The sequence below is a fragment of the Rhea pennata genome, chromosome 15 (assembly GCF_028389875.1).
Source record: "Rhea pennata isolate bPtePen1 chromosome 15, bPtePen1.pri, whole genome shotgun sequence".
Taxonomy (NCBI): domain Eukaryota; kingdom Metazoa; phylum Chordata; class Aves; order Rheiformes; family Rheidae; genus Rhea; species Rhea pennata.
The window spans coordinates 3,862,364-3,923,311 of NC_084677.1; the positions used below are offsets into that span (position 1 = coordinate 3,862,364).

Genomic DNA, 60,948 nt, shown 5'->3' on the forward strand with positions numbered 1-60,948 from the left:
GCACTGCGCCGAGGGCTCGCTGGAATGGCTCTACCCCACCGGCGCGCTGCGCCTCAGCCTCTCGCCCCGGCTGCCCACGGCGGCCGCCGGCCAAGGCGGCAGCCCCAGGCACGTCACCGCCTGCATCAAGCCCTCCAGCACCTTCCGGGGGGCGCAGATCTACCTGGAGAGGGACGGCGTCCTGGAGCTGCTGCTGGCCGAGGCGGACGCCTCGCTGCGGCGCCGCGTGCGCTGCTTCAGCTGGCTGCCCCGCGAGAAGGTGGCCCTTTTCCTGCAGTCCACGCCGCACCGCGACATCAGCCGCCGCATCGCCGCTTTCCGCTACGAGCTGCGGGGCGACTGGCGCGCTCGCCTCGCCCTGCCCTCCAGCAGCCCCGGCGGCGAAGGTGAGCGCCCGGCCGCGGTGCGGAGCCAGGGCCGCGTCGGCGGCAAACGGGCAAACCGCAGAGCAGCGGGTGCCGCGCCGGTGCCTGCCGCCGGCCCTCTGCCTGTGCAGGGTGTCCCGGCAGGTCGGGCGGTGGGATGGGGCGCCCTTCCTCGGCCGCTCGCCCTACCGGGGCTGGGTGCTGCGGCCTGGCGGGGCCGTGCCCGGCCCCGGGCGGGCTGGGGCTGGGGCGCTGCCCTCGCTGTGGGGCGCCGGGGCTCGCAGCGCCGTCACCCCGCTCTGCTTGGCCTTTGCAGGGGCGTGCCGGCCATGCAACGACACCGAGATCCTGATGGCCATTTGCACTAGTGACTTTGGTGAGTCCAGCCGCCTTGGAGGCCCCTTCTCCATCTCCAGCGGCCCTGGGGGTGGGGGGAGCCTCCTGGGGCGCGAGGGAGGGAGCTCAGGCCGGGAGCTGGGCGCTGGGGCGGGGCGGGTGGCCGAGCCCCGCGGGCATCGCCGGTTTGGCCTTTCTTGCCGGAAAACGGGCAAACGCCTCCTTGGCCTCGGTTGAAGCCCGCGCGCCTCCACCCACAGTGGTCCGCGGCAGCATCCGGAGCGTCGCCAACGACGCCGAGCTGCAGGAGTCGGTCATCGGCGTGAGCGCCGCGCGGGTCCACCGGCAGAAGTTCCCGCTGTTCCAGCCCGTGGGCAAGTCGGGCAGGTCGGCGGGCAGCATCCGCACGCCGCTGCGCTGCGGCGTCAAGCCGGGGCCCGGCACCTTCCTCTTCGCGGGGTGGCTGCACTTCGGCGAGGCCTGGCTCAGCTGCGCCCCCCGCTACAAGGACTTCCAGCGCATCTACGCAGGCGCGCGGCAGGCGCGCCTCAACCCCTGCGAGTTCCCCGAGGAGTGAGCGGCGGGGCGGCCGGCGAGCGGGGCCGGGCGTGGGAGGGGGCCGCCCTGCGGAAACCTTGTCCCGAGGGAGAGGGTTTTCCCAGGGCCCCGCGCCGCCCCGAGGGCCGGCGGAGCGGGCCGGCGCCCGGGGAGCGGGCCGGGAAGGTGGCCGGGGCCGGGAGGTGGATTTGCGACGTCGTCGGAGGGTGGACGGGGAGAGCGGCAGCGGGCTCGCGCCCGCCCGGGAAGCGGGGGCAGCCCTGGCTGAGGGGGAGGACGAGGACGAGGATGAGGAGGACGGGGAGCGAGGCCGAAGGAGCGAGAGGGGGAAGGCGAGGAGCGGAGGGGGGCCGGCGCGTGGGGGCGGCAGCCGAGTGGGGCCGGTGGCACGGCCCGCGGGGAAGGCGCAGCCCCGAGGGAGGGCTGAGGCCACCCGGGTGCCGCTCGCTGCCCGGGGTACCGTGGGGGCATCGTATGTGCACTACAGTTATAACGATACCAAATTTGTGACTTGCTTTTTCTTCTGTTTTGTTTTTCTCATAAATAAGCTGTATTTGTAAGGCCTGTGTCCTTTTTTTTTTTTTTTTTTTTTTTTTTTTTTTTAATTTTGGAATAAAAGAAAAGGAAGAAACGAACACCAAGCAGGGTGTTCACCGTGCCCCGCGGCCGGGCCGCCGCCTCTCGTGGCCGTTCCCGCGGGACCGGCGCATGGTCCCGCTCCCCTCCGCATGGTGCCGAGGGCGTTTTTCCGTGGGTTAAAATAAATCACTGTATTTGCCTCTTGCAGGTGTCGAAATATCTCTATTAAAGGTAGAAAAGGAGCATTTCTAGCAGTCCCCGTGTCCCTGGTTTGTCCCAGCGCTGGTCCCCCGGGTCCTGCTGGCCTCGGCGCCCCGCGGGAAGCGGCCCCCGCGCACGGGGCACGGAGGGGGCCGCGGCGCCGGCCCGGCTCCGTGGAGGGCCAAGCCGCCATCAGAGGCGCTGCCGGGCCCGATTCCCGTCACTGCCCGCTGGCCGAAAGGCCTCATTGTGCCGGGGCCGGCGAAGGGGCCGGCGAGAGCCCGGCCGGGGCGCCGCGCCGAGCCGGCGGGTGCGCTGCTGCACGCGCCGCCGGAGAGCCGGGAAGAGCATCGCCCTCCTGAAGCAGGGGGGAACTCGAGGCGCTGGAGCACAGGCCGCTGCTGGGCATCGGGCATTTTTCTTTAATGCATTCCTGATATTCTGTTTCAGCCGTTAAAATGCCTCTCCGAAGGGGTGGGGGTAGCTCAAACTAGGCTAGATTACCTGATATTTTGCTCAGCAGCTGATCATAATTTGTTTTTTCCTGGTGAAGGAATTATGTTTCCAAAGCACGCTGCTGGCTTTGGGATTTAATTTAAAAAAACTCAAATAATCGGTATAAAATTATCCATTCATGATACTATTGTGCCTGTCAGCTTGCATCCGAGTGCCCGACCGGGATGTTTTTTTATCCGTAACGCATGTTTTTTCCCTCGAAAGCAGCTCGATGCTCGTTTCGCGCGCCTGCGGCACGGCGAGCACGGGGCCGGCGCGGAGGCATTCTAGGGAGCCGGCGGCGGCGCTGCCCTGCTCGAGGGCGGAAAAAGAGCGAGCCGAGCAGAAAGAAGGGAAAGGATGGGGAAAAGCGAGGAGGGGGCAAAAGCGGCAAGGGAAAGCCCGTAAACAAGGCGCAGACAAAGGGCATCGCAGCACCCGCGCACCCTTTCCTATAAACCGCAGATAACTGCTGGGTCCTTCAACCCTGCCTCACTCTAACACATTCCTCTTGGCTACGTTATTGCATTTAATGCACGGAGCATCCGGTGGGTTTGGGGCCAGGAGAGGAATAAAATGTTTTTCTTCGAATATGTTTATTTGGCCAAATCAAACCGGCCCGCCGCGGCGGAAAGGGCTGTTATTCTGCTCTTTCTCCGCTGCGGGATTTTTCGTGCTGTTTTCGGTGGCCTCTGCCCTTCGTCGGATTCGGTCTCCCGCCCCCGCTTCCCGCGGCCGCGCCGGCTGCGCCAGCGCCGCCCCCCTGCCCCCCTCCCAGGGCAGCCGCTGGCCGGGCGCCGGGAGGACGCCGCAGCCCGGGGCCGGGGCCGTGCCTCGGTTTCCCCGCCGGAGAGCCGAGCGCCCCGCGCACAAAGGGCCGCCGGGAGCCGCTTCCCGCCATTCCCCCCCCTCCTCTTCCCCCTCTTCTTCCCTCCCGCTGCCCCCCTCTTCCTTCCTCCGGCCCCTCCGCCGGATAAAAGCCACGATGCGGCAACGCCGGGCCACAAAGGCGACCGGCACAAAGGCGCCCGCCGCCGCCGGGGCCCCCGCTCCGGCGGGCACCGCCAGCGCCTCCCGCGCGGCCGCGGCGGCGGGGGCCGGCAGCTGGCGGGGAGCGAGCTTTCCCAGCGCATGCCGACAAATTCCTGGCGGTGGGGGCCGCTTCGCGGCCGCCCCGGCGCCGGAGGAGCCGGCCCCGCCGAGCAGGAGGGTTAAAGGCGCCCGGGCTCCGGCGGCGCCTCCCGGCCGGTCCCCTCGCCCGGCCACCTGCCAGCCCCGCGCCGGCCCCGCCGCGCCGGGGGGTCGCGCGATTAATTAACGAGTTTTCTGCCGAGAGCATCCCGGGCAGCCTTCCCGCTGGCCCCTTCCCCCCCGCTCCCTGCTCCTGCTTCCCCTGATTTTCTGCTCGCTCTCAGCCCAGTTGGCTCCACCTGCCAGCGAGCACCAGAAAACCGCAGCGGGCGCCGCGGGCGCCGCTCCGCCCGGGCGCCCTCCGAGCCCCGCCGGGGCCGGGCGCCGGCGCGAGAAGCGCCCGTGCTCCCGGGCGGCCTTTGCTCCCGCAGAGCGCGCGGGCCGGCCCCCGGCTCGGGTGGCCCCCGGCGCCCCGGCCGCGCGCGCCCTCGGTTTGCCACCCGCCGCTCGCGGCCCTTCCGCCCGCCGCCCCGCCGAGGGGGCCCGTGCCCGGTGCCCCCCTCCGTCCCCCCCCCCCCCCGGCCGCACGTCCCCGTCCTGGGGCAGGCCGGGACGCCGGGTGCCCACGAGCCGCCCCGCCGAGATCCGGGGAGGGGGCTCAGGGGGGCGAGCGGCCGCGCCGGCCCGGAGCCCCCGGGAAGCTGCGCAGATATTGGCGCCACGGGGAGCGGGGGCAGCGGGGCAGGAAGCGGCCGGGCGGGGGGACGGCGAGCCGCGGCGGCCGGCGTGCGCCCGCTCCACTAATCGAGTCATCGGTGTCCCCGGGGGGGGGGGGGGCAGGTTTTGTTGTTTTTTTCTTTTTTCCGGTCGCTGCTGCTCGGTGCGGTTTTAATCGCGGGTGGGTGGGCAGCGGCCCCCGCCTGCCCGCCCGCGGCCCGGCCCCCGCGGGGAGTGGGACACGGGGCGCGGGACGTGGGGCGCGGGGAGCGGGGCCGCCCCCGGCGGCCGCCCGGGCCCGCCCCGCGCCGCGCCGCGCCATGGACGCCGAGGAGCTGGACGAGCTGGCGCGGCGGCTGCAGGGCCGGGCGCTGAGCGGCGGCGGCCTGCTGCAGCTGGCGGCCGCCACCGGCCTCGCCGCCTACGCCGTGTGGGCCGCCGTGCTCATGCCCGGCTTCCGCCGGGTGCCGCTGCGCCTCCAGGTACCGCTCGGCCCGGCCCGGCCCGGCCCGGCCCGGCCGCCCTTCCCCCCCGCCCCGGGCCACCCAGATCCCCCCTTTCCCCCTTCCCAGGGCTGTTTGGACCCTCGTCCCTGGGTGCCGACGGGGACCCGTCCCCCCCCCCCCCGGCCCGTGCTGGCAGCGCGGCGGGGCACCCTGCGGCCGCCCCCTCGCCCCCCGGGCGCTGACCGAGCCCCCTCTCCTCCCCCCCAGGTGCCGTACGTACCGTCCAGCGCCCAGCAGGTTGCGAACGTGATGGCGCTGCTGGAGGGGCGCTCGGGGAAGACGGCGGACCTGGGCTCGGGCGACGGCAGGCTTGTAAGGGCGCTCGGGGGGCTCCGGGGCGCCCGCGAGGGCGAAGCGAGCGCGAGGCACGTCCGGGGGCGACGTCGGCAGGGATCTTTGGGCCAAACCCTGCTTTGCCCCGTGGCAGCGCGACTGCACGCAGCAGGAGGGTGCTGAGCTGCACCCGCCGGCGAGGGACGGGGCAGTGCTCTAGCAGGAGCGGTCCCGCTCCTTGCCGGCCTCGCCGTCGGGCAAACCGGGCTACGGGCCGAGCCTCGCGGCCGGCTGCGCTGGCCTGTGCTCGCTGGCCGCTGCGCCCCCGTCTCCCTGCCCGCTACGGCCGCCCCAGGACAGGAGCACAGCCGCCACGTGCCACGGAGCAAGTGGAAGCCGCCCAGTGGCCCCTGCGCCCCGGAGTAAACCAGAAGGCTCATTTTAGTTGCAACTCTCTTCCCCTAGGTCATCGCGGCCTATAAGCAAGGCCTGAGACCTGCCGTTGGCTACGAGCTCAACCCTTGGCTGCTGCGCCTCTCCAGCTATCGGGCCTGGAAGGCTGGCTGTAACGGGCAGGTTTCCTTCCTGAAGCAGGATCTGTGGAAGGTAACAGGTTGCTGGGCTGAGGGCAGGGCTCTCAACACAGCTCTGGGGTCTGCCCCAGCGTGCTCAACGCATGCCCTGGTGCCTCAGCTAGCGCAGCACCCCAGGTTGGCCGTTTCCTCCAAGCAGCATTAGCTGAAGGCCGTTGGCTCCTTCTCTAATCCACTCTGCTGCTGGGAGACGCACGCGGCAGCCTCCAGGCTCCGCTCCAAGAGCGGCAGCCAGGGAAGAGCCCCGGATGTGCAGGGCATCCTCACTGCTGCCCCACACTGCTGCTGTTTTTGCAGGTAGCTCATACAATCCTCTCTCTCAGAGCAGCAAGGGGCAGCTTTGAAGAGATGTCTTAATTACTGACTGCTGCTGCTGATGTTCACTGAACTGCCAAAGATATGCTGTTAAAAAGCTGATTTCTTCAGATCAGATAGCTGCCTTGATAAGGTGCTACCAGGAAAAGTGCCTCCAGGACCTTGAGACAATGTTGAATGCAGGTTCTCCGAATGACGTACTTCTTTCAACAGCCGGTACCAGAGTGTACCAGCACAGACCCCGTTCCCAGATGTCCTTTAGCACCTTTGATCCCTTTGAGGCTTAGAAAATCACTTGCAGATTGTCTGACCACTCAAGAGCCCAGAGTCCCTTGGCATCCCCCTGGACTAGCCCAGCCTGTACTCTGTCTGTTGCTTCTTTCATTCCTCTTTCTTCTCTTTTAAGGTGAATCTTTCTGATTGCTACAATGTCACCGTGTTCCTGGCTCCCAGCGTGGTAAGTCCCTTTCTGCGGGGCCTGCTATGAGATGCTTACAGTGAAAGTGCTATCTTGTTCTGAGCAAACTTCTTAGATGTTTCTTAGAAAAGACAGAATATCGGGAACATTGGCAAACGGTCTTTAAAAAATAAGGCCAAAAATAGAGAGATTAGAGGTAAAGAAAAACAAAATCACACATTGGAATAAAAAGCCAAATTGGAGTGTGTTTTTGACAATGCAGCCTGCTCCCTGTAGCTGATGGACACGACCCTGTTCTGGGACCTTCTTCCACATTTCATCCTGAGGGACCCTTGTGGGAGCACTGTCCTCACATCCCCTGCGGTGCTCGTTATCTGGCACTCTTACTGATCACTTTGAACACCTGTTACAGTCAACACTGCAAAATGAGTCTCAGTGCCACAAAATGCAAGCAAAGAACTGAGTCTTCTGTAGTGCTGAGAACTGGAAATACATGTGGGCTTCACTGCATGTAAGGAGTTGCTCAGCATCACCTGAATTTGTTCCTGGTCTCGGCTATGTGTAGGGCTAGAACCAGCCCTGCTTCAGCCAATGCTGTCTGTTTGGGACCCGCTAACCAGGTTGAGAGTGTGCCAAGAAGGCTGTTTTATATTCCCTGGTGACACTACCATAAGGAAGCTGTATGCGGCTGCGTCTCCAGGTGGAGATGCTCCAGGAAAACACATTTTCTTGGGACACTAAGTTACCTTTCAGAGAGCGACCATCTCGGAATGCAGAACCACAGGCACTGGTGTTTCAGGCTGCCCTCATCACCGTTTCCCTGTGCTGAATTCATCCCCAATAGCGGCCAGACAGCCTAGGCAGAGTGTGTGGTACGGTGCTGTGCTGCAGAGTCACTGGAAGTAGCTGATTATTTTCTAAGGCCTTTTGGCTTTGGCTATCTCTCTGTCTCCCCAGAAACCTCCCCTAGCTGCCAAGCTCCTTGCAGAACTCCCAGATGAGGCCCGAGTGGTGGCTGGACGCTTCCCCTTCCCATCCTGGACCCCAACAAGCACCATTGGCAAGGGGCTGGATCAAGTGTGGGCCTATGACATGAAGAAGGTGCGGCAAGCAGCACAGAGCAGCATGGAGGGAAGCCCGGTCTAATGGGCAGCTCATTCAGAGCACAGCATTTTAAGGCTCACCAGCTAAAAATGAGTAGGGATCGGAGACACTGTCCAAGCCTCTCCAAACCAGTCTCAGCTCAGCGGTCCAGGAGAGCAGTGAATGGGGGGATGAGAGTGATTCTTTGGCAGACTGTCCTGGAGACTCGCAGGATCACAGCCCCTCCTTGTTTTCCAAAGTCTGATCAGTTTTGGAGAACAAAGAAGGGAATCAAATCTAGAAATCCTAGAGTTACAGGCTTTAAGGGCTAAATCGTTAGTGCCTCTTTCTGTAGTTTGTTAGTTTATTCGAGATTAATTTTTTGCAATAAATATTTGGACAGTTCTTTCTTTGAGACATTTGCTCTGCTTTTGAGCTGCAAGGTGATTCTGGAGTCAGTGTGCCCCTTGCCACAAGCTTTGCTCTGAAGTCCCTTGTAAGAGGGCTCCAGATGGCATGTGTCCAGCTCTCTACCAAACACAGAAATAATGTTTTCCCACTGTGAAAGAGCAGCTGATCCCCTTTGTTTAACTTCTTAGAAACAAAGTTTAGGTTGAACCATCCCTGGTCTCATCCCTCACAAGCTCAGAAGGGAGCAGAGGCAGAAGCAGAGTTAGCCCTTAGACTCAAGAGTGCTTTGCTCTGGGTCTGACCTAGCAGAAATATTATCACACCATCCTAGCAGAAGGCAAGAGTGGGAACCTGTCACTGCAGTTATGCAGTAAAAAGCTGCCTGGGAAATTGACCTTGTGTCCCCAGTTGTGATGTGCTCAGGGAACTTCAGAACTATTCCTACAGCTAAAGGGTCAGAGGATAGACAAGACACAGTTGTCTTGTCCCATTTTAGTACTGTTAATTTGAGACCAAGAACACCCACGTGGTTTCCTTCTCTGTGTGTCCCAGCGCTCAGCCAGGGGATGAATGCTTGCCTTGGCCAGTCCACAGAACAGAAAGCTTTTAAGCCTTGCACCTTCCTCCAGTTCTGCTGCTTCTTGGAGGCACTGGGAAGAGCTATATTTCACGGCTGATGGTCCTTTTGGATCTCTGCAGTAAGTGAGTATCAGTGGCCCCAGCACTGAGTGCACGTGGTACTTCACTGCCAACGAGTTTTCTTAACCGGAGGATCTCCTGCTTATACCTGCAACAGGGAAGCAGCAATGTGATTCCCTGTGTGATCATGACCTTACTGATAGCTCACTCACAGGTGCAACCAGTTTAAACACAGACACTGCCAGTTAATGCACACCAGCCAATACACAGGCTTTGAGCCACACCAAGATCTGAGTCCTGACAAATATAAAACCCCAGCTAATGATCATGCACTGCCCAGCAGAAGAGGAAATACACCAGTACACTTTGGGACATGCTGGCTTCCTCCCAGTTTTCCCTAGGAAGAGACATTTATGAACTCTGCCAGGTAACGGCACCAGCAACAAGCCCAGGAACCAAACTTAGAGCTGCAATGACTACTGAGTTATACCAGGCACTGGGCTGGACCACTGCTTTGACAGTTTGGTTCTGGTTGTACTCGTCCTTCCTTGCCCTAGCAGCTACTCTCCCTGCTTTGAGGTATGTTATGCCAGTGAGAGAGGAGCTCAAATCAGGGCCTGCTAGAAGGCTTGGGATTTTAGGCAACCTCTCCCTTTCCTTAGCTTCCTTCAAAGGACGGACTAATGGCAAAGGAGACATGTCCCTTGGCAGGCCAGATGCTGCCCCCTCTGCCACACGGAGGGATGGATGGTGCCAGCTGCCCGCACAGCTGGATGTGCTGTGTGACATTAGCTGTGCTGAGCAGTGCTGTGGGAAGGCAGCAGCAATGCCAGGTGCTGACACAGCAGTGGGCATGGCAGTGTCTCTGGCAATTAGCCCTGGAGATAAACTTGGAGCACAAAGCAGGGAATATGTGAATGGGGATCCTTCAGTCTCACCTTGCAAGATGCTTATCGATGTATTCCTGCAGCTCTGACACCTGTTCCTCTGCCACGACTGCCCGAGTCAGCAGCTGGCTTCTCTCTGTCTCCAAATCCTCCTGGAGGCGTGAGAAAAGCATGGAAAGAACAGGGAGCTCTGTGAGATGGGAATGGGGTGGCATGGCTCCTCTCCTACCAGACGATACCAAAAAAGAGGCTACCTCATCACCCAGCCCTGACACTGCTTGGCATTATGCTGCTGCTGTAGCCAGAAAACTGACGTGCTTAGAGAAGGAAGGCTGGTGACGATAGCCAAGCTTTCTGCAGGCATGGCCACTCCACGGCATTAGCCTGGTGGACCAGGTAACCACTCCCTGACCGGACTGCGGGCATGAGGGCTACAGCCACCCCCAGGACACAGAGTAACCTCTGGCTGCCAAGCTGCTGTTCATTCCCCCAGAGGCCTCACAGGAAATCAGTGGACTGGTTTTCAGATTTGACACTTGGACACAGAGAGCTTTCACACCTTTCAGCCACCAGCTTTCTGCAAAGGGAAGTGACCTTCCCGTTCAGATAAAAACTGTTTGCTTTTCACACAGCATCTCTGGGTGGTAAATCACCAACTTACCTAATTGCACAATCACAGTTTCACTAAGAGGATCTGAGGAGCAGGTGGAGAAGAAGCTTGACAGAGGTTACCCCCAAGAGCCACAACTGAGCCAGGAGTAGGACCTGTTCCCACTGCAGCCCTGCAGCCACTCAGCCACACTGTCTCCCTGCTTTCGGCTTTATCTAAACTGTGTTTAACTTTACTCAAACAGAAGAGATTAAAACTTTTCATCTGGTCACTGTAGACAGAGGAGCCATGGAATGGAAGTGGGCTTTTAGCACATCTAGCCTTGCCTACAGCAGGAAGTTGTACCTCTGCTCCATTTCCAAAGCATTTCTCCTCAGCTTTTCTGTACATATATCAGTCAACTATGTCAAGGATCCTAATACTCACCACTCTCCCGAGCAGCTCTCATTGCTGTGCTTGCTGTCGAACAGCAAACCCCACCCTGGCCAAGCCTGCTCACAGCAAACCTTACCATAGTCTCATGGTTGCTGATGAAAAGAGCTCTCCCTGAAGCTCAGTCCCAGCCCTGGCCACGTACCAGCAGTTCAAACATCCTTTCACTCAGGGAAAACAAGATAGAGAAGCTGATCTAGATTCAAACTAGACTTCTGTTGTTTCAACCAGGTTAAAAACAGATCCAGTTTGTCATGCAGATAACTAAATGCTTGTGCTGAAAAAAGGAAGGAGGCAATAAAGGCCAGGAGTGAGCAGCTATAAGGGCTGGTCTACTTCTTCCAGCAGCAGTGACACTACAGCCTCAACACATCACTGGCCATAGACCTGCTACAGGCACCTGGTGCACCAAGTCCAAAGCCATAGCAAGACACTGTGGAAAGCCTCAAAGCTCCAGTCTAAGAGCCGCATATTAGCCCAGAGAAGCAACTGGCTGGAGCAGCAGGTCTTCAAGATGTGAAAAAATGTTAAGCTTGTTTTAGATGAGCTGGGAAAGAAGACCTGTACCTGGGTGGTATGCGTGAACTCCCGGAGCTGCTTCCTGACCTCTTCCCAGCCCTCTTCATCCAGCTTCCTAGGAGAGAGGAGCAGATTTCAATCATGCACAGACATTCAAAGCCAGCTCATCTGCATGTCAGGCAGCTCTGTATGAGGGCTGGACACACACTTGTCTACCAGACCATAAAGCTCAGAGATCAGAGCCTTTTCTATCCTGATGCCCCAAACTTCTTCAGGGCATGCAGTGCTGTCCCTATGCCCAGAAATGAGAGTCACAGCCCTTCTGCCAACCTGGAATTCCCACTGTGATGGCTGAATTTGTTCCAAGTTCACATCAACATTCATACATCAGAGAGGACTCCATGCAGAAAGTGTCATTAACCTGACACTGCAGGACTGAACTTTATGGAAATACAGAGCAGAGTATGATCAATGCCAAATGCTGTTTTTTTTCTTTTTTTTTTTTTTATGTTTCTCAGCACAAACCCGCTCATTCTGAGCGCGGAGTGTGATAGGTGAGCTGTCTGTGCAGTCTGACCGTGGGAAAGTTCTTCCTATTCTGTCCTAGTTTGAATAAGGAAAATACAGGTCACATCTGATGTTCAGGGAATTTTGATTGTATGAACTGAGGAATGCATTGTGTTCAAACTCTGCAGCCTATAGACTGGAAAACAGCTTTGCTGGGACTGTGAGAGTTCCCTCTGGTGGCTGCAATCGCCCAGCCCAAGTACCTGGAAAATCATGGCTGAAACCTCATGGAAGCAGAAGTTAGGAGAACAATAAACAGTAAAAAACACACCTCTGATTAAGAAGAGAAACGCAGCAGGTACTGTAGCTGAAGTACTGTGTTAATATCAGCCTTCATTCCTCTAGTTAGAGCAACAAAGTAACAGCTAGGGTAAAAAACCTCAGGGTACAGAAAACAAACCTAAGTGTGTAGAGTCTCTTGACAGCTGTAAAACCTTAACAAGATACAGCACTAAAATTCAGGTTCTGGTACTTCTCCGTCTTGCTCCTGTAGCAAGTCTGTCAAAATTAATGCATCTGCTCAGAGACTGCAATTATTGTTTAGAATGGAAAATGTGGCAGGGGCTGGTTAGCGCTCCAGCTGTTCTCTGAGATACTGCAGAACCCAGTGGCTCAGGCACTAACTCCTCAGAGTTGGAATACAGTTACCAAAATATCTCAGGTTGTTTTTGCTAGTTTTTCACTTTCTAAAAGGCAGAAAGATGCCAGCTCAGATTTCTCTTACACTTTGTTCTCTCTCTCCATAACTGTGGTGGGTAGAGTTTCAACTGAATAATGGAGCAAGGAAAAGGGACTACTCTAAATTAGCAAATAAATAGCACGTTAAGATATCAGGCAGGTATCAGTACAGAGTCATCTAAGTGTTCCAGCCCCAGCTTCTGTACTGGGAGGGAGGAGAAACAAGATCTTCCCAGCTCAGGGTTGTTTCACTTGCTTTTCTCAGGTTGTGATCCACCAAAGCACTCAGGCGTATGCTTAGTTTCAGCTTCTAAAAAGATCAGTGGGACTAAAAACATGATTAAATCAAACATGTGCTTAAGAGCTTTCTTGGATCAAGGCCCAAATGACCCACTCATTTCACCACAGGAAATGCTGTATTGTGATGACAGCTGGCTTTTTCTCCCAGATGAGTCCCTATTATCTCTCCTTCTCCCTATTTATTACCTTCTCCAAGTAATGTAGAAGATTCTCAATCCATAGAGCAAGGAGCATTCAGAATTACAAAATATGCCAGGAAACAGGCAGGACTTACTGCTCAGGGGACAACCCAAAGCCAGAGGTTTCTTTCAGTCTTTTCTGAAGGCAAAGGGAAAACAATATATTCTGTAAGCATCAAACCACAGCAATCTTGCTACAGTCCCCATCACTTTGAAGAAAGTAGCACAAAATATCCTAGCACTCCTAATGGTCACCAGTGTCCTGACAAGGAAGTGATCTGCAGGATGATCTTAAGGTTTAGTGTCTCCCACCCTCTTCATTTTTAAATAAATGTATCTCATGCAAATTAAAAAACACACCTTTGCCTGGGCAGAATCAGTGGAAGGACATGGATCTGACTGGCAAGTTTCTGAGTGTGGTCTCCTGGTCAGTTATTTATTCATGCCAAGCCAAAAGCCTTCCAGAACAGCAAGCTTTGTCCTATCCTCCTGCTCCTTTATGAGTGAGTCTACTGGCTTGGCAGCTCTCCCTTAACAACTGCTATTCCTCAGCCCTCCCAGAGCTCACCGCCACTAACCTATGGGGCTGCCCAGCCTCCTGGATCTAACTTTAACTCACCTCTACCCAGCAGAGGTGCAGCAATGATGGGGCTTCTTAGACTACCTATCTCTTCCCAGAATTAGAAAGTGAACAAGCACTACCCATGTGTGCCACAGAGACACAGCAAACACTTAGGGAATGAGTAAGAAAGTGGAGAGATCTAGCTGAATTTATCTGCTTAGGAGACATTCGGCCACCATCATTGCAGTTTCACTGACACTCTAAAGCCAGCAGACCAGCCACTACCTTCTCCTGCAATTCATGCAATTGCATCTCCAGTTTTGCTTTATCCTCTCGCAGCCGGTTTAACTCCTGGGTTGTGTTTGTCAGCAGCTCTGGGTCTGTGACGGAAAAGTGGAATTCAGCAGGGCCAGAGTCCATATCACTGCTGCCTAGGGACTGGATCTGCTCTCGCTGCATCCTGTCACGAGGCAAAGGGGTTAGTCCCTAGTAGCTTTGGTTAAATAACAACACTAAGTGCTGATGATGATGATGGAGGTACCATTCGCTTAGGAACTCCTAGTTTCTGGTCAGGAAGAGCCAGCAAGGGATAAGTGGGAGAACCCAGCAGCATGCCTAATATTCCTGGGAATATTTCTGAGGGAAGCTTGTCCTAGAGCTATTTGTGGCTCTTATACCACAAGCATTGCTGCTGCCTCCCACAGCACAAGCTGCTGAGAGAACTGTGGAGCAGCGCTGAGGGCACTGCAGGGAAGGGTTGTGATGTAGGAGTTATCTGGGGTACTGCCGCATTTCCACACCATCCAGCACAGGATCAGTCTTTCACCATAAACTTGACATGGGAGAAACATGCACAGAGAAGCTCCAGTATATTCCCAGAGCTACCTAACGCATAGACAGAGATACTCCAGTCCTGGCTAGAGTTAAGACCCTCTGCTTCACCTGGGAGCCCACTGTGTGCCTCCCTCCCAGCAATGAGGCTGGGTGCTAGTGCTACAGAGCTCTTCCAGATGGTCCTTAGCAAAAGCTGAAGAGAAACAGAAGGAGCCTGGTTCCTGGCTCAGCCCTACCTGTAAGCAATCAGCAGGTTTTCATGCTTCTTGACTAAGTTTCTCATGCGTTTCTTGTAGCCACGAGCCGCTCCAGCTAGCTGCTCTTCCCGGGACTTGTGCGAAGCCTTGATATCCTTCAGCATGCTGTCCACAAAGCGTTTCATGTGAGCATCATTAGCCGGGCCTTTGCTAGGCCCCTTCAGGTTGCTGGATTTGCTGTCCATGTAGTCCTTTCAACATAAAGAGAAGGAAATTGAGATGACCAAGTTATTCCCTAAGACATTTAACCCATTTCCCACATGGAAGGTCCAGGAATACTTATGATAACAGCTCTTAAAATAGGGTATATCTTCCATTTGCTAAGTGCAGAAAAGACTAATTAACTTCCATCACGCCCCTTCAAGGCAGAGAAGGCAGCTGTGCTACATCAGTGACTGGCCTAGGGAAATTGAAGTCAGCCTTAGGAATTACCATCTTTCACCCTATACTCTTTCCACTGTACCCTGCTCTCTCTCTCCATTAGCTAGGAGATACTTTAACACTGGTCTGTTAGAAACAGACTACTCTAACTAGCAAAAATTCCTTTGCTTAGTCTCCTGACCCATTATCACACTGCTTTCTCTGCTGCTGTCCTCACTGCACAGCAGCTTTTGCCAAAAACTGCTTACTGCTACCTAGGGCAGGGGGATAGAGAGGCCTCTTTTCAGTCACTGCTGAATATAATCAGGTATCAGGGCCTGAACCTGTCTGAAACTCTGTCTTTGTGCTGAGTCTTCAGCACGCTCTGTAGGCCCTACTCTATGTCAAAGGTGCTTGTTCCTATGGTGGGGCCCAGGCACTCGCGTTACACGGTTCTGTAATCGATCACGGAGGCTGGCAAAGCTTCCTCCAGGGACAGCAGCAGAGTCACCATGGAGTCAGCACACGGAGGCGGTAACAAAGCCAGCGGTGGCATCGTCTGGCCTGCCGAGGGGAGTTGTCAGGGCAATGGAGATTAGAAGCCAACTGGAAGGCAGCCACAATAAATAAGAGGATCTTTCAATTCAAGAAATCTGATCAAGAAAGAAAGTCCCAGTAGAAACCCACAGACTGTTTGGTGTGGCTGTACAGGAAACGTGGGCTAGGAGAGGGGCTGCCATCTCCTCCCCCAGGCTAAGCTGAGGGCACAACCAGGCCTCCCAGAGCCTGACTGAGAAATACCCCTTCCAGCTGCAATCATGGCTTCCCAAGCCTCACTGCAGCTCTGCTCTGCGGCCCAGAAAGGAGGGGAAACAGCACTAACCTGTAGGAAGCAGGCAGCCCTGCACCACCAGGAGAGACCTCTCCAGGCAAGCAGAGCCCCTGGGGCTGGGGGTACCCACCGCCAAGTCCTTGATGTATTGTGTGAGCCGGGAGCGATACTCCTCGTTCAACTTCTTCAGCCTGAGCTGCAGCCGGGAGTTCTCCGCCTCCACCTCTTGGAGCTGGCTCTGGGAGGTGAGCAGCACCTAGGCACAGCAGACACACATTTACTGCAGCCCTCACCTGCCCGCCAAGCTGGGAGCACTAACAGCCTCAATAAGAAATAGAAGAGGACTTCATTTCCAGATATTCAATTGCACTAGAGCAGAGAGGTTGGGAAGGGCCTGGATTTTCACAGGAGCTTTCTGGAAATGTTTACAGTCCATATTCTTCTGCTATCCAGTCATCTGCAATTCTCCCTAGGTGATTAACCAAGCCTTTCCTTTCACCATGAGCAAACAAAACTCCTCCCACCAGCTGTGGCAAAGAGCACGTCCCACTGTGTACACTGTACATCTGGAGAAACAAGCTGCATAGGGAGGAGCAGCTCAGTATGACAATCCCTCTGGAGAGGGAGACTTGTGGGAGTCTGTAGGACTGTACATGGACTATACATCCACCTCACTGCTATCTCTAGCAAATTACATGCATTGAGTGCACTTAGTGTCTCAACCACAAGAGAAGTGGATGAGCAGGGGCAGTCCCAGAGCCTGGACTGGAGCTGGGGATTGGAAGGGAACCTGCCCTTACTGCTGACTGCTCTGCCAGTTTGTGCTGGGTGTCGTGGATTGCTCTCTTCGCCTCTTGCAGCTCCTTCCCCATGGTGATCCTAAGCACACAGGAAGAAGGTGTGTTTATGTTAAATCCCTGAACTGCTCTATAGGCCAGTACAGACAGCTTTGAGAAGAAAATCACTACTGAATGACAGAAACACCTAAGCAGCAGCTGCCAGCCACCATCAAATGCGTGCTAAACAGAGACCGCAGAACACTTGCAACCGAAGGTAAATGTCCTCCTCACTGAGAGGGCATAGTTCTGTTCAGCCCCTGCTGTGACAGCCTTTGCCAAGACACTAACCCCATCCCAGCCGAAGAACAGCTGTAGGGATAAGGTCTAGGACTTGGGAGATTCGGGATTCATCTCTGGGTCCCATTCCCATGCGTGCCATTAAAGGTGGATCATTCAAAGGTGCATAGGCCATTCAGACACCTAAACATTACTGACTTTTAAGCATATCTCTAACTCTATTAAGGTTCCTGAAAACATCAGTTTACTTCCAAGCCTCACTTCTATGGATGAACAGTCATTTCCCACCCTGTACCCAGCCAAAAGGATGCTTCCTCCACTTCTGTTCATAGAGATCAGATTCTTCAGCAATGAGCTCCGTAAATGCCCAGCCAGATAACAGAAGGACATGCCCTCAAACACTCACACTCTCTCTTCCAGCTTCTGCTGCTGTGAATCATAGGTTTTCTTCATTTTTTCAAGCTCCACTTTTACGTGATCTTGGTTTCCAAGCAACTGAGAGACAAATGAACAGTAAGATGAGATAGATGGCCAAACTAAACAGAGGGATTCTTGAGCAGGAGAAAAGTGAGGGGATCCTCCAACTGAGCAGAAGACCAGTTGCTAAGAAAAATACAGGGGAAAGGACAGGTTTAACTGGGAGTGATCAATGCTCTGTAGAACACCAGGAGTAGTGTTTGATCTGAAGATAGGCCACATGGTGCACAGGCGTCATTCCAACAAGTGAGAGTCTCAAACCAGGAATCTTCTCAGAGATTCTCTCTTCTTCTTGGGAAGAAGACTTCTTCCCAGGAGAAATTGTGAGTAACTTGTGGTGGAACCCAAGCCGATATCATACAGACTGCAGATGGGAACAAGGCAGGAAATATCTCTGGGCTCTCTTTTGGGTGCTTTATCACCAACATAATTTTCAAATAACGGCACATTCCCAAAACTCTGTGCTGCTCTCCAAGCAGCCTCAGAATCAGCCAGGAGCACCCCTGTACCCTGCCAAATACTTTACTGGAGTGCCTCTCCAGACATTTGGCCAGGAAGCTTCCTGATGTGGCAGCTGTTCACTTCTCCTAGTTTGGTGCCCTCCTCCCCTATCTCTACTGGTCCTATGGTTCTCCTAACTTGCAAGAAAAAAAACCAAACCCAAGTCTCCAGGCAGTGCAGAGCACCACCACTGGACCCACCTCTCTCCAGGGTGGACATTCCCTTTGCAAACATGCACATGTTGCCTTTTAAACTCCTGCCTCTGTTCACCCAGCAGCACTAACTGAGGGAACCCTGTCTCAGCTTCTGTCTGCCCAAGAGCTGGAGTTATTTTAGGCTCATTTCTTCACTACATGGCTTAAAAAAAAAAAAGAAAAGAAAGAAAATCAAGGCATCAGATCATCCACAAAATGCAAGTTAGTAAAAGGCGCCGCCCGCTACATTCTGAAAAAATACCCGCCTCAGCTTCCCCAAAGATCCAGCAGCCCCCGCACACTCACATTTCTCTCCAGCTTTCGCCGCTCATGCTCAGAGGCAACTACATCTTCTGGCTGTTTATAATAAGAGATAGAAGAAGGCACCTATTAGATCCCTGTTTTTCAAAGACCTCACACTGGTGACACGGGCAGAGAGGTTCTTACCTTCACCTTTCGAGCAGAGAGACGGTGAACCATTGCACGCACTCTTTCCAGCTCAGCAGAGGAGTTGTTGTCCCTGGCGTGGGAGTGGTAGCGGTTGTCTTGTGCGTGGGGAAGGCTGCTCCTGGCATTGGCCAGGTTGAGCAGTTCTAGGCTGAGCTCTTCATTCTTCATGACCTGCCAGGTCAAACAAGAAGGAAAGAGCTTCTGAAATCCTGCCTCTCCAGCTCCGCATGCTGTTTGTTCAGCGCATACCCACTGCTCTTGGTGCGTACACAAAGCAAGCACTCACATCCCCTCCTGAAAGCAAGTTTTATTTTTAGTTCTCTATCATATGTCCAAAGATACCAGTGGATTTTCTAATTCTCATGGAAATGCAGGACAAGTATCATTGCCAGGCATCAGCTGTAGAATGCAGGATCATTAATTCACACGTAACCCTACTCCCTTGGCCCGTCTCGCTCTTACACTTGCATTTAGATACAGATCTTCGTGCCTGTGCTCCCCAATGCCAATTCAGTCCTGGGCACAGCTCTGCCAACATCTCTCTGTCCTGACCTACTGCCTCCCTTATTACTCTATTTCTGTACTCCCCACACTACTTTCCAGCACTTTTGGGCATGTCTTTTCCTGAACAATGCTGTCGAGCAGTGCTGGACTACATAATGTAACAGAGAATGGACAAATATCCATCCATCTAGGCTGACGCCACCCAGCTAATTCCAGTTTTGTCTGAATGCATACCTCCAGAAGCAGACAGCCCACAGTACCGTGTAGGCAGGAGATTCAAAGCAGTGCTGGTGTGAAGTGACACATTTGCAAAAGATAAAGAGTATCTGAATGAGAAAGGCTCTGTTACAGGTGATCTAGAAGGAACACTGGGGGAATTCATGTCTCACGGGAGGGTTTCTATGTAGATAACAAAGCTTTGATGGGGTTTATGACTGGGGACAAGCTTGAGTAATTGTTACCATGGCAGTGAATCGGGAGGATGGGAGGCAGAGGTCATCTGAGTCATCCCTGTAGAGAATAGCTTATCAAAAGATAGCACAGGGTGGGCTGAAGGAGTGAGAAGAGGAGAAAAGAGACTGACAAAGAGGTGAGATATACAGCTGTGAAAACTGACAGTTACGCAGAGATAGGCTGCTTGTTCTCTAACTGAAAACAATCCATCTGCAGCTGTCAGTCCTGACAATTTGATCAGAGGGGGTCACACAGGCGCAAAAGTACCAGCTTTTTTGGCTAGCAAAAGAGAGGCAGTCCCAGGCTGATGGGCTTCTTGGCCTCCCATGTGCTCTAAACCCTGGCCATCCTCCAGGGAAAACCCCAGTATGGAACTGGTTCATAGCCATTTGGGTTCCCTCCGATGGCCTCACTTTGCATCACCGATACAAACTGTGTAAGCCTGCTGAACAAAAGACGAGGAGGAAATGGAGAGTTGAGAAAAGGTCAGAGTCTTGAAAAGGAAGAATTTACAGCAAGTTAGAAAACAGGCACAAAGTGACTGACTGGCATCTTATGCAAGGCACTTCCCCAGGGACAGGAAAGGCCAACTCAGCCGGTCTCATTTGCCTTGGACAGACACAGAGCGATTTGTGAATCAGGACATACAATGGGGGTTGTAACAATTCAGAGACTCTAACTGTTCCCGTACAAGGGACCATGAATGAGCTTGCAGAGCTGCTTCTGTGCCAAGCAGCCATGACAACATATTGGCAAGGTCACAAGTAGCACTTGTAATTGGGAATGTGTAAAAGGTTCATTGTCTCCTAAGAAGAGCGCCGGGGAAGGGGAGGGGGCAGAACCGCAGGCTGCTATTGCCATTTCCTTTGGGAAAGTCCACACTGGGAAAATAATGAGCAAGAGGCCCATACTGCGACAAGTCCTAACCTGCCAAGTTGCAGTCTCTTTCGCTTCAGGCAGGGATATTCAGTAGTCAGAGCCAAGAAACTGGGATAAAATTCCGATCCTACCAATTACAGCCAAGGATTTCAATTTCAGCTTCTGATCTCTTTTTCACCACTTTTTCGGATATTATCCAGGCAAATAACTTAATCCATGTGCTTCACTCTTCTCTCACATAAAACGGCAACATTGATACCTAACTTTTTGAAATGCTCTAGGATCCATCTGAAAACAGTACACTGTTACCACTAACCTTTTAAAACCACCATTTACAGATGTCAGCAACCTGAAAATCCAATTTTTGACTAACATACTGCATCCCCTCAGGGACAAGAAGTAACTAAGATTACTAAACACTGCAAAATCCCTGTGCGAGGCTGGCGGCTCTGTGTCTCAGCAGCTCACTGCCTTGCCGACAGTCAGCCGCACGCATTCCGCCTCGTGCTCCTGCAGGATACGGTAAGGATTGGAGAGGGGGGTTCACAACCCTGCAAGCAGCTGAGCTTGCCTCCTCATAAGAAATTACCGCATCTCAGCTTACAGGAGAGAAATGATAGCGTGCGTGCGTGTGCTCTTCATGCATTCCAGTGTCAAGGTGTAACAGATTAGCTTAAACTGGCTTTTCAGTTTCCAGCTGAAGCAGACAAAGAGCACGTACATCACTCGGTGTCACGGTCGTTTTAAGAGGGGTAACTTTGCAAGAGTCACTAACTCACTTATTTGCAACTGGATGATCATGACCTCACATATACTCCTCTACCTGAGCCCTGCAGAAGGATGTTCACCATAAAAAGGGCCTGGACAGGTAGCAGGGATGCAAGAAGGGGCATGGACAAACACACTTGGTGTGGCTTTGTCAGCCACAGGGCGATGTTCAGTTGAAGCACTGCTTAAAAGAGCGTGCCTGGTCACAGTCCCATATCTTTCCATCACAGCTGTGCACAGGGTCAGCACAGCAGGCTGTGAGACTGCACAGTAAATGAGGCCATGAAGCTGATACAGCTGAAATATTTGCCAAAGAAAGGAGGGAGGAGTGTATAGTCCCTGAAGCCATTTCAAAAAGGAGGTGAGAAAGGAGGTGTGGGAGGGAGGGAAGACAGGAAGGTCTATTAGAGTAGCTATTCATGCCAAAGAACTACACAAACTTAGATCCAAAAGACCTTAGTCAATAATCACTAGGTTAACAGTCACCAGGAAATTCACCATATTTTAGGGGACAACCAGTGATTTGCCTATGTTCTTTCTTTTTATAAATTAGTCGACTTCAAAACTTTCAATCCCTCCTCACCACCACATGAAATGAGTGACTACAAATCAGATCACATGCAGCCTATGAAAACAATGCAGAAAAAAGGAAAACAAAGTGCACTGGAACTCAAGAAAGACCTGAAATACATGCACTTACAACAGACCTGCAGGGAACTCCTCATTACTGCCAGTGATGGGGATCTGGGATAAAGACTCTCACAAGGTATCCAGAGCAGCACGTGACACAAGTCAGTGTGGTCCCGGCTCTTCCTGTGAGATTGGGCTCAGCCCCATCCCTGCTGGACCAGAGCACATTCTGCAAGCCCTCCTCCAGCGTGACACACTACCGGAAATCCTTGGACCCCGAAAGCAAAATAGCCAAGTTCAAGCCAGGCTCTCTCACAGCTGATAAACTTTACTGGACCTGAGCTAGTTCTGCGACTTGGGTAAGCGACCCAAAGACAACTGAGTTGCCTAGGTCCACCACAGGCCATCTCACCTCCTGGTCAAGTTCTTTGCCTAGTGCCAAGTAATTGCTCTTCAAAATGATGTACTCATCTGCCAGCTCCTTCCGATTGGTCTCCACAGCGTGCAGATGTTCCTGCAAGGCATCCCGCTCCCCTCTGACTTTCTCACTGGAGAGCTCCAGCTCCAGCACACGGTTCTCCAGGGCCAGGATCTGCAGTGAGGAGGGAGCAGATTTAGACTATGTTACAGGGACTATCAGCAACTGCTAGGCCTCTATTTGGTCAAACTGGTTCTGGCATGCTACAACTCAGAGAGATGAATTTCCCATGAGTTTCATGGACCCTATGCAATGGGGGAACTCACTACTCTAGCTAAAACTACAAGATTACTGCAAGCAATGAGCAATGTAAAGACAGATGTGTAACTAAACTGCAGTGCTGGGTAAAGGTATCTGACAGAGCCCACATGTGCTATTCTGACTTTTACGTACCATATTTTTCAGTTCAAAGTTCTCTGTTTCATACTGCTCCCTCATTTTGTTTGTCTCAATCTGGAGATCAACAAGGTCTTTGGAAATCTGGGAGAGAAAAAGGACATTATAAAGGCCATGGACTGCTTCCTAGCCCAAAATATTGTTTCAGCAGGTCTCATCAGGGAATTTAAGCCCAGAGACACAAGTACTGAAAGGACCCCCAGCTGCACCTTTTACCCGAACACTAGCAAAAGATTCACACTGCGGAGAGCCACGACAGCTTCCAGCAAGGCTGACTTTTGTCACTGAAGCATGCTGCCCCTCAGACACACCAAATGAAAAGGCAAGGTTTTCCTCAAAGAGGAAATAATAGAGACAACCCTGAGGTCTTGGCCTATTCCAGACGGAAGATGTGTGGGAAGCTGGTTGCCACACAGTCACCAGTCCTACCTTATTCCTGCTGAAACATCTACAGAGAGCAAACAGAAGGGCCTGGGCGGTAGGGAACTAATTCCCTCCAGAGAGAGGCACTGACATTTCTCACCAGATTTTCCACTGCAGAGCTATTGGGCTCATAATGCTTCATAGCTCAGTTCTCTTCAGATCCCAAAGTGCCTGTATTACCTTCAATTTTTCCTCTTCACTGAAGACCAGTCTGGCTGACAAATCTGTTTTGGAGCCAGCCAGCTTCCCCATCCTCTCCTGCATGTCTCCAAGCTTCATGTACAGCCTCTCATTCCTATCTTGCAACTGCACCTAGAAACACAGAACAGCTCCAGCAGCTGGTGCCAGTGAACACAGATCTTCTCCCCCCCTCCTTGCTGTTCTCCCATTACAGTGCTGAAGGGAAGAGCATAGCATATCCAGTGAGAAAATGCTGCTTTTCATAGCTTTAACAGATTGCAGATGGGGCTGTCAGCTACCATTTTCCTCTTGTAATTAGGATTTCATTCTCAGAGTACTGGTTCACCAACCAGAGAGGGGGCTGCAAACATTCATGCTTACATTTTCGTTAGTGAGATGATGCACTTGCTCTGTCAGAGCACTTACGCTCTCGTTCCCTGTAGCACTTCCAAAATCCATGTGTTCATAGGCTTAGTGCTTGAAGGCCAGGATCTTTGCAGGCAGTGACTGAAGAGCAAAGGAAGGATCTAAAGATCTCTGCGACAGCAACTTTTTTCTCTAGGTACAGCAGAAGCCAGGTTGCTATCAACTTTGGTTGTTAGAGGGTGTGGCATCCACCTTGATCTTAAGGTGGAGTAAATTACTATACTCACTCCAGGCAATGTTAGAGGAAGAGAAGTGACACTTTTCAGGACATATCCATATTCCTAAAATAGCACAGAGCAGATACTTTAAACAAGCTTATCAGAACACCCCCAGTGAAGTAATACAGCCTCCCGAGAAGCACTACTGCATTTACATTACACATAGGTCTAAACCTCAAATCCATGCTTATAGGAATGGCCTCAGTCTCCGTTGCAGGGTTCTTTAGAGAACTTCAGATCTGGATATAAATTTCACAACTCAGGCCTCTCTCCCACAAATCAAGCCATTGGTTTCAAGACTGTCCAGTAACATCTATCAACTTGCTTTCGTGCAATTTTTTTCCTCATCTCTACAGTACTTGAATATCCTACGTCATCAAGGAAAGAGAGTATCATAGAATCATAGCATCAGTAAGGTTGGAAGGGACCTCTGGAGATCATCTAGTCCAACCCCCCCGCTCAAGCAGGGTCACCTAGAGCATGTTAGACAGGGTTGCATCCAGACGGGCCTTGAGTATCTCCAGAGAAGAAATATCTCCAGAGTAACATAATTATGAAAGGCCAATCAGCAATCCAATGTGTACCAGCATCTTTGAGCTTCAACCAAGATACAGTTGATTAAAGACTCTCCCAAAACTATCACTTAGCATCAGGGATGCTCTGCAGAAAAATGGGTGAGTTTTAAAACAAAACATACGTTGAGATAAACTCCTACAAATGGTAGTTGCATGCTGAGATCAAAAGACCTCCCAGGACATATGAAGAAGTTGTCTAAATTGAGTGGTGCCAGCAGTTCTCCAAGGAAGATCTGCTTCCCTTATAGCGCTATCAGTCATTGCCATAGCTGAACTTTGTCTCACTGCAGACTCAAAGGAATTTGTACCAGCTCGCTAGTCAGTGTTCACTCATGGTTGGAGGTATGTTGAACTCTGCTTAGCCCAGAGAGTGCGGTATCTGGTTTGTGCTGGTCTATTCAATGCTGCTGACACCAACTGGTGATTGTCTGGGCCTGAACAGGGCCCAAGTGTGTCCAGAACTGAAACTACTAGAACAGAACCTCTCACACAAGATCCTGACAGTGAATGTAAGGCAAAATGGATAATGCTGGGAAAACCTGGCAAATGACAATCCTGGAGTAAAAGGTCTTTTTTTCATTTGAGCCTGTTTTCTCTGCTGCTTCTGCTGAGCACGAGTTTAGGTAAGAATTTCTCTCACACACAAAAAAAAAGCTATGATGATACAACACTCAAAAAGAAGGCAGCTTTGAATAACTCCTTAGTATCTGTCAAAGCTAAGGCTGTAGAAGAGGAAGAGAGGGGGCTATCTTGATAAGCTTTCTGCTGGGCAGAGTGTACCAACTCTCCACCACTGGCATCTGGTCCAGATGGTTGGAAAAGATTCTCTAACACCTCGGGGTGGATTTCACAAACAGACACAGAAGAGAGACCAAGTGGCAGAGCTTTGGGGGGCTCAGGGAAGGATAACCTAATGGAACAGGCAAGTATATCTTATTTTTCTGCAGGAGAACTTAACAGCCCTTAAGTAATTTTATTAGGGTAATGAAAGCACTGAGGAGAATTCAGTGTCTTCACACCCCCTGCCTAGCAGGAAGCCAAATTCACACACCGCCCACAGGCACTGGGATATTCGGAAGCCTCCAGCGAGTGCTCCGATACGCTAACGAGATGATTTGAAGCTCTGGTGCCCGGACACACGCTGTCTCATGCCTGTTCTCTGCCCAAGCCTTGCCCTCCAAGGACTGTCAGTCACGGGCGCACACACTCACTCAGGGGCCCACAGGCAGGCTGGCTCATGCCTCTGCGCTCTGGAGACAACCCCTCCCCTGCCCTGTCGCCGGGCAGCTCAGCAGACCCCAGCTCATGGAGATGCAGCTCGTCCAGGCCCCAAAAAGTCCAAGGCACGAGGCCAAACAGCATGCTCCACCATGCCACAGCACCTGTACAGGGGTGCTTCCGTGCACCCAGCTATTTTGATTTTGCTCTACGTCATGGAAACGCAACAATTAAAACATGGGAAACGGCAGGCGTTGTGCAGAACAGGAGTTTCAAATTCTTACAAAACCTTTTTCTCTGTTGGCTGCACAAACTCACTTCTCCTTCCCAGGTCCACGGCCCAGCACAAGGCAATGCTGAGAAGCCGCACGACAGCATACACCCATATACACCACTTGTGATCCTACAGTGCCTCTGCGCTCCGGCTGTGAGGCAAAACGACCATCGTGCCAGCACCAGACGAAACAGCGATCACTCCTCCCTCGGTCTGGACACACCAAGGGAATTTTGCCCTGGCTTATGCCACAGGCCAGGCTGTGGCGACACTTTAGTCCGCCCTGGCAACCACGAGTCTCCACCGCCCCTCAAGGGCAGAAACAAAGGCAAATGTGTGTTTTCCATTAATGCCTCCCGAAGAGCTGAAATGCCGCCTTCGCACCGGGTTTTGGTGTCCCCCCTCCCCCCCCGGTCAGGCCCTGCCCACGCGGCAGGAGGCGCCAGCGAGCCTCCCCCGGCCGCGGCTCCGCACCGCGGCGACGCCGCCGGGCTGCCGCGCCCGCAGACCGCGGCAGGCGGCCGGGCCAGGGCTCAGCCCGGCAAAGCCCGCGCGGGGCTGCAGCCGCGGGGGCGCCGCGCGGCGGGCGCCGGGGCCGGCGAGGCCTCGGCGGAGGCCGCCCGGGCAGCGCCACCGGGAGCGGCAGGAGCCGCCGCCGCAGCCGGGCGCGGCCGCTTCCGGGCGGCGGCCGGGGGCGGCGACGGGGCGGCGCGAGGGACACGCGAGCGCGGGGAGCGCGGGGAGCGCGGGGAGCGCGGGCGCGGCGGCGCCGCCTGGCGGCGGGAGGGCGCGGGGCCCGCGCGGCCTCAGCGCCGACCTCACAGAGCGCGGCCGCCACACGTGACCTCAGCGCTGACCTCACTGCGCGGGGCCGCCGCGTGTGACCTCACCGCTGACCTCACAGGGCGCAGCCGTCACACGTGACCTCAGCGCTGACCTCACAGAGTGCGGCTGCCACGTGTGACCTCACCGCTGACCTCACAGGGCGGGGCCGCCGCGTGTGACCTCACCACTGACCTCACAGAGTGCAGCTGCCATGCGTGACCTCAGCGCTGACCTCACAGAGTGCGGCTGCCACGTGTGACCTCACCGCTGACCTCACAGGGCGCAGCCGTCACACGTGACCTCAGTGCTGACCTCACAGAGTGCGACTGCCACATGTGACCTCAGCGCTGACCTCACTGCGCGGGGCCGCCGCGTGTGACCTCAGCGCTGACCTGGGGGGGGCCGCGGTGTGGAGGCGACCTGCGACCAGCTCTCCAGGGCCAGCCGCATCCTGCGGCGAGGCGAGCGCCCCGGGGCGCCGTGGGGCGCCGTGGGGCGCCGTGGGGCGGCCCCCGCCCTCCCCGCGCCCCGCAGCGCCCTCGGTGCCGCCGCGGCGCCTCCCGCGCCGGGCACGCGCCGCCGTCGGCCGCCGACCCCCGCCGCCCGCCCGGTTCAGTAACGCGCTGCCGGGGCTGGAGGGCACCGCGGGCCTCCCGGCGGGGCTGCAGGGCACCGGGACGGGCCCGCTCGTCGGCCTCCGTCACAGGAACCGTTAAGGCGGGCGAGGGGATTTTGTTTATTCATCGGGAACGGGGGGCGGCTGTGGCCTCGGCCGCACTCGCCGGTTCCCTCCTTCTGCAGGGGCAGGGAGGCCAGGCTGGGGGAGAGCTCCCGGAGATCCGCGCCCTTTCGAGGGAAACACGTCCTCCCACGGCCCTTGGTACAAACCCCGCAGGCACGGCTCGTTGAGGGAGCGTTCCCTCGGCTGCCTAACTCCCAGCACATCATTAAAATCACCCAAACAACACCTGCTTCTGCTCCCAGCAGACCGCTAAAGCGAGCTGCGTTTCCCCAGCTGCTGTGGCACAGACCAGCGTCTCAATCCAGGCGGGTCCCACGCTTCCTTCACAGTCGAGGGAGACGAACAGCGGCTTCAGGGGGGTCCTGGCTGCTAGCGGGGATTTAACAGATCTGCCCACTCACGGGCTGGAGGAGCAGTTTCCCGTGGCTGTGAAGGAAGGACTGCAACTCAAGCTGAGACAACACGCAGCTCAACATCTAACTGCAGCTGGAGGAACCTTTCACCAATAGCTCGTTTCAAGGGTAAGCTGGACCAGGACCTTAGGCTCCCTGTGCTTCACTGGCTTGTTCCAGGCACGTCCATTCTAGCACATGGCAGAAGAAGGCAAAGAAGCTTAAAGAAGTCCCCTTGCTCCACTAACAATGTTCATTTGGGACAGGGTGAGGTTTAATCGTCTCACAGGCATTGACTGGATGTTGCATTCGTGCCTGTGGAATGAAAGCCAGGGCAAAGCCAGGCAGAAAGAGTGCGGGAGCAGGCAAACCGACGGAGGGGAGAGTAATAAAAGCACAGTCGCTGGCGTGAGGAAGGTTTATGGTCCCTCCGCTGACTCCATCACGTTCTTATTCCTGTCTCATCTGCTTAGCTTCCATCTGTGGAGTTTTAACCTTCAAATTCATCTTCTCCTGTGGAGCTAGTGCCTGCCTGAGCCTCATCGGGTGCGTTCCTGATGACTGGACTGTTTCCTCCTGCCTTGTGTCACGTCAGACAGAAGTTAGCTATGTAACTAACTTTAAACTGTGTCTGACCACATAATTAGTGGCTACAGAGCTAGTTATAAAATACAGTGTCGGAAGCCTGTATCCGGTTCTAAAGAGCTCACAGGCAACGTGGCAAGTACCTTTACTCCCCTCATACCCGCCCTGCTGCACAGGCAGTCCTGGGGAATCCGGGCAATGCCAGTAAGGCACCCCAAAGCACCGCGGGGACACACTGCATTGGGCCCAAGAAGGCAGAGCCGTCAGAGGGCGGAGGGAAGGTACGACGTGAAAGCACAGACACGTGCAAGGTGATCTGCCAGGCTCCCTGCCACCAGCCTGAGCTCTTAGGGTAGATTTGGCTGTGCTGATCCAGAAGCATCCTTGGCCCAAAGACCTCAGTGTCAGCTCTCTGGGGTAGACGTCTCTCTCAGCATCACCGAGACAGGGCAGCTGTATCGATGTGGGATAATCCTCCTGCTCCCATTCTTCCCATGACACAGCTGGACCAGGCCCAGAGAAAGAGAAAATGCCCAAGAGCTAATGAGGCACAAGCCGACCTCAGCACCCCCCTCCCCACAGCGCTGTGACTCAGCCAGACTGCTGCGTGTGCAACGCACGCCTGCAGTTCCTCCCGCCTTCCCCACGCCCGGCTGCTGCCCCTCTTTTACAGATAGGCTAAGGGCTGGGGAAGAGGTTGCTCCGAAGTTTTGCAGATCTTATAATACAGAACTCTCTCCCCACCTTCATTCAGTTCCCAATTCCTGCTCGCAGATTTGTTGTCTGAGATGCTCACTTTGGGGAGAGGTTCTCCCTTCTTTCTTTGTCCCCAGTGCTCCAACACTCCTGCTGACATTTGCAGGTTTTCCTCATTCCACCCTGAGACCCAATTTTAGAAATTTGGGAGAAATTTCCCATCTGTATCTGTGGTGGTGGCCCATGTTGCTTTGCGAGTGAGTCATCTCTCAGGAAAGTCATTATCTGTCCTGGTCAAACCAGCCAAGCCGGGACAGTGGAAGTGACACGGTTTCACGTGGGATGTGTAGGACAACAGCAACATAATTAACATTCCCAGGAGCAACTGGAACATCAGTCACATTTCACAGCTCTCTGAACAAACGTGATATTTAGCACTCTGTAATTACACCAATATATGTACAAGACAGATCTGACGCTCGGAAATGGCAATCATAGACTTTGCTAACAGCTGTTGAAACCTTTTGTTAAGCCTCCAGTAATAGATCCCTATCTCAAGTAATGCAGGATTTTTCATGTGAGAAATGATTTAGCAAAATAAATAGGGGTTAGGATGAACAGAAACATGGGCAGACGGTGAGTACCAGTGGGGCGGAGTGGAAATAAGGAAAATAAGATGTCAGTTACTTGGGAAAGGCTGTTTGAACATGGAAGAATTTCTTAGCTCCGGGATTCATGGTATTAGCAGCCAGACTAGACGTTCGGCAGCTGAGCTGGCTGTTTGGCCTGTATGCCTGATGCAAACCTGTTCTCTTAACATACAAGCCCCCCTCCTGCCAGCAGCATTTCCCCGGTCACTTCTCCAGCTTCTCTTGCCTTTTGTATGGCAGTTTCAGGCCGGTTCATGTGTGAATCCAGCTCACTTCTCAACCTGAAAGTATTTGGGAAGGGAAAGGTGAAATTCTGCAGTGAGTAGGAACCAGCAGAAAAGCCTCCTGGGCCCAGCCCCTCTCCACCCAGCTGCTGCATGGAGCGTGTCCCATCCTCTGCCTTCATCCCTGCTGGGGCCTTGCTCCCCACTCCAGGAGGCAGCTTAGTTCCTGGAGAGCTCTTTGAGGTCCCCAAGAGACCAGCACAAGCTCCAGAACACCAAGGTCGTTTGTACTAGCATGCCTTCCCCCCCCCCCCCCGTTTGCTAAAACAGACACACTGCGAGAGGCTGTAAACCTGCAGCAATATCCAACCGCCTCCACCTTCAGCTATGCCCACCCATTCGTACCTGACGCTCAGCATGTGCTCCCAGTCCTTGGTGCCCAAAATGTTGAAGCCCATCTCTTTTGGAAGAGGTTGGCAGAGGAGACGAGCAAAGCCTTCCTTCAGAGCTTGGAAGAGTCAAGCTAAGGCCTTCCCTGTCTCCGAAGGGCATTCCCACAGCGAGAAGTGGTTTGGAGACCGCTGGAGCAGTGAGAAGAGTCTTCCCTGGCAGGTCCCTTCAGCATGTTGCCATGCTGGCCACCACCTTATCCTGGCCTACCAGAGGCACCTCCACCCTACTCTGAAGTGGGTGCAGCCAGCCCAGGGGGTAAGTCAGTAGAAGGGCCCTGGAGTCCTGCCTCTCCTGTTGCTTTTCACTCTGATGGGGATTACTTATTCCCAGCAAGACCCATGAGTCCAAGACTATCAGGTAAACATGCCAGGGTCCCATTGTCCTGGAGCTCCAGGACTCATTTTCACCTGTTTCTAACCTGCCCTCAGTTTGAACAGTTCATTGCAAGGGGCATCCAGGCAATGAAAGTTTGCAAAAGTTTGTAATTCAGTGCGTGACTCATTATTTAGAAGGCCTGGCTGACTCTTTCTGCCCTCCATGGCTCCTGCAGAAGAGTCAATCCAATCATCTGGAACCATCATAAATCCTGGCTCTTGCTTGGACAGAAACTAAGGGGGTTTATCACCAGATATCCCATAATCACAGCACAAAAAGTGTGTGAACACACTAATACATTTTCACATTTTTAGCTTAGTGTAACCAGTACCAGCGCTAGTTCCCTGACAACAGGAGATGTTATTCTCCAGATATAGAAAATATTTGGTGAGATTTTCTAAAAATACTTTCTAATTCAGCTGTAAAAACACCATCCATGTCACATTCCTCCTTCCCCCAGGATTTAGTACAGATTAGCACTGTGCCAGTTCATAACTGAAGACGACATACAGAAATGTGATAGGAGTAGCTCTGAATCATTCCTAAAGTGTTGACTTCTTGGTGGCAATTCTTTGGAGAGAGGATGGGGAACCGTGTTAGAAGACTAAGAAGTTGTGATTAGCTGATCTATGGGTTTGGAGCACTTAATTATTCATCTCTTGCTGGTGATGAATTACATTTTCTCAACGATTTGTATGACAGAGCAGAGCCCCTGGGAAGGGACCTGAACAGACAAATGTTTCTGTAGGGGCCCTACTTTTATTTTGGGCCCAGTTTCCAGAGAATCACTTTTTTTTCCCCCTGGAAACAGATCCCTTCTTGGCTTCCCAAGAAGGGCTCCTCTTGGGAGAGGAAATACCTTCCCACAGCCACTAAGTCACTAGCGAGGCTCTAGGGCTGGGAGAAGGATAACTCAGACCCTGAAGGATGCCACATTCAAATACCAGAAGAGGTTTTACCAGCAGGTCAGGCAACAAGGGGAGCCAACCCTTCCTTGGTCTCTCTAGTCCATGAAAACAAAGAGCTGTGGATGCTTCATGCCCGGGGCTCAAGGCATCTTGGTCAGTAGAAGCCTGCAAGGCTTCTGCAGGCAGAGCACAGGCTATAAATGTTCTGTCTACCAAGAGCGACAGGGAGCATGGATTCCTGTGCCCTGGGGAAAGATGAAGCTCATTCTGAGACCAAACCCATGCTGAAGCCCAGAAGCCAGTTGGACTAGGAGGCACAGGCAGGTCTGGGATCTGCTCCTTCGCACTGGCACTTTGTACATCTTCTCTAGACAAGCACCCTTTCCCACTCCTCCACATTGCGGTGGGAAGTGGCTGTGGAAGACGCAAGTGGTGACTCCTGTCTCTCTTGTTCATCAGAGAACCCAGTGCACTGTTGCTGCAGCATCCTGGAGAGAGGACAGGAGGACAAACAGAACTGAGGACTCGGCATGGAAATGTAGAGGCACCGACTCACCCCTGCTTTTCCCTTCCCAGCAGGACTCTGCCAGCAGGACACTGATCTCGCTGGGAGCCCAGCTGCTCCCTCTCGCACTTCCTAGCACATGAGCAGCATTTAGCCAACCTCCCTGGGAGACACCGTCTTGCTCCCACAGTTACCTGGAGTCCCAAATGCAAGGAGTTGCGGTCAAACACCAGTTGTTGCTACGCTGCAGTAACTCCCTAGTGGAGAGAGTTCTGTTGTTTCCCAGGAACAGTGTGAATGGAGAGTTCAGAGCTCTGGTTTTTGATTCCAGCTTTTGGGACTGGCAAATCCCTTTGCATCCCTGTTCTCGGCATGAGGATGTGCGTTGGTCCCCTCCCATACTGAATCCACAGCCCAGCTCAATTAATAGCAATTCTGTGGTGATTTCTATGGACTTAATGTAATTTCTCCCCCTCCGTGGAAAAGGTTCATTTCAGGGGAAGATTTTCTGTTTTTCTAGTTACACGAGTTTATTGCACACAGGCATTAAGAGGGTAGTTTCAGGAAGGCACCAGTCTGGGCTGACTGGGAGGTTTGGGCAGCGGGTCAGGATAGCGGGGTCTCTCTTCTGGTGCCAGTCAGGCTTTTCCCAAAAGGAAGCCTTTGAGCTGGCCAGTCCCAGCTCCGGGAGGAAGGTTTGATGGCCGTATCGTGCAGCTGTGAATGATCCAGCCTCAGACTCTGCACTTTGAATTTTGCAGCCCACATTGTCTCAGGCGGTGGTGGTGTTAGTGTTGGGTTACGAATCAAAATACTGGCTTCAACTAAGCTGACCCATCAAGCTGTACGGGCTTCTCAGTTTCATCACCGTAAAATAGCTAATGAATCCCTTGAGAGCCTCGGGAGAGAAGCACCTCGGTGGGAAGCGTGTCCTCTGCTCGACCGTGGGGCTGTGTGCAGCAGCGCAGGTGTCTCCGGGCGCCTGGAAGAAGCAGGGCAGCTGATGCGTTCTGTGAATGACTTTCACTGTCCTTTCCCTTTCCAGGTCACAGGAAGCTGGAGCCGCTAATATTTGTGGAGTATTAAATCTAGACTGGTTACGGACCTGTGATGGATTGAGTGTCTTTTTCTTCTCTCCCTGGCTGTTTTCCTCCAGTCAGCTCCACCATGCAATGAAAGAAAAGCCCATACACAAATCCTTCCCTGGCTTCCAGGGTGATTACGGGTGCAGAGCCTTGTGGGACCATTTGAAAGCCACTTGTTGATGTTCTGTTATTATAAGCAGTACAAGAGATGTCCCCTGGGAGCGCTCCCCCAAATGGGAGCCACAACACTCCTTGTGCATCGCGTCAGCTTTGCAGAAGAAGCGCTGGAGGTCCTGGTGGACTTGCTGAAGAGGAGCCAGCAGTGTGCTCTTGCAGCAAAGGCCAACAGCGTCCTGATAGCCAGCCAGAAGAGAGAAGTGATCCCTCCCCTCCGTTCTGCACTTGTAAGCCCACACTGACACTGTCCAGTTTGAGCTCCCCAGGACAAGACAGACAGTGATAGACTGGAGCAAGTCCAGCAGAGGCCCTCAGGATGGTCAGGGATCTGGAAAACACGGTGTATGAGCAGAGGCTGAGAAAGCTGGGTTTGTTCAGGCTGCAGAAGAGAAGGCTTGAGGGATGTTACTGCTCTCTGTGACTACCTCATGGGAGGCTGCGGAGAAAACAGAGCCAGACTCTTCTTGAAGGTGCGCAGTGGGAGGGTAAGAGGCTGCAGGGACAGGTTGGGGTGGGGAAATTCCCATAAGCAGAAGAAAGTTACTGCGAGGGTGGTCAGACACTGGAAAAGGGGTAGAGAATCTCCATCCCCAGGGATATTTTAACTGCACGTGGACATGACCCTGAGACACATGCTCTAGGTGGCTGGGCTTTAAGAAGGGATGGACCAGAGACCTCAGAGAGATCCTGCCGACCTCTGTGACAGTGACAGTCATTTTCTGGGAGAGCCAAGTGCTGGAACCTCACCAGCATTTATTTGTCTTTGGCTGAGGCAGTTCAGAGCAGGAGCAATGGGTGTGCAGGGGAGGAAGCTTAAAGCCTGCAGCCAGCAAAAAGCAGGATGTATTTTTCCTCTGAGCACCCCACTATAGCACAGAGGAACTGGCCAAGCAGCCCTTTGGGGACACAGCAGAAGTCACCTGCTAGGCAGACGCAGGCCGGGGTGCCCTGCCGGGCTCCCTGCACACCAGCAGAAACACCTTCAAACACGCCAAGGGGAGTCTCCCACTGGGGGGATCCGCTCGACCATAGCCCCAGTGCCAGTCCTCTCCCCTCTGGCCTCCCCAGCTCGGCTGGACGCAGCTGGGGGCGGAGCGGAGACCGAGGGATGAGCGCAAATCGAGGGGCTGCTTGATGGCCAGTCTTGAGCATTGTAAGTCACTTCTAAACCTGGCAGCTGACAACCAGTGTATTTAGAGACAGGCCAGAGAAAGCAAGAGCAGGAGCTTGAGGTGTAACATCCAGCAGCCTCTCAAAACAGACGTGGTCCTTTGGAGGCGATTCCTTGCACGGACTTGACAATCAATGACAAATAACTCCCTAAAACCATTCCAAGAGGTAACACAAGAACTAGTCCTGGAGCCAGAAATCCCGTGTTCCCAAATTACACCCAAGCTACGTAGTTCAGCTCTTCCTTACGCTATGCTCTAGCCCTGTCTTACGGGACAGCATGGATGGCACAGGGGCATGATCCACAAGCATCATTGATTCAGCATCCCTCAGCAGGACGCCGTCGGTGGTGGCCTTGCTGGAAGTGGGGCTCCTTCTTTTCCCAAGTGACTGTCATTAGCGTCTGCATTATTAATGAATCTTGGCCGACTTTGAGCCAGCGGTCCAGAGCCGCTTCCCGCCTTGCTTGTGTGGCCTTGGATCCCCTTGGGGGGGATCTGCTCCCCCAAGGCACTGGAGGTGCCCGGGCAATGCTGGGGCCTGGGGAGGAAACAGCTTTGAGCAACTGTGGGCACAGGTTGGCTGCTGGGTGAAGCTAATGATTCATAACAGTTTAAATAGGCTTAGAAGCTTTTTTATGATTCTGCTGCTCTTCCTAAGACCATTACAGCCTTCTCCATGGCAACCGTCTGAGACAGCGCAGACTTTGTTCCTGTCCTGGGAGATTAGCTGCGAGCGCGAAAATCGGGACCCGGGGTCGGGTGGGGAGCTGGGCTGGGGGGGAGGTCGGCGCCCACGGCAGGGAGGGAGACACCAGCGCCCGGCGCGAAGCCGCGCCGGCGCTGCGGCACCGCGGGACGGCCCCGCGCGGCACGGCCAGCTCCCCGCCACCGCGGACGCCGGCTCGGAGAAGCCTCGGACCGAACCCCGGCGGAGGCCGGGACACGGCGAGCGGCGGGGAGCGCGACCCGGGAACGCCACTCCTGGCATGAAAAGCAAGGCTGGAAACAGAAATATTTGCCGGCGGCAGCCGCGGCCCCTCTAGCCTGCGCTGAAGCTATCCGGGCACATTGGCATCGGCGCGGCGGCGCCGGCGACCTCCGTCTCCCCGGGAGAGCGAAGCTGCTGCGTCCGGCCGGGCTCCGTCCCGAAGAGCCGCGCCGAGGGGCTCCTGCGGCTGCTCCCTCCTCCCAGGAGGGGCTCGTTCCCCAGCCGAGGCTGCCGCGAGCCCCGCAGCTCGGTGGCAGGGCCGCGCCGGGCCGGGGCGAGCGGCTCGGCGCCGACCGCGGCCGCGCCGGGGATTTCGCAAGGGCCGGGGCAGCGCTGGCCTGGGATGCCAGCGCCGGCCCCAGGCGCCCGGAGCCCCGAGGGCGGCCCGGGCAGGCGCTTCCCCCACGGTGGTTTTTCCCAGCAGTCGAGACCGGGCCTGAGCTTATACCCTGCTCTGCGGCGCGCGCGTCTCCCCCTTCGCGGAGACGGCTCCAGAGTCAGCAGAAGGCCAACTCGCACTGCAGCGGCTGTGGAAGGAGATGGCTTAGTTATCGTGCTTGTTTCCCCTTCGCGGCTTATTTGAGATTTTCACAAAAAAGGCCTTTCGTGTGCAGGGATAAACCTGCTCTGTAGATGCAGGTAGTTTTCTTTTAAAATTCAATTAGAGGTTTTGTGGGTTTTGGCTGGCAGGTCCCTGCTGGTTCAGCTCTTTTTAGCTTCCAAATTGATTACACCTTGTGTCAATATGTGCTTAGCGCCTATTAGTGGATACATTTGTCTCTATCTCTCATTTCTCCCTTCTGATCTATAATTTCCTAGAATAGAAGATTAAAATAGAGGGGGAGGAGAGCACCAATTCAATCCAAAAAGAAATTGAAAAAAAACATTCCTTATTATACGAACTGCAGAAGTTGGATTGTACAGAGCAAAGAAACGCTGGATTCTCCTCTTCTCTAACACTTGTTCCCATGGGCATGTTGCCATTGGACATCGGTGCATCAGAGAGACTTCAACTCCCCCAGGCAGGGTGAGAGCAGTGGGGCGTTGAACCCCCTGTGCCCACGGGAGCCGAGCGAGGGCTGCGAACACCCTCAGGTGCGACTACAAACGTGAACTTTCCTGCTGGGTCATGAAGATCTCCATTCAGATGCAACCTAGCTCACAGCTCCAAGCCAGATATCCACCCTTAGGAGATAGGAAGCAAATTATATTATTTTAAATGTGCCAGGGCCCCAGCCCAGAGGGACAGGGTCTTCCTCCCATTACAGACACCCCAGAGCAGCGTATGTGCATCTGCTGCTCTCTGGGCCAAGGTGTCCTGGCCTGCAGGAAGGTGCCTGTCACATTGGCTGGTACTGGGAGCAGCACTGGCCCCTAAACCTGAGTCCTGGGGTGACCCTTTTGGCTTTGGTGATCCTACGCTCTCCTACGCTCTACTCCCTTCCATCATTCCTGGGCTTTGCTCATTTTCTTCATCCTTGGTTGACCTTCCAGAATAGCTGCAAGTCCCACTGCCAGAGCCATCCAGCCCCCAGCCACATTCACAAGGAAGGCCAGTGGCGCTGCTAGCAAGAGGGGCAGTGGGAAGCTGCAGGAAGAGTGGCAGGAGCATGACGCTATGTGGCTTTCACAGCCCACCAGCTATCACCGTTGGTTACCAGCACAGGCACCCATGCCAGATGGAGCCTTGAGACAGTGGAAATCTCAGATTGAGCTGGCGGAGATGGGCAGCAAAGTGGACAGACAGATGGATGCTCTCAGCAGCAGCCTCACTCAGTCATGGTGCCTGCGAGGGCAGCCGTGTGCCCTTTGCCATCTCAGGTCAGCAGGTAGGACCAACAGCACCCATGTCAAGGCCCATCTCCCTGCCACCCTAGGCAGGCAACATCGCAGTCCTGCTCCTTGGCCCCACTTCACCTCCAGCCTCGTTTTCTGCAATAACAGACTCTCTTGTCTCTCTGTAGAGACAAGGTAAATCTGGGCTGAAGAAGTGCTTTGGCTTTGGTGGAAGATCCCATTTCTCAGAGGAGGCAAGCCTGAATCATGAAAGTAAATGGTGTCCAACATGAGCCTTGCTGCTGGTGCATCTTCAGGGAAAGGTGTGATTGCAATAATCAGAAAGGGGTTAGCAGCAGTACTTTCATGGCCTCACCAAGCAGCTACTACAAGGGCAGCAAACTACCACCTCCAACTCCACCTCTGGCCAACTAGGCTCTTCTATCTGAGACAGAAGTGACCTTTTTTTTTTCCTGGAAACTGGTAAAAGTTTCTTCAGAAGCTGGGTTGGACAAGGACTGGTGGGGAAATGACCTGGAATACAGAATGAGTTCATGAGCCTCCCCGAGCAGTTTTGAAGAGCTGCCAAATGACTCTGGCAGGAGACTGCGATCTTCCAGCTCCAAGTCAGCTCCTGAGGATCATCCATCACCCCCACCTTACCGAGCTCCTTGTACAGGGCCAAACCCTTCTGTTGTGTCTGAGGAGCATAAAGCCCCAGAAACCTTTGTGGTCATGGTCAGTAGTGAAGGATGTCATTAGTGAGCACACAGCATGTAGGTCTCTAGCCTACATGCTAGGAGAAGCCCCTCTGAAAACGCACAGCCTACCAAGCCCGTCGTCTCCAAGCACAGCTCTCTTTCCGCAGGGCCTGCCCACTAAATCTAGCAAAGAGTTTGGCAAAAACCGCACAGATCCAGCTTCTCCTTGGGAATTGAGCTCCACGCAAAGCTCCTGCCTTGGTCTCCTTCCTCTCCATCCTGTAAATCAAAAAAAAGATGCTCTGAAGGAGGTCTGCTGTGGTGACCCTCAGCATTAAAAGACTGGCCCCATATTTGTGTTTGATGCATTATATGGCAATTCCTTGACCTTGACACGGTGTATGGCTGTAGCCCAGCGCCCCCATGGGTGGGCTGCACAGCTGGCCCTTGTTCACCAGCACAATCGTGCCATGCCATGGTCAGCCCTGGCACCGGGGCTCACAATGGGGACTGCTTTAGCCCAGAGGAGGTCTCCTAATTTCTAGCAAAGTGTAATTTTGCAGAAAACACTCAATTATCTTCATTCGAGAACCAAGCAGTAGTTTCATACTCCTCACCTGAGCAGTTTTGCTGGCCCAGAGCTGTTGTGCACCATCACCTTGTACTGCCACTAATGCATCTGTGAAATTCATAGCTGACTTTATTCCTATCCAGATTCATACATGAGTTACTCTCTTCTTTCCTATATTTCTGAGGCTTTCAGTGTCACACAGAGAAGAACTTTTCCCCATTTTTCAACTCATCTCTTCCTTTTATCATTGTAAAACCTTGGATGTTTCACCTCCATCTCCCTGTGAGAACAACCCTGACCCCCTTGAGCTTTCTGTGCAGTTTGGATGCTGCAGGCCCTGTGGTGTGTTTTCAGGCACAGACACAGCACAGCGGTCCAGCCTCTTGCCTTACTCCAGCAGCATCTCCAGCGGAGAGGTCTCACAACGTAATGCTGCAGAGCAGCTTGCTCTTTTCATAAAGACCTGATAGGGCCTTTGGGGAACCATGAAGCAAATCCCTCCTCTTCCATCTGGGAAGCTCCAGTAGCCTCCCAGCTCCTTGCCTCTAGCCAACTCTCCATCTGGCTCCACATGCTGATCCATGTGAGTCCAGCTCTGCCATGCCCCAGTGCAGCCCCTCGCCAGGACAGCCCAGACTCCTCAGACCTGCAGCACTTCACCTTCAACCCAAATCCAGAAAGTCCCAGGGCTTCAGACATGTGGCTGAGCAGTGGGGACCAAACCTTGTCCCCTACATCTGGGAGATGCCTCAAGCTGCCCCACTGCTCAGGCGCTGCCGGGGTTTCAAGGCAGTGGCCCTTACCAGGAACTTGTCCTGACAGCAGAAACCTAGGGGAAGAGCTGGTGCCACCACTTGGGTGCCCTTCAGGAGGCCAGCAGCATGGCAGATGCTGCCTGGTGACATTCCCCCTCTCTGGTTTGCTGCTGATCCAAACCCTGTCTCCAGGGCCAGTCTCCAGTCATGCCACCATCCCTTCAGGATGAGGTCTCAACACGTAGCCAGATCTCCTAGGCTAGCAAAGCTCACGCAGACGTCTCATTTTCATCCCATCTGTGAGCAAAAATAAACGCTGCAATAGGCTGGGAGAGAGAAGGAATTACTCTACCTGCGCTTTGTGCTCTTGTCGTATCTTTTCCCCAGCCGAGCAGCCGTGCCCGGAGCACACCGCTCCCAAAGCAACGCCCAGAGCGGAGCAGCAGCTACTCATCCCATAGCGGGGCGATACGGCCCTTCCTGCGCCGAGCCCAGCAGCAGCGGGGTTAACCCCAGCCCCGCGCAGGCGGCTGGACAGGCGTCAAGGTGGTTGCTCCATCCCTGCCCGGGGAGTGGGGGGGCCGGGGAGAGCCGGCGCGGCGGCCGCACGACCCGGAGCACTGCCGTCTCACCCGGCGGCAGCCACCATGAGCACACGCAAAGGTAAGGCAGGGAGCTGCCCCGCTCCTCCTGCGGCACCGCACGGGTCCCTGCGGCCGCGCCGGCACAGACCCCGCGCCGCAGGCACGGGCAGGGCAAAAGCGCAGCGGGGAGAAGGTGAAGCTCTCCCTGGACTTTGCCGTCAAGTTGCTGTTAACCTTTTCCCCCTTTTTTGGGAGCCCACATTTATTACTGAAGAAACATTTCAGGATCCTCGGTGCTTTCTCAGGCACCCGCAACGTGGAGCGCAAGCCTCCACCGAAAGGCGCTCAGGGCTGCAGGAAGGGGCTGGGGCCTCTGCACCGAGCGCCCAGCCGGCGAGGCAGGGGCGGCCCCTCGGGTTCTCTCTGCTCCAGGAAAGATCAAGTTAATTCGGGGAGAAAGAAGCGAGGGGGAAAGGTGCGTCTGCTGCTGGCAGAAAGGAAGAAGCTGCTGCTGACAGGTATCCAGAGAAATTTCGCGGCTGGTGCAGGGGACCCTTGCGGCAGGGGAGCTGAGATGTAATGGTGCTGGGGTTACCCAGGGTCCACACACCAAAGAGTAAATAGAGAGGGGTCTGAGCCACGGCAGGAGCCCAGTGCGATCCTGCTATAACACGTGGTCGTGGACTTTCCAAAGGGCAGAGCGAGTCTCAAAACGCATGTTATTGCTTAGTGCAACTGGACGGGAGTATCGAAAGCCCATGGGATCCGGAGCTGCCTCAGCAGCGGGTGCTCCAGGAACATGGGCTGGGGTCCCCAGGGAAGAGCCACTGGCTGCAGGGGACCTGGGGCGCTCCCAGCCCGGCCACCCCAGCCCCTCGCAGCAGACACCTCCGTCCCGTGCAGCTTGGCAGAGAAAAGCAACGTGCGTCATGCCATGGCGGCATTAATAATCCTTCCCGCACCAAGCCGCCCCGCGGCCGCTGCCCCGCTTTGCCCAGCGTCACCCTGCTGCTGCTTTCCGAAACACGACTGAGCCCTGCTGCAGGAATCACCTCCTAAAAGAGAGAGGGCAGGTTTTGTGCCCTGAGCTGTGCGGCTCCATTGGCACAGAGCAAATACCCGCTCACATGGCACCAGCCTCCTCCTCGCTGCTTTTCACTCCTCTCAATCACCCCAAGCCCCAGCGCCACAGAGCATAAACCATGAGCCAGATAGGAGCAGCCGGGCTGGGAAGCTGCAGGACAGAGAAGAGGGTGCAAAGCCGAAGTGCAAGTGCCCGTGCAGAGCAGTGGGGGCTGGACACCACACCAAGAACGTCCCAGTCGCGACAGCAGGTAAAGCAGATCCGCTGCCCGCCGGCACCGTGGCCAAATTGTGGCTCGTCTTGCATCGGCTGTGCTGCCCCGCAGGGCAGACCCATCTGCCCTGTCAGCACCTCCAGCCACCTCCCCCAGGGACCGGGAGGTGTTGCTGGATCCCTTCTCCTCCACCTGGGCAAACACAGTGAGCCAGGGAGTGGAAATCGTTCCAGCCAGGCTATGGTCATGGCTGTTCAGCAGCTGGCTTTGCTAGGACACAAGAAGGCTAGGAGGAGTCTCCTGGCCCAGTATCGTCTCCTACAGCACCCGTCATCCTGCAAGTAGGAAACACTGTCCTCGCTATTGCCTCCTCGTGCCACGCTTGGTCAGCTAATGCTTTCTGTTCCCTTGCTCTCCGCAGCAGCCATCATTCTCCTGCTGTCCTTGGCCCTGCTGTTGGCAGCTGCATCACAGCCACCAGAAGAAGCCCTGAAGGAGCAGCCAGATACAGAGCCCCTGCGATGCCCCAGTTTGTGTGCCTGCAGCTTTGATGACTACAGCGAGGAGCTCAATGTCTTCTGCAGCACGCGCAACCTCACGCACCTTCCAGAGGACGTCCCTGCCAACGCCAAAGCCCTCTGGCTGGATGGCAACAATTTCACCTTGCTGCCAGCTGCAGCATTCAAGAATCTCTCCAGCCTGGACTTCCTTGACCTGCAAAGCAGCCAGCTGACCGGTGTGGAGCAGCACGCCTTCCATGGGCTGAGGAGCCTCTACCACCTTCACCTAGAACGCAACCGGCTGAAGTACCTGGCACCCCACACTTTCCTTCACACCCAAAACCTTGTGTCCCTGAGCCTCAACAACAACTTCTTCACCAAGGTGGAGGAAGGGCTATTTGCTGGGCTCTCCAACTTGTGGTATCTGAACTTGGGCTGGAATTCACTTGTGGTCTTGCCTGATAAGGTTTTCCATGATTTACCCAACCTGAGGGAGCTCATCTTGGCTGGAAACAAGCTCCCCTACCTACAGCACCAGCTCTTCTGCAGCCTTACTGAGCTGAAGGAGTTGGATCTGAGTGGGAACTCTCTCAAGGGAATCAAGATCAACATCTTTGTCAAGCTGCAGAAGCTACAGAAGCTGTACTTGAACCACAACCAGATCAATGCCATTGCACCCCGTGCATTCATGGGCATGAAGTCCCTTCGGTGGCTGGATCTCTCCCACAACCGTCTTGTCTCACTCTTTGAGGACACTTTTTTAGGTCTCCTGAGCCTGCATGTCTTACGCTTATCCACCAATTCTATCACCAGCCTGAGACCCAGGACTTTCAAAGACCTCCAGTTCCTGGAGGAACTGCAGCTGGGACACAACAGGATCAGAAGCCTGGCAGAAAGGACTTTTGATGGGCTAGGCCAGCTGGAGGTCCTCACCCTGAACAACAATCAGATACAAGATATCAGGGTTGGGGCATTCCTGGGGCTGTACAACATTGCAGTGATGCATTTGTCTGCTAATTGCATCAAGGCTCTTCCTGACTATGTCTTCAAGGGTGTCACCAAGTTGCACAGCCTTCACTTGGAGCACAGCTGTCTCAGCAGGATCAGAGCAAACACATTATCCAGCCTCTCCAGCCTGCGGAGGCTCTTCTTACAGCACAACAGCATCTCTGTGATTGAAGACCAAAGTTTTAGCGATCTGCACGAGCTCCTGGAGCTGGATCTGAAGCACAACAAGCTGAGCCACCTCTCACCCAAGCTTTTTGTGGGACTAAGCAATCTAGAATATCTCTTCCTCTCCTCCAATCAACTCCTGGAGATCTCCCAAGATACCTTCAGCCCACTGCAGAGACTCTTCTGGTTAGATCTCTCAAATAACCAGCTGGAGATACTGGACAACACCGTCATCTCTCCACTGTCAAACCTGCGGTATCTCAGCCTCAGGAACAACTCCCTGGAGACCTTCTCGGTTGGTTTTCTGTGCTCTTCATTTGTACTGGAGCAGCTATGGCTGGAGGGAAACAACTGGCACTGTAACTGCTCCCTGAAGGGCCTGCGGGACTTCTCTTTGCAGCACCCTGTAGTGGTCCCACGGTTCGTGCAGTCCGTTGTGGAGGGGGATGATTCCCATGTCCCCGTGTACACTTACAATAATCTCACCTGCCTCCACCCTCCAAACGTGACAGGCCTGGATCTCCGTGACACCAGTGAGGATAACTTTGCTCACTGCTGACAACACACCTCCACTTTCTGGAGGACTTGCTGCTTTCCATCATAAACAGTGGTGCGCATCTAGCCACAAGCTAGCAGCATGCCCTGAACTGTCACCTTCCCCTTCTCAGTCCCTGGGACAGCAGTTAGTTGGCACCTTGCTCCTCATCTTGGCCCCACACTGGGCTAACCAGGGCAGCGGTGCAAGCAACTGCGCAAGGTTAGCCTGACTTCTCCGTTGTCTTTAGCCGTCTTTCTCCATGCTGCACTGATAGAGCTGTGTATGTATAATTTTCAACAGAATCAGTGCAGGGCAGAGGCTAGCATACAGCAAAATGGGGGACACCACTTCTCGGGCTGTATGGGTACATCTGTTTGCAGGGCAAGGCAGGGATGGGCAGGGGGACAGGCAGCAGCTGCCCAAATGGGCTTTGCTGGCTTCAAAATGAAATATCTGAGTTATTTAAACACCGGCCCCCCAGGTTAGCGCACTTGCTCCCCAGCCTGCCTGCCCACCCCAGTCAGGAAGCCCAAGCATCTCTGAGCTTCTGGCAGCCACCTTGGGGTGAGCGAAAGGCATTTACCCACTGACCAGAGCCTTCACCATGGCAACGGACAGCTCTGAGGCCTGGCAGGACCATCCTGACTGGCAGAGAGGAAACTTGGCTCCAGTGTTCATTTATTAGAATTACAATGAATTGAAGCATCTTCCCACCATGAACCAACCCAGCAGACGCCAAGCGTTGTGCAGCTTCCTCTGTGCCAGCAGGATGCACCAAGCCTTCCCCAACTCAGCGGGGAGGAGCTGCAGGCTCCCCACAAACCACCCAGCCTCAGCGCTGCTTTTGTACGACCCTAGCAAATAGCAGCCTGATCCACAAGTAGGACCCCAGGGGCACAAAGTCAGGGATAGAGCTAAAAGCACAGCACCTCACCTCACACCCGTCCACAAGCCATGGGTAAGAGAAGACCAAGGTAAGGGCTCCGATTCACCTCTGCCCAAGGGTGCTCTTTAGCAGATTTAAAGGGAAGCTTAGAGAAAACAAAAGTCCTGAAAAGCCACAAGCTCTCCTGTAGGTTTAGGAAAGGGGGCAGACGACTTGCTTCAATCATTCCTTGCAATAGCAGATGTAGGCAGGTTACAGAATGCCGTGCATGTCACTTACCTGATAAATCGCAGCAGACAAATAAACCTTTGGAGCTATCGCAACCCATCTTGTAAGTATGTTTTTTTTTTTTTTTTGAAAGCACGTGCTGCACCCAGCTAGGATGTCTTATCAGAGCCCCTCCGTGCCTCCGCACGGCAGAGTCATGTCGAAGAGCATGGGTGCTGTCAGCTACCCAGCATCACAGTGCGCACAACATAGTGCTGTGGCACCCAGCTGATTTCTGGCTTGCTCCCTGCTGCAGCAAAGGTGAGACGCAGAGCTGAAGGGACCTTCTCACTCCTACAGCGCAGCTCTGGCTCATCAGACCTTTGCAAAACCCTGCAAATCCCCATGCTATTCAAGAGAAAGTCTGGAGCTTCTCCCTCAAAGCACAGGAGGAATTTGCAGCAAGTTTTCTGTAAAATGATCAGCTGCAAAGAAAGACTTAGACTGGTCTTTTGAGAAAGGAGGGCCCACTGTCATTCAGATCGCAACGCACAGCAGCCAGTAAGGGCCAGCAATCACTGCCCAAGAACCTAAGTTGAAGCCAGTCCAGAGTCTTGGACTCTGGTTACATCCTCTTCACACTGGAAGCAGTTACAGATCAGGATTTGTACTGGATGGGCTGCCCACATTGCGAGAATAACTGTTGTTGCTGCCAGCTACGGCCATCTCCCCAACACCTCTAGTTATGCAAAGAACAGCTTCCAGCTCCGGCCAAGCTTACACCTCCAGGGGTTCTCCTTCAGCTTGCACCTGCCACAGGTTTAACAGATCCATTAAATGAACCAACCAACCATGCAGAATTTCTTAGACAGAAGCACATGGCCAGCACAGCAGGTAACATGCACATAGATTGGCAATGGATTTAGTGCACGCCAGTGTGAATGGCACATGCCGCAGGTCTGACGGGCTCAGGCACGCTCCTGAAGGCAGCGGCTGTGTGCAGGCAGTAATAGGTATACAGAAATCCTGGACAAATTAACAGCCCGGTCAGACTCCAACTCTACTGCCCGACTCTCCAAATCTGAGATAAGTGACCAAAGGTCAGACAAAGTTTCCAGGAAAGAAAGTTATGAGTGAGGAAACCTGGTCAGATGCAAGTTTTAACTCTGCGTGCAGTGTGCAATACAGACAGATGCTCCAACTGCTTTGTAACTGTCTGTTTTCAAATATAATCCGTCTGGTAGTGAAAATCCAAGAGACTTCTGCCCCCGCCCAGTCAGTCCTACAAGGGCGAGTCCTCAGCACAGACCAGAGCACGGAAAGGGCACACAGCCACAGATGGGCTCAGAGTCCAGAAGAGGGAAATAAGATGCAGAGATACCACCTTCACTAGGTTCCTCGGTTTATAATCAAGCCTTCAAGAGGAGGGTAGGCTCCCAAAGGAGTGCCAGCTCTGGCACACTGAAGAGAAACTCAAGTTAACAGCAGCTGCCAGGAGAAGGAGGCCAAAGAAAATTGCATGCTTAGACCAACAAGCAAGGAAACTATCTAGAGACCTGAAAGAGCCCCATGTGCATCAGGTGCGGCAAATAATACTGCAAAAGAGTGCCACAGCTGGACCTTAAAAGCTGGTATGAAAGGATTCGGCTGTACCCCAGCTAGCAAGGGCACAGAGAAAGCGGGAAAAGCAGAAACTACCTAGAGATAAATGAGGTGCTCTTAATACAAGACTCACAGCTACAGAGCACCAAAGCAATGGAAAAACATAAAGAACACATTCTGGTTTTAAGAAAAAATGTTTACTGTCTGGAACCTTTTGCATCATGACAAGCCCCAGCAGACCAAGAAATGGCATTTTGCAGACATCAAATGGACAGTAGATCACCTAAAGACATTTTCTCACATGAGACGCACACAAGGCCCTCAGAGGCATATTTTGTACCAACAATCTTAAATTTCAGAATGAGGTGGTTTGGATCAGCTGCAGATTAAGAGCATCTGGCACCAGCCACTCAACCACAAGTACCATATAATCTGTCACGCAGCAAAGGTAACAGGAGAGAAGGCAGCTCTGTGCAGAGGCGAGGTACAGACTGTTTGCGCCATTTGGGTTTAGTGAGGGAACGATTGTGTCAGTCAGTAGTATGAGCCGCTGTAGCTGCTAGTTACATTCAATCATTGTCAAGCATACTGCAGTATGTGAGACATTGTGGAAACAACCTGGAGCTCTACAAGTACCTGTGCAAGGGACTGACTTGCAGAGGAAAGCACGGTGCGTGCAGGGCTAGGAACATCTGTACCACCTGGGCAGAATACTTGCCCGTTCAGAAGGCGAGAACGAGGCTGCAGATGTGCGTCCCTTGCAGGAGCAGATAAGCCCATCAGGGTCTCTTCAAATTCGACCTGGGGGTGGAGCAGCACTTCCTTTTTCAGAGCTCCATGAGTGGCACCAGTGCGGTGGCTCCCCTCTCCCTCCACCCCCGCTGAAACAGTGTCATAGTGAAACAGCTTCTGCATCCCCCCTTTCCCACCAGCAATTGCTGCTGATGGTGGTGTTAGGCAGGGACCTCAACAACAGTCCACCTCAATACCCCCTTCAGGAGCTTTGTGGGGATGTCCAATCCAAGATCTGCTGGGCAATGTGAGCCAAGGCAGGGAAGGCAGAGCTCTTGGGAAACTCCTGGATGAAATCTCTGCCTTCCTCTAAGCTCTGGCTGAGCTGGAGGTCCAGAGGCACAGAGCCTGTTGGAGAGGAAAGGCAAGAGTGACTGCTTGGTCATTGCAAGGCAAAAGCCTGCAGTCAGCAATGAAGAAATAACCTGGCCAGACTCATCTCCTGGGACAGTAGTGGGAAAGAGGGAATCAGAATCACAGAGTCCTTCAGTAGCTACATTTCACCTGCAACCTTTCTCTCCAGATCTAGGGCAAAGCCACACCACAGCGTTTGGTGACAAACTCTCCCAGTCCAATCCCACTCCTGTCCAGAGGGCAGGGTTCAACCCCCAAACTATGTTTCTTAAAAAGGCTCCTTGACATTTCAGGATGACTGTGGGGCTACTTGATTACTCTGTCACCACGACATCCGTAGCCAAAGTGGGCCGCCAGACATCACTGTCTCTGCTGCAGACAGGCCACATGCCCACTGTGAGCATTTAGGATGGCAGAGAAGAGAAGCGATACTGCATGTTGCCTCTGCTCCTAGGGACCCAGAGCCCAGCCTCTCTCCCCGGCAGTATTGTTTCTCCACTCAAGCCCTCTTCCACTACCACAGCACTATACACGGCACCTCTAACCAAGGAAGGTTCTGCTCAAGAGGCCACTCACCAAGGAAAGGGACTCCAGCATGTTTTGCCAGTTCTTCACCTCCCCCTTTGGAAAAGATGTTTGTACACTCCTGAAGGAGGAAGAGAAATAGCAGTTAGTCATAAACACCAGTACACAGAGCCCTGTGCAACAGGGCAGGCACTGCTTGGGTGTGAGCAAAGCCAACTCTCCTCCACCTTCCAACCTCAGGGCAACTGTCTTCACTCTTGCCCTCCCCCAGGTCTCTTTAGGAAAGCAGAGCCAGCAGCTTCTTCCAAACCTCACACACAGCAGCCAGGAGACTCATCTCCAAGGCACACAGCGTTGCTCCCCATGGCATTCAGTGACTTCCAGCCTGAGGTGCTGGATCACACAATAACTCTATCGCAAATAAGAACCTGTAGTACAGCCCAGCAGTATCAAGAAACTCACCGAACAATGTGGGCAGACAAAACCACTCATGTTCTCTACGATCCCAAGAACTCGTAAACCCGTCTTCTTACAGAACGTCAGCTCTCGCCTTACATCCCCCACGGACACTGCCTGTAGAGCAGAGCAGGCTAGGGTTAGGGGTTTCCTCCTCCCTGGCCAGACTATAGTTCTAGAGCAGGTACCCACATGCAGAGACAGTCTGCAGCATCAGAAAGAGGCTTAGGAAATGCTCTCTCCCCATTGCTGGCCATAGCTTGTGCTAAGAGTCCTTGGTGCACTCCAGAAGAGCGGAGCACAGGGGACACAGCGGAAAATGAGTGACTGTTGCATGAGTTGAAGCGGTTAAGCAGTAGACCTGCAGCAAGAGCTGTACTGAAGCGACAGATGTACTCAGCTTTCCAGTGGGCCCCATGCTTGGGCAGCCCCTGGCTCACCAAGCACTTGTGTATAAACAGAGGCAAATATCAGACAAGCTTGGATTTGAGAGCAAGCTGACTCACAACTGACTGACAGAGGTCAGAGATGTCCTAGGAGAGATATGACAGTGGCTGCGCATCAAGAGACAGATATGTAAAGCAAGTAGTCATAGACAGGCCTGTGAAAACACCCACCCTCAGATGTACATTCCCCCACCAACCAAGCCTGGAGACTGGGCAGGTTGCTCTACCTGAGGCGTTGTGACTAGGATCACTCCCAGAGGCTTGTACGGCCGCAAAGCCTCCACTGTGGAGATGTGCTCATCAGACGTGCCGGGAGGAGTATCCACAATGAGGAAGTCCAGTTCCCCCCAGGCCACATCATCAACAAATTGTTTTATCAAAGCTGCAAAAATAAAGGGAGGGGGGAAGGGGGAATCAGGTTTTAGCAAATGTCCTGGCAGCGATACGGTCAGGAGGCATCTTGGGAGTCGTGGGAGAGAGAGCAGGGCTACCTGTCAGCAGAGCACATGCAGCACAGCTTGAAGCACCTGAACCCGAACCAGGGGAGACAGCCCTGGAATGCAAGAGCCTTATCTTGCCCCAAGTCACTTGGAGCCCTGTCTCCAAGGCTAATCAGACTCCACAATACCTGGCTACACACAGACACTTCACTATGACCGCATGTGTGCCAAGGGGACAGCCCCAACCCACCCAGGCAATGCTACATGGACTTACGACATTGGAGACGCTTTCATTGCTAACATTTCTCAGCTGAAACCAACAGTGATAGAGTAAAGGCTCTCTCCAGGCCATTTACATCAGCCATCTCTAACCCACTGGCCCTCTGCCCCAGGAGAGGGGCTTTCAGATCTCAGCCTACATTTGAACACAGGCTGCCAAGGAACGTGGTGTCTGGAAGAGCCCAGGCCCCGGGCAGAGCAAGCATCAGCTCTAAGAGGTTTTGCAGAAGGTGCCTAGTGCTGGAAGGTTGTTACTAACAGCAAAAAACATCTGTACCATTTTTCTTGGGTCCTCTCCACACCACAGCATCATCTGGCTTTTCCAACAGGAAGCCAATGGACATGAGCGAAATGCTTTTGTCTTGGTCCACGAAGACTGGCACCCAGCCACTGCTGCACTGGTGCACGTCATGGTTCTGCACCTTGAACATACGGGGTATGCTGGGGCCACACAGGTCCACATCCAGGATCCCGACCTGCAGGCAACCAGGCAGAGCCTTTCAGACAGGCCTGAGCACCACCACAGTGCTCCTTCCTCAGGCAAGAGAAAGCAACATATGAGCTCCAGCAGCTCACAGCATTCTGCAGAGAGGACTCGGCAGCTCAGGAACCAAAGTGCCAGTTCTGACTGGCATCCTTTGACTTGGGTCCTCCCGACCCCCATCCTTACAAGGAACATGTCTTTAGAGACACTTTGGGAAATCTTTATTCAAGAGACCTATCAGAACGTAAGTGGCATCTGCTCCAAGTAGCCTTTAAAAAATTCTCAGTGTGCCTCATGCCCCTGTGGCAATGCTGTCTTTCAGCTCACCCGCTTCTCTCCACAAAGTGGCTGTGTACTGCACCACAAAACAGCACGCCATTTCTCAGTGCCTTCATTTTGCACATGACAGAAATCACTTCCCCTTTACCCAGGAGATGAAAATGATCCTCCAAAAGTTAACTGCCCAGTCAGATAGAGGTCAGACTGGGCAGAAACAAGTAAGCACACACACACACACACACACAAAAAAAAGTACTCAAGTTTCTGTCACAGACAGCACTTTTTCTCACAGCAGCAACCTCCATCACAAATAATCTTTATGTTCTACTCACAGAACAGACACATGCAGAAAGGCTGAGCAAATCCAAGCCCAGTTAGAGGTCAGAAGGGAGAGCACGCAGAGCTCCTCATCCCGTGGGCTGTCACTCACCTTCTTCCCCGAGTGCCGTAGAGACAAAGCTAGCTCAGTGGTGATGGTGCTCTTCCCCACGCCGCCCTTCCCCGAGAGCACCAGGAGGATGTGCCGTACCCCAGCCAGGTTACTTCTCTCTGGGAAGAAACAGAGCAGTAACACGGCATCAGACTCTCTCCTTGATCTTGAGCTGTGCAGGCAGCAACACTCTGACCAGTCAGCTCAGAGTCTGTGCCTAAGCACAAGAAAACAGGGCAAAAGAACAGTGGAATGGACAGACCTTCTGCTATTAGGAAGAGGAAGATCAGAGCAATGGCAAGACCAATAAAGAGTCTGTGGAGAGTAAAACTTTGGCCTGGTGACCTACGCAGTACTCAAGCAGCAAAGCAATACACATCCAGAAAAAAAGACTTCGTTGCGCTTTGCCCAGACCAGATTTTAACCTAAACCCTTTGCAGGAATTGCCGTGAGGCTCTCTGTGAAACCAGCCCCTTCAGACCACGTTTCTCGCCCTCCTGGCAGCCCAGGCCACCTCCAGCCTCCCTGCCAGCACAGGTTCTGGTCTGAGTGCCCCCTGCTCAGGGCTCTGCCACCACGGGCTTTCCCTGTAGGACAAAGCTGAAGGGGGAAAATGCGAGAAAACCCCCCCGGCACCGGCTCCCTCTGGAAGCGGGAATGCTCTGAGGGGAGAGAGGCCGGGAGGGGGGCGCCGTAGCAGGAGCCCCCGCTTCGGAGCCCCGGCAGCGCCGAGGGCCGGTGCGGGGCAGGCGCCGCCCAACCCACCGGGCGGCCCCGCATTCCCGGGCGCCCCGTCACCGCCGCCCGCTGCGGCCTGCCTGACACACGGCCCCGGGCCGGCAGGCACCCGCCGCGCCGCCAGCATGGAGCCCGCCCGCACCATGGCGGACCTCATCCGCACCTCCACCGACGGTAACGGGCGGGGGGGGGGGGGGCGCTACGCGGAGCCGCGGCGCAAGGCGGCCCCGGGAGCACCGGCACCACGGTGCCGCCGCCGCCGGGAGCCGGGCCCCGCGCCTCCGTCCCGCCCCCGCCTCGGGCTGCCTTCACCGGGAGCCGAGTCCCGCCGCCCCGGGCCTACTGCCGCCGGGCCGGCCGCCGCGGGGCCCTCCCCACCCCCCGAGAGAGAGGGCCGGGCCGGGCCGGGCCCCCCCCCCGCACCGCCGGGCCCTTCCCCCCTCGCCTCGCACCGCCGGGCCCCTCGCCCCGCACCGCCGGGCCCTTCCCCCCTCGCCTCGCACCGCCGGGCCCCTCGCCCCGCACCGCCGGGCCCTTCCCCCCTCGCCTCGCACCGCCGGGCCCCTCGCCCCGCACCGCCGGGCCCCCCCCCCGAGCGAACACCCGACCCCCACGCTCACCCCCCTCCGCCTCCTCCATGCTGCTGCCCGGCTCGCTTCCGCCTTCCGGCGGCCAGGGCCCCGCCCCCCTTCGAAATGGCAGGCGCCTCCCCCAATCGCGAGCCGCGCGCGCGCTCTCCGCTCCGGCCCCCGGAGCCACTCCAAGCCGCTCGCTCACCCTCGAGCCCCACCCTCCAGTCTCGATAGGCGTCGCCTCCAGCCAATGAGCTCAGCTTTTGGACCCGCCGCACGCAACGTCATCAGCGGTCGTCGCCCAATAGAGTGCCGCCGTACGATTGACACTCGGGGCAGCCAGTAGCGTGACGCTGACCGCGGGCGCCTTCCCCGCCGCGCCCTCCCCCCGCCGGAGCTGTGAGCGGCGGGGCGCTCCGCCAACCGCGAGCGCGCCGTGGCGGGGCCCGGCGGGGCCGCGGCCAATGGGCGCTGGGGGCGGGGCCGAGCGCGGATTGTTTATGTCCCGAGAGAGGAAAGTAGGTCGGAGCGCGGCGGCGGGGCCGCGCCGGGCAGGTGGGCCCGGGCGGGCGGGGCTGGGGGCGCGGGCCGGTGCTCGCGGGTCGGGGGGGGGGGGTGCGCGGGCCGGGCCGGGCCGGGCCTCGCCGCTGGGCCCGGGCGGCTCGCTGGGAGCCGGCGGCGCTGGGCCCTGCGGCGGCGGGAGCGGAGCCGCGGCGGCGGCGCCCGGCCGTGCGCGGCCGGCGGTGGGGGGGAGGCGCGGAGCGCGGCCCCGCCGCCGCAGAGCTCCTGCGGGCTCTGGCCCGCTTCCGCGGGGCCGCCGGCCGGTACCGGGGCGCCTCCGAGCTGCCACGTGTCCGCAGGGCCGCGGCGCGGCCCGGAGCCGCCGGCGGGGCCGCGCAGCCGGGGCCTCCCTGCGGGCCCCTTCTGGCCGGGAGGTGGCTTTGCACGAGCAGACGCCGGGAGAAACGAGCCCGAGCACCGAGGCTGCCCCGCCGCGTTCCCGTCCGCCACCGAGCTCGGGCCCGGGGCCCGGGAGCACGGTTGGCCTGTCGGGTTGCCCGCAGGGCCGTAGAGGCCCGTCCCGGTAGCGTTGCCGTTCAGCTCAGGACCCACGAGTGTCTCTGCCTGCTGTCCTTGAGGCCGGTCGGGACAGGCCCGTGGAAAGGGCGTGTGCTTCCCCAGCAAGCAGGCGCGAGGTCTCCCCCCCGCCCCCGGTGCCGAGAGCGAAGCCTCCTCTGAAGTGGTTCCTGCTCCGTGTCTGAACGGGCGGCTGCTCGGGGGTGAACGAACAGCATTTGCAGCAGGTGGCCGCATGCGGCTCTGCGCGGTGGCCGCAGCGGTGGCCACGGCCACGCACCGGGCTGAACAGTTCGGTCAGAGCTTGAGTAACTGCCCAAAGGCTACTGGGCGCGAGGGAGGCTCTGTGTTGGTGCCTGGCGATCCTGACTCCTCAGGCCAGGTGGATGCTGGATGGCAGGATCCATGTGCAGCCCAGGTGGCAGCTGCTGCCAGATCCTGGGAACGTCTTGGGGATCCAGCCCAGTGGAGCTCCAGCTGGGCTCACGGAAAAGTTAACCTCGGTACTTGTTGGGCGGTGTGAGCAGCGCAGCAGAAGAGGTTGAAGCATGCAGAAGCTTGTGGCGCAGGAGGGACTTATTTTACTGCCTGATCAACCGACAGTGACTGCGAAGGCGCAGTTTACGCTGATCTGTGCCCCTGTGGGTTGTGGTGACTTGGGGGCGGCTGCTGCAGAGGTAGTGACGGGTGGAAGAGGGATGTTGCTGCTGTGTTTAACCCCCTTCTCCCTTGGCACCCACAGCTTACCTCTCTCAGAATACCATGGCGCGACGCACACGTAACAGCAGGGCCTGGCATTTCGTCCTGAGCGGGGTGCGCCGCGACGCGGACACCCGGGCAGTCGCCTTGGCGCCCGGCGCGCGGGGCTGGGGCTATGACTCCGACGGGCAGGTAAGCTGGTACACTTTGCTTTAAAGCAAAACGAGGGAAACCTTCCCTCTCCCCTGGCAGCAGGCACTGGTTGCTCAAGGTCCAGGTAATTGAGCAGCTAGGATTTCAGCACAAAAAAATAGCCAAAAATGAGAAAGGACTGTTACAGGCTGTCTGCCCAGAGGGAGGCAGTTGCTTGTCTGGCTCCAGGTTCTGCTAACCTGGGGAGTGCAGGGGTGTGGGGCTCCCAAGCTTGTCTTTGCATGACATGGGCTGGCTAAGCTGCTTGTAGCCTGCTCCTCTTGCCATTGTGCTCTATGGCTCTGTGCCCAGAGGTTATCTGGGCCAAGAGAACTGATTGATACTAAGCTAAATTTTCTCTTTTTTTTTTAAGTATATAAAGTGTGTGTAGTATGTGTAGCATATACAATATTTTTGACGTGTACATTTTAAATAATGATCTAAATATATATTTAAACTAGGTTGGTTCCCTAATCTGGCTTGCTGTATGGCTAAGCTAACGTCTTGTCCTCATGCAACTGGTGCTGGAGCAAGTGGGGCCTCCTTCACGTTTAATTTGTACTTGAATACCTTTTCATTTAAAATCTCTTATGCTTCCCAATCTGTAACATGCGCATCACTTCTGAATCTGGCCCTGGCATGCAGATGTGCTGGAAGATGGGAATACTGCAGGAAAAGCTGTCAGTAAAACTGTGCAAGAAGGAGTGAGTTAGACTCACCTGTGCCCCCTTCACCCTTCTCCCCAGTCCTTAAGTATGTGAGTTGAATTCCCCAAGCAGTGTGTGCAGTGGTGGGAACACAGGGAACCGCTCCCGATGCGTAAAAGATAGGCTAAAGCATCACAAGGCCACTGCCAGAGCACTGTGTCCAAATCTGTACGCAGCACTCCAAGAAAACGTGCCTTCCTCTGCTGTCAGAGTAGCTTCCTGTTTCTGCAGTAATAGGAACGGCCAGATTTCTGGAGAGCAGTGGTTATGGAGGGACAACGAAAGACAAAAGCGAAGCTTTCTAATGTACAAGGCAGATTTAGAACAGGAGAGGGAGGGTTGGCAGTCAGTAAGAAAGGCTGAGTCTTTTCAAGTCCCCTGTCTTACACAGCTAAAGAAACCGTGAGTTTAAAGGGGTTTTGTCTTTAAATAGTGATTACAAAATCTGCGGTAGGCATTGGGGTGGGGGTGAATAACGAGCAGGTATATCTCACCAGTGCGTTAACCTGGGGTAACTCGCTGAGATCTGTGGTAAGAGACTCCATCAGGTGACACCAAATCTCCCATAATGTATAGGGTGGGACAGAGTTCTTGTAGTGTCCAGCGCAGGGACACTTCAGTCTCTTGGCACTGGGGAATAGCAAATCCAGTTTTTGTGTTTGGGCATGAAAGTAAACAAAAGCCTTTTAATCCTTCAGTGGGTTCCCCATGGGCCTCTCTGCAGTGCTGGTATGAAGAGCCGCAGCCTTACTGCTTAATGGTCCTGCTTTGTTCTGTCTGTCGGCTCCCCTGCTTGGCCTCCTTTCTTTCCCCCCTTATCTTGTTTATCTCTTCTCCTGCAGCCCTCGGTCTCTCTAGAGCAGGGGTTTTCAGCAGCGGGGCTCTCTGGCTTGGCAGCAGACACACAGAGCCCTTTGGAGGTGTACCGATTCTGCAAAGAGCAGTGTGTGCGTGCGTGCTTTATCGGTGACACCTTGGACATGGCCGACAGCCCTCCCAAGAGCCCGCAATGTGTGTGTCGAAAATCCCAGCTCTAGCGCAGTTTCCTTAAACGAGCATGCCAAAGACCTGCGCTGTTCAGAGCCTGTCACGCTGCTTGCCTGCTGTGCCCCTTCCCACTGCCTTAGCCCCCCAAGTTGTGGGAGTTTCTGTGCACGGTGGAGCCCTGGAAACCACAGAGGCCAGTGCCTGGTTCCACGAGATCCTCTCCTGTTTGGGAGGCAGGCTCTGCAGCACAGCCAGGTGCTAGCCGGGTCCTAGAAGCAGGGTGTTTTCACTGACACAACCCTGTGCCTGCCTACCTAGCAGGTCCGGCCTGGGCACGACGCAGCCAGGCTGCTGCTGGCTCTGGAGCAAACCTAGAGATTTTCCCGTGTGGCTCTGCACTGGGGGTGCCCCAAGAGCAGCCTGGCTGTGGGAAGAGCAGGCGCATCTGCTGGCTGCAAGTCCGGCTCTCTGATCCTGGAGGTGCTTAGTAGTGACTGTTCCTCTGCTCTCCCTGGCAGCACAGCGATTCGGATTCAGAGCCGGAGTTTTCTTCCCTCTCGCCCTCCATCCCAAGCGCCATCCCCGTAACAGGAGAATCCTACTGCAACTGCGAGAACCAGAACGAGGCTCCCTACTGCTCCGGCCTGCACGCCGTCCACCGCGTCAAGGACTGCCGGTGTGGCGAGGAGGATGAGTGTAAGCAAGGGGATCCTGAACTGCCTTCGAATTCCTTTGGAGTTTGCGGTGGGTGCAGTCCTGGCCCCACTCTGTTGGCTGAATGGTGGCACGGACTGCCTCCCCCGCACTGCACAGATGCTTGGTTTTGCGCAGGGATCCTTATCTCTGTTGTAGCATGTGGTGCTCCTCTGTTTGCATCGCAGAGCTGTGCCGAGCTTAGGAAGGTTACAAGCACCTGCATTCTGTGGTGATTCGGGCTCAGGGCTGAACCTGTCAGAGAATCAGAGTTCACCTCTGGAGACCTGCTTTCAAATCCAACTCCAGCCACAAGTGAAACTGGCCCTTTTGGATACAGCCCTGTTAATGCTGCTGCCTGGTACAGCTGGCAGGATGCCCAGATACGTGGCAGGGCCTACTCGGAACGGGTGAGGAAAGCTAGGAAGAGGGTGGGCTTGGCCTGACCAAGGAAGCATGTAGGATAGGGGAGCTATCACAGTACTTGTGCTCTACCTGTAGCCCCTTGAGCCTAGAAGAGATGAGTATGATTCCCCCAAAGAAACCCAGGGCTCCAGCTTGTTTTGCGTTGCTGTTGCTGTTACTAGAGACCAGCCAAGTGACTGTGCAGCTCGTTCTTCCAGGCTGCGTTTGGTTTGCCAGGCCCTGAGAGCTGTCCTTCTGCTTCCTGTTTGTGCTCAGCCTTGAGCGCCACTAGCACCCAGAACAAGGGGACCACAACTGCTGAGGCTGGAGAAGCTACTTCACAACTGAAAACTTGTGTTCTGAGATGAGAACTGGTTAATGCTGACAGCTTCGGTAGGAGAGTGCACTGAATAGTTCAGGCCTCAAATAACTCTCTAACTTGCACAGCTTAGGATTTGCTCCTCTAAACAGTTTTTAAAAAAAAAAGTTTTGACAGGCCCTCAGAGCAAATGACTGTGTGTGCATTGGCTTGATGATAGCTCCCCGAGTGCATTCCCCCACCTTTGTCCTCTGCGTGTTTCCTGAACAGATTTTGATTGGGTATGGGATGACCTGAACAAGTCAACGGCCACCCTGCTAACCTGCGACAACCGCAAGGTGAACTTCCACATGGAATACAGCTGCGGCACGGCTGCTATCCGGGGCAACAAAGAGCTGGCAGACGGGCAGCACTTCTGGGAGATCAAGATGACTTCCCCAGTCTATGGCACGGACATGGTACGTTGAACAAAGTTACTTAGAGAACTGTCCAACATTCCTTTAACGAGACAGCAAGCTTCATCCAGTGGTTCACATAGCTATCCTTGTTTAGCAGTAAGGAAACAGATGCCAGGAGGGTAAGCAGTTTTGCACAATACCACGGCAATCATGATTAGAACCTAACTTTCCTGCTTCCTTTTTTGTGGTTTTTTTTGTAGATCATTAGTGATAAACTTTTACAAAATAGCAAGGTCAGGCCACAGCAGTGCTCTACCTCAGCCACAGAAAGTGTTCAGGGAGGCGTGTGGTTAGGGGTGATCTTCTGCTGAGTGCAGTGGGGTCTGCAGTGCTTACACACTTCCTTCCCCCTGGAATTGGTACTTATCTCTAGCAAGGTTGTTGATGGGTGTGTGACTGTGTCACAACTCGTGTGGCTTGTCATCAGGAGCCTGGTTCTGCACGCTGCTGTTAGCTCCACCTCCCCAGTCCAGCTACTGAGTACCCCAGTGCAGGGCAGAACCTCAGAGGCTTGAAGCATCTGACTTGGCTTCACCAAAGCCTCTTATCTGGCAGACAGTGCAAAGAAAGGGAATGGAGATGCAGGTGTGGAATCTCAATTGCATTTTGTTGCTTTGAGTGTTTGCTGCCCACAGCATACACTAAGAGCTTGTATTCTTCTTCCTGGAACCTGCCTCCCTCCAGATGGTAGGAATCGGGACATCAGATGTGAATCTGGACAAGTACCGCCACACCTTCTGTAGTCTGCTGGGCAAGGATGAAGACAGTTGGGGACTCTCCTACACAGGTAATCCAGGCAGGGAAGTATCAGAAGGCAGGATGGCTGGAAGGCCAGCAAAGGCCTACGCATTTTTCTAGGCAGTTTGAGAATTAAATGTTCTGAACTGGCTTGAGGCCAAAATGGCTTCTGGAACTGAGCCTCTTTGTCAAGTTGGACTGGAGCTGCTGCAAGCAGCCGACCTCTGCGTGTGCTTGAACAGCGTGCAGTAGGCTGTTCACTTCAGCAGGACTACTGCACCCCACAGGGTTTGCCTTGGCATTGTGTGTGCCATAATACTGTGCCAGGCACTCTCTAGCTGTTTGTGTAGGACAGCTGCTCTCCACTTTTGGAGCGTCTCACCTTGATTGTGCTTCTCTGTGTCAAAGAAGCACTTCTAGGGAGGACCCAGAGGTACTTACCTGCCCCAGGTATTCTCCTTCTCCCTCCTCTCATTCGTACCGACACAGAAAAGTACCAACAACTTGTACTTCAAGTTAATGATGTGGAACGATGCCCTTCAGACTTGCGCACCCCCACCTTCTCTTCTAGCAAAGGTCCAGCCTACATTGCTCGTTTCATGACCCAGCTGCCTACAGCAAATTCAAGCTGTCTTTTCTTACCCACCTTTAGCAGACCCTTAGAACCAGTGCTTGAATCTCCAGGGACACTGGAGAGCAGGTTACATAACACTAATTAGGACTTTTTTATGCCACTGCATGTGCCTTGGTGTTCTGAAGCCTCAACATCCTCTCCTGTTTATACCTCAGATTCTGGGGCGGGGGAACAGTGGATGAGCAATAAGGAAACTGAAGGATTTTTTAGGCAGTGGCCAAGTTTGGTACTGGTTAGGGGCTTGTGGTGACAGGTATGGAAGGTGGGATAGATTTGTGGAACACAGGCTGTCTACTGAATGTAAGGTTTATCGTTTTAAGGACTACTGCATCACAAGGGAGACAAAACAAACTTCTCATCGAGGTTTGGCCAAGGCTCCATCATTGGGGTGCATCTGGACACGTGGCATGGGACACTCACGTTCTTCAAAAACCGGAAGTGCATAGGTAAGAACAAGGGGAGCCCCACCAGCTGCCAGGCATAGAAACTGAAATGGAGTGAAACTAAACACTGCGTGTTTAGTTGAACTGCAGCCGGACTGCAGGTGAAAATACTAGCAAAAAGAAGGAAAATCAAGGTATGAAGTGAGTGGGAGGAAAGTTACATTTGTTATTTAATAGACTTAGATTTCAAAAGGCCATTTCCAAGTATTTCCTGGCAGCTTTGTAGTTAACACATTGGGGTATCTGGTAAAAGTGAAATGCTGTAGTCAAAACTAGTGTGAAACTTCCTTGCTGCTGTTCCCTGGCAGGGGTTGCAGCTACCAAGCTGCAGAACAAGAAGTTCTACCCCATGGTGTGCTCAACAGCAGCCAAGAGCAGCATGAAGGTGATCCGCTCCTGTGCCAGCTGTACATCCCTCCAGTATCTCTGCTGTTATCGTCTGCGCCAGCTCCTGCCTAACTATGTGGACACGCTGGAGGTGCTGCCATTGCCACCAGGACTCAAACAAGTGCTACACAACAAACTTGGGTGGGTCTTGAGCATGAACTATAGCACATCAAAGCCTTCCTCCTCATCATCGGGAAGTGACTCAGATAGCTCTTGTGGCTCAGATGCAGAGGCCTGCCAAAGGAAGAGGTGCAGGAGGACATAATGTCTCTTCAGAAGAACTGCCTCGAGGGGTTTGGGTGAAGTTTTGTTCTGCTGCCTGCAAGAGCAGTCCAGGCCTGATGCACCTCTTTCTTAATGGGGACATTAGTTTCTACCTGTTTGCAAAGATTTCTCTTACGCTGTTTGAAACCTTTATGCTATATGTCCATCACTTCCATTGAAAATGCAAGTTGACTCAAAGAGGTCCCATCTCTGTGGAACAGGTAAACTGCAGCCAAGTATTTGAGTTTAATCTCCTGCCTTGTTATCAGTCATCACCTCTTTTTGAAGAATCGTTCTTCTCTGTAGACTTTCATCAGAGACAAGACTTAAAATGGCTTCCCAATTTCAAAGCACACTTTTAGCAAACTGTAATCAAATAACTGACTTGACATATCAAAAGATAAAAGTCAAAATCGAGTCTCTCTCCTTCTAACTGTTTGTGTTGGTTTGGTATCTGCAATGAATTCTTCACAGTGGTGGGACATGACTGAACAGCAGCACGTAGGGAAGTGGGCTCCTAAAGGTGCCTCTATGCTGTGCTGTGACCACTGACATTGTTGTGAAAGAGCAGTTACTTACAGGAGTTGAGCTGTTAGTGATCTTTCTTGAGCCCCTGATGACTTTAATTGCTTTGCATGTTGGCTACTGCTACTTCTCCTGTATCAAAGACTGTATTAAACTGTAATAATAAAAATGTAAACTGTCTTTCGTTCCTCTTAAGCCCCTTGAAGGTGTGAATCTGAATGTGGTTGTCAAAAATAGCCATGGTACCAAAGCTAACAAACTAGAGAGGCTATTTTAAATGTAGTAGTTGCTTGTCAGATCTAGCTGAGATAAAGGAAGCAGCAATTATCTTGCCTCTTCCCCTTGGAGGCTTCTTGTGCTTTTCTCTGAAACATCAGTCTGGCCTAGATTGATCTATTAACAGAGCCAGACTGACCCGTGTGGCTGCAAACAAGAAGGGAGACTGATGTACTGCAGAATTTTATGATCTGAATCTCGTAACAAATTTCCCCAAATAAGTG

At 54.3% G+C, this 60,948-nt stretch overlaps 6 protein-coding genes across 12 annotated transcripts in view; 4 read left to right on the top strand and 2 right to left on the bottom strand.

Annotated features, from left to right (window-relative positions):
• The window catches only part of METRN (meteorin, glial cell differentiation regulator), a 3,201-nt gene extending 1,159 nt beyond the window's left edge, over positions 1 to 2,042 (top strand). Inside the window, exons 2-4 of the mRNA XM_062588737.1 lie at positions 1 to 386; positions 682 to 741; positions 962 to 2,042. The exon at positions 1 to 386 is cut by the window's left edge and continues 42 nt beyond it. Coding sequence (XP_062444721.1) covers positions 1 to 386; positions 682 to 741; positions 962 to 1,278 — 763 coding nt within the window. The 3' untranslated portion in view covers positions 1,279 to 2,042. The remainder of the gene's footprint in view (positions 387 to 681; positions 742 to 961) is intronic.
• A 2,660-nt stretch (positions 2,043 to 4,702) lies between these two features.
• ANTKMT (adenine nucleotide translocase lysine methyltransferase) lies at positions 4,703 to 13,149 on the top strand. Of its 2 annotated transcripts, XM_062588738.1 has the most exons (5): positions 4,703 to 4,864; positions 5,096 to 5,200; positions 5,627 to 5,767; positions 6,476 to 6,526; positions 7,445 to 13,149. In XM_062588738.1, the coding sequence occupies exons 1-5, from the start codon at positions 4,703 to 4,705 to the stop codon at positions 7,631 to 7,633; spliced, it is 648 nt and encodes a 215-aa protein (XP_062444722.1). In that variant the 3' UTR covers positions 7,634 to 13,149. The 2 variants fall into 2 exon arrangements, with proteins under 2 accessions (XP_062444722.1, XP_062444723.1); XM_062588739.1 differs by lacking the exon at positions 5,096 to 5,200.
• CCDC78 (coiled-coil domain containing 78) lies at positions 6,632 to 26,152 on the bottom strand. Of its 4 annotated transcripts, none has more exons than XM_062588736.1 (16): positions 25,802 to 26,152; positions 23,473 to 23,553; positions 23,047 to 23,178; positions 22,441 to 22,527; positions 21,982 to 22,161; positions 18,333 to 18,506; positions 18,192 to 18,242; positions 17,120 to 17,208; positions 16,438 to 16,516; positions 15,768 to 15,893; positions 14,425 to 14,636; positions 13,640 to 13,814; positions 12,888 to 12,931; positions 11,117 to 11,183; positions 9,559 to 9,659; positions 6,632 to 8,768 (listed from the first exon to the last, which is right to left on the bottom strand). In XM_062588736.1, the coding sequence occupies exons 2-16, from the start codon at positions 23,503 to 23,505 to the stop codon at positions 8,642 to 8,644; spliced, it is 1,677 nt and encodes a 558-aa protein (XP_062444720.1). In that variant the 5' UTR covers positions 23,506 to 23,553; positions 25,802 to 26,152; the 3' UTR covers positions 6,632 to 8,641. The 4 variants fall into 4 exon arrangements, with proteins under 4 accessions (XP_062444720.1, XP_062444719.1, XP_062444718.1 ...); XM_062588735.1 differs by having other exon boundaries at positions 23,473 to 23,753; XM_062588734.1 differs by having other exon boundaries at positions 23,473 to 23,753; positions 25,773 to 26,152.
• Positions 26,153 to 39,984: 13,832 nt separating this feature from the next.
• IGFALS (insulin like growth factor binding protein acid labile subunit) lies at positions 39,985 to 43,451 on the top strand. Its single transcript, XM_062588500.1, has 2 exons — positions 39,985 to 40,000; positions 41,641 to 43,451. Exons 1-2 carry the CDS (start codon positions 39,985 to 39,987, stop codon positions 43,449 to 43,451), a joined length of 1,827 nt encoding a protein of 608 aa, XP_062444484.1.
• A 2,855-nt stretch (positions 43,452 to 46,306) lies between these two features.
• NUBP2 (NUBP iron-sulfur cluster assembly factor 2, cytosolic) lies at positions 46,307 to 52,000 on the bottom strand. Its single transcript, XM_062588306.1, has 7 exons — positions 51,969 to 52,000; positions 50,611 to 50,729; positions 49,695 to 49,893; positions 48,926 to 49,080; positions 48,259 to 48,369; positions 47,848 to 47,917; positions 46,307 to 47,265 (listed from the first exon to the last, which is right to left on the bottom strand). The coding sequence occupies exons 1-7, from the start codon at positions 51,985 to 51,987 to the stop codon at positions 47,120 to 47,122; spliced, it is 819 nt and encodes a 272-aa protein (XP_062444290.1). The 5' UTR covers positions 51,988 to 52,000; the 3' UTR covers positions 46,307 to 47,119.
• A 412-nt stretch (positions 52,001 to 52,412) lies between these two features.
• SPSB3 (splA/ryanodine receptor domain and SOCS box containing 3) lies at positions 52,413 to 60,623 on the top strand. 3 transcript variants are annotated; one of them, XM_062588304.1, is made up of 7 exons: positions 52,413 to 52,438; positions 53,740 to 53,888; positions 56,101 to 56,278; positions 57,270 to 57,457; positions 58,142 to 58,244; positions 59,150 to 59,275; positions 59,581 to 60,623. In XM_062588304.1, exons 2-7 carry the CDS (start codon positions 53,760 to 53,762, stop codon positions 59,922 to 59,924), a joined length of 1,068 nt encoding a protein of 355 aa, XP_062444288.1. In that variant the 5' UTR covers positions 52,413 to 52,438; positions 53,740 to 53,759; the 3' UTR covers positions 59,925 to 60,623. The 3 variants fall into 3 exon arrangements, with proteins under 3 accessions (XP_062444288.1, XP_062444287.1, XP_062444289.1); XM_062588303.1 differs by lacking the exon at positions 52,413 to 52,438 and adding an exon at positions 52,440 to 52,475; XM_062588305.1 differs by lacking the exon at positions 52,413 to 52,438 and having other exon boundaries at positions 53,793 to 53,888; positions 56,106 to 56,278.
• Positions 60,624 to 60,948: the final 325 nt, after the last annotated feature.

Coding starts and splice junctions, on each gene's coding strand:
- ANTKMT (XM_062588738.1), top strand. CDS start 4,703: ATGGACGCCGAGGAGCTGGACGAGCTGGCGCGGCGGCTGCAGGGCCGG. Junction 4,865..5,095: donor GGGTGCCGCTGCGCCTCCAG/GTACCGCTCGGC, acceptor CCTCCCCCCCAG/GTGCCGTACGTACCGTCCAG. Junction 5,201..5,626: donor GCTCGGGCGACGGCAGGCTT/GTAAGGGCGCTC, acceptor CTCTTCCCCTAG/GTCATCGCGGCCTATAAGCA.
- CCDC78 (XM_062588736.1), bottom strand. CDS start 23,505: ATGGATTTTGGAAGTGCTACAGGGAACGAGAGC. Junction 14,637..15,767: donor AATACATCAAGGACTTGGCG/GTGGGTACCCCC, acceptor TTATGTTGAAAG/GACTACATGGACAGCAAATC. Junction 8,769..9,558: donor ATCGATAAGCATCTTGCAAG/GTGAGACTGAAG, acceptor TCCCTGTTGCAG/GTATAAGCAGGAGATCCTCC.
- NUBP2 (XM_062588306.1), bottom strand. Junction 49,894..50,610: donor TACGGCACTCGGGGAAGAAG/GTGAGTGACAGC, acceptor GGTTGCCTGCAG/GTCGGGATCCTGGATGTGGA. Junction 49,081..49,694: donor GAGAGGACCCAAGAAAAATG/GTACAGATGTTT, acceptor TTATTTTTGCAG/CTTTGATAAAACAATTTGTT.
- SPSB3 (XM_062588304.1), top strand. CDS start 53,760: ATGGCGCGACGCACACGTAACAGCAGGGCCTGGCATTTCGTCCTGAGC. Junction 53,889..56,100: donor GCTATGACTCCGACGGGCAG/GTAAGCTGGTAC, acceptor TCTCCCTGGCAG/CACAGCGATTCGGATTCAGA. Junction 58,245..59,149: donor TTGGGGACTCTCCTACACAG/GTAATCCAGGCA, acceptor TATCGTTTTAAG/GACTACTGCATCACAAGGGA.